Genomic DNA, 72,089 nt, shown 5'->3' with positions numbered 1-72,089 from the left:
AATACACTGAAAATGACACACTATTAGCATCACATAAATATATATATATAAATAAAATTGGTTTCATTTTGCCCACATTTTACATTTTTTCCTACATTCTTTTGAATGTCCATGGAATAAGATAAAATATTAGATGCCATGAGTGAACCTTCTGCCATCATTTACACATTTGAATAGCCATGTAATACGAAACAATATGATAAGATGAAATTAAAAATGACCTTATATGGCCATGGGTATTGTTTCAACTCAGGACAGCTGTCATTTGCTGCTATTGTCAAGCAACTGTTTGATGCAGTTCACAACAGGGCTTCACCTTCGCACGTCCGCTGAGAGTAGGCTAATGGTTGAGAGGCAGGAATTTGGCCAATAGTTGCTGCAAGCCTTTTATAATCGAACAATTGGTGTGCAAGAAGATGGGAATTACAGAGAGCGGTTAAAGCAATGCAAATATGCACACACATAATGCCGTATTAGACCATAAGCACATCATAATGAAATTAAAGCCGAATCCCAGACATTTTCTCAAATTTAGAAATCCCGGCCGGACACCTTTTGGATGTGTCCAACAAAAGCATTTCAGAGAACAATTTGTGGTAATATCTACCACATTAACTTTGCACAAATTTTTTTTTTCAGATGCACCAGGAGGTTGTTCATTTGAGCCACGGCTGGCAAGAGAGAACCAGAACTATAATCAACCAGCTGCCTATATTGTGTTATGTCAAAATATTAATTTCTTAGGTTTAAAATGTAAAAAATTGTAATCCTGATAGTATTCCCTTTTTTACAAAATGTACCTGTAATCTGATTACTTTGTTTTTTGACATAACTGTAACGGATTACAGTTACCATTTTTTTGTATCCTGATTATGTAACGCTGTTAAATGTATTCCGTTACTTCCTAAGCCTACTTACTTTGTACTGTTACCCACCCACCCCTGGGTGAAATATTCTGCTCTACCAGCACTACCTTAAACAGATGGAGTTTTAATGATCTCCAGCAAACACAGTGAGTATATGTCCAATGAAGCATCTATGCAAGAACCATCAAACCCACCAGGTTAATTTCATAGTCATGGCTTTCTGCATCAATACGCCTAATAAACAATGACTACAGATTGTATTGTGCCATGCTGAATGTTGAAGTAGCGAGTAGTGTTGTGTCACTGGTTGTACCTAAGTTTTGCATGTTCTCCCCATGCACACATGGGTTTCATCCAGGCTCTCCAGTTTCCTCCCATTTCCCGAAACATGCCAGTACGTGGACTGGCTGCTCTAACCCTTAGAAGTGAAGAAGAAGTGTGGGACTCTGTGTATGTGTGTGTGTGTGTGTGTGTGTGTGTGTGTGTGTGCATGGTGCCCTGATGAATATATGATTGAAGTGTCATATTGTTGTGCCTGTATGACCTCCAAATCTTTTATTTAATTCTCTATATAGAACCATATAGAAATGATTTCTACATATAGTAAAGACACAATACTGTAGAAAGTACTACATTACTATATATAGTAGACCGTATCAAATCAGAACCTACAGTGCGGTTTTAAAAAAGGATAAAATGCTCCCCCTTGGGGTATGAAGAGAGTATGACAGCCTTATTGGATTAAAACAGTTCTATAGGGACCGCAAGACACCATGGGGCCCACACGCATACAAAATTATTCTTTTCAATATGTAGTTAAGAAACAGCCCTGATTAAAAGCAAGCCAATCTTATAAGACATGTGTCAAGATTACATTTTTGTATCATGTATCATATTTTTATATACTTTCTTTCTCTTTTTTTTTCTTTCTTTTTTTAAGTCCTTGGATAGAACAACCATTTTCCAAACTTTGGTGTGAACAGAATATTTGTCAAAAATGACACATGCAGTGCGCCATCATTTTTGTCCAAAATAAGGACCCTTTGGGAATTGTTGTCCTTGTGTTGCCTTCTGAACATGTACTTTATCACCTGAAGCACAAACCTTTCCCAAAAATGCAGCCTACCTGCTAAACCAACCTCCTTGCAAATCTAACATGATTGATGTGGCAATAATTTGAAGTGTCCATTATAACAATTTTGTGCATGCTGGATAGCATAATGTATTTTAGTAGCAATATTTGATTTTGTTTCCTAGCATTTAGACAGCCTCTTTTTTAATCTAATTTCCATGAGAGCTCTAATTTGAATCTATCCGATTCATTATGATGAATTACAGGCCCAATTAGGGCGCTGTGGCATTCTCGCTGAAGAAGCACAAGGAGTCTGGGGAGCACATCAAAGTGTCGCAACAAGATGCGACGCAAATGCAGCAAGGGTCGGCGTGACAAAACCAAGGGCCTTTTATCTGTCCCAGCAAGATAACGCACTGTCCACAGTACTTTTCAAGGAGCTTCTTGATTATATAGGGAGTGCTAAATTGGGCCAAGTATGGGAGACAGACTCTTCTTAAATACAAACATGTCCTTTGTTCTTCAGTGAAAAGGCGTTCACTGTTTACTTGTTTATATTAAAGCTTAATTAGAGTCTATCTCACCAAAGTTTGATAAGAGCCCTAGAAAGATTCTTGAATATATTACATGTTTGTATGTGAAGTTAACACTTTACAGTATTGTACAGGGTCTAATGAATGAACATTACTATATGAACACATAACTCACTCCTATTAACTACTTATGAATACTGGGTAATTGCTCAGTAAGTAAGAATAAATTAAGGATTTGTTAATACATTATGAACTAAGCAATAATTATAGTATTATATACTCTATCTTGTGGAGAATTAAATTACCTATTAAAGAACTACTAGCTGATGCAAAGTAGTCTACTCCAACACTTTATCACCTACAATTAATTCATCACACAATCAATTTTATTTATTCATTATTATTATAAACATAAAAAGATGTGCTCAGAATATGGAGATGTTAACACACCCTGTATTCACCACCGTCCCTTCTGAACGGTCTTTGAAACTTTATATGTGTCAGTATGAGTCAATTGGCACATTTGACCTACAAATGAGACTCTTCTATAACACTAGTGTGTAGGAGAATCGATTTCTTACTTCAAGTCATTCCTTTATGTAGTAGAAAGAATGTTAGGGTTTCTTCTGAATAATCACAAACGATGACTTTCTATGCCTTGTACAGTGCCTTACAGTCTGTGAAATATCATTTCCAAATAATACAGAATGAGAAAATACTTTCTGTGCGTCACATAATGACTGAAGTGTTACTGTGTCTCTTCTCAGGAGTTATACTGCATTTGACATACTGCAGAAGCTAGCCAGCTAACTGTGATTTTGTATATTTTCTCCAAACAGTGAACTGTATAGTCAGTGTCATATATTTCAAATGACACTGACAGTGTCATATATAGCAAATATGTCTCATGTTGATTAAAGTAAAAACTGTATATACACTATAACTCATTTAACATTTAATGCTAATGCTGCGAGCAGCCATATTGATTTGATGTCGCTTGCTGAATTGTAAGTTGAGGGGGCATTTTCTTTGGTTTTTCCAAGTCGGAAGTCAGAAATGAAAAGTTATGACCTTTAGTCTAATGCAGCAATAATGATGATCTGGAATAGTATTGCAAAGTGAAACACAAACTCATTATTAATTATTAGTTAGCTAGTAGTTCTCCAAAAGATATAAATATAAGTCTCTGTAATTATTAAAACGATCATAATGTGCTTTTCTTGATCTGAATGCTATAGAATAAAAAATTTAAAAAATCATTTTTTTAGTAAAAAAGAAGCAAGCACACCAAATCATAAAAAGAAAATTGATTAGTAAGAACAACAATAGCAACAACAAAAACACAATATGTCAATCCAATAGTACATAAAATGGTAGATGGTAGAAGTAGTTTAAAACCTGAAGAGATGGCAGTTGAGGTCATAAGTTTACATATGCCTTGCAGAATGTTCAAAATGTTTTTTTTTTTTTTTTTTAAATAAGAGGGATCATAAAAATGGCATTTTGTTTTTAATTTAGTACTGTCCTGAATACCAATTTCATTAACATTTACAATTAACATTTTGCAGATTCTGCAAGGCGTATGTAAACTTATGACCTCAACTATAGGTGCATTTTTGAGCTTTTCAGGCAGAGCAAAAAAAAAATCACTCAGAGAAAAAAAAATCACTTCTTTTCAGCCTGGCCTGACGGAGTGGCTGAGGGATTTGACTATGAAGGCATGTAACACTGAATAAGGTCACAAAGGTAATGGGGTGCTAAGCCATGGACGACTTTATAACAATGAGGATTTTACAGTCAATCACAGGAAGCCATTGTGTGTAGAAATACAATAATCCAGTCTGAAAGAGATAAAAGCATGAACTAATTTTTCAGTATCAGGTAATGGTAATTGTGGTCTAATTTTAACAATATTATAGAGATGAAAAAGGAAGCTGGTTATGTTGTTAATATATTATTTGTTACTATAGTACTGCTCATTCATTTCTGCTTAGTCCCTGCATATTTACCTATGATTAACTATGATTTCAGTATTTTAATGTGTTATCTATGGGAAATAAAATCATGACTAGAAGAAGCTTTGTAAAACAAACTACTGCAATGGCTGGCAGAAAGACAATCCTTTTTATCTTTATTTATCTCAGTCTACTAATTGGGTACAGAACTTTATTTTGAAAGCCAGTTGATTGTTCTTACATATGAAACCCTGTATAGCTTCTATACAGACATCGTTTTCTTATACAGACTTACTGTGATTTGGTGACATCTAGTGGGACAAATATAAACTAGCATGAACGGACTAGCTTATAACAATAAATATAACGGGAGACATTAATTCTGCATTACTTTCAGATTTTTGAGATTTGTCTTTCAAACAAACCATCAAAGAAGCTATTCATTATATGTCACTATGTTTTATTACAGTTTAATGACTTATTACCACAGACTTAGCAACATGATCCAGAATAGAAATTAAATAAATAAGCCTGTATCTTTAATCTGTTACTTATTAACTGCTTGTTCTCAGATCTTAATGTGCCTCTAAAGGCAGGAGTACTTGGAGGGTATTTGATAAGTCTGAGCACTCAAAGACAGTGCTAGTATTAACTATAAAACAAATATGTGGTGTGCGTAAATAGCCTAATTAAAGTGATAAAGATTTTGACATTTTTCTGTTTAGATTAGATGTAGATTGTTAATAAAATCATTTCTAACATTTCACTATTCACCTAATAATAAAAACTTCTCAGTTCAGTTTAGAGTATTTTAAGGTCATTTAACTAAAAATGTGTTCAAACAACTGGCAGTGTATGTTATGTAATTTAATAAAGATTTACATTAACTGTAATCCCGGTTGCATATATGGCTATGATAAAAACCTAACAAATTGCACACCCATATATACTGTAGCAGGAAGTTCATCTGACATTAAATATGTAACAGTGAGCATTAAATATTCAGCAAGGTTAGGATCCAGGAGGTAAGCTGTGCATGAGTGGGGAGAGAGGGGGAACTGCACAATGACTGCTTTCATATGTGAAAAAGCATCCATCTGTAATCTGTGGCCAGTAGCACCGGGCACTGAAGGAGATGTGTTCATATTTTGCTAAAAATGGAGCAGGACGTGCGTTTTTCATATGGAAAATAAATGCGAGAAGGAGAGAACTTTATGCAAACATGTGAAGCAAATTTCCTATATTTCCAGATACTACTGAATGTCAAAGGTGTTATTTTATTTAGTTTATGCAACAGTAGAAATGTTGTTGTGCATATGCTACACTCTCAGAAATAATGGTACCAAACTTATGCTTCAGTGGTAGCACCAAGGGTGCATCTTTTTATCTTTAGCATGTCTCTTTTACCTTAAAATGTGAATATAATGTACCTTTAAAAATAATTAAAGTACATTGTTAAAGGCCTACACCACATGCACCTTCTTAGTTACCCTTAAGTGTACCATTTGATGCTCTACAGAGATGCTTCATGAACTCCAGCCTGTCAGTGATAGTGCACTTTTATACACAATAAAGGTAGAAAAGATGTATCTTTGGTGGTACCAATGAGCTGAATAAATTAAGCAAAGTAAAGTGAAGTGATTCAGGTCACATGACTCATCCCTTTTGTAAAAATCACAACTTATAGCAGGGGTATAAATATTAGGTAACACATAGGCCAAATTCCCTTAGTCATTCATAACAATGGGAAAGACGAAGGAATATAGTTGATATCCTTTAATTTGAAGGATCTGGAGAGATTCTATATGGAAGAATGGTCTCAGATCCCTTACCATGTATTCGCCAACCTCATCAGACATTATAGGAGAAGACTCAGAGCTGTTATCTTGGCAAGGGGGGGATAGGAAAAAGTATTGACTAAAGGGGTGCCAATAATTGTTGCACACACACACACACACACACACACACACACACACATATACATATATATATATATATATATATATATATATATAGGAGTAAATGTTTAAATCTGATTTGAGGTGATTGGGTTTATCATGTATTAATGCATTCATATGCATTCATGAGAATTATTCTGAATTTGGAGAATTAATAAATTATTATTATTAAATGAATGTATAAATGAACGATAGTAGACAAATCATTCAGTTTTGTATGCTCTTTTTCGGGGCAGTGTCCATGACTGACCTGAAGTAGTCACGTTATTCTGTATTTATACACCCCCCTAAGAAATCTCTGTACCACCTACACTAAAATTTACAGCAATTTACTAGCAGTAGAGTTGGCAGTAAATTATTTAAATTTACAGTAAATAACCATTAAACATGGTGGTGTAATATCTTTACAGATAATTTTTGTTATTTTGCAGTATAATACTATACTGTATGTTTCCAGAAATGTACTGAAAATTCTGTAATATATATATATGTAATATATATAAAACAAATATTTTACTTGCAGAATATATATATATATATATATATATATATATATAGATATATATATATATATATATATATATATATATATATATAGTATAAAATTAAATAAGATCAAGTACATTTGGCTGATACAACAGAAGTTTGAGGGTCTTGTCAAAGGACATGGCATTCTGGTATTGCTAGGATTTGAACACAAGGCCTTCTGATCTGTAATTCAAAGCCGCAACTACTGATCCACCACAACTGAGCAAAGTCTTCACAAGCATATAAAGTTAAACTCAAGGTCGACACGAGGCGCATTTTTACCATTCTCACCCTTGCCAAAAAGCTTAGATATCCTACTATGCATTGCATTTTCTGGTATTTTACTGTAAACCAGTGCACTGCTCTAATTGCCTAATTGTTTACATTACAATACTGTAAAAAAAATACTAATAATTGTTTTGTAAAATAAATAGTAATACTAGCCTACGACTGTAAATGTACAGCCATTCTTTACAGTGCATAGTGTTTACACCAGGTGTTTAGAGATCATAAGTCTGCCAAGACTTTCTTCAATAGTGTAAGAAGAATTTAACACAACTTGTGTTATTAAAACATCCTACATGGTGATTTATCAGTGGATAATTTTTCTGTGCTACAAATGACACAACCCTTGGATCAACTTTGTGTCTATGAGCAATCAGAGCAATGAAAACATTCTTTCCCTTACTTGTCAGACTTGGGGATTTTGCGAAAAGCCTCTCCAGTGAGCTCGGTGAAGGAGGTGAAGCTTTGCGGCTCTGCTGAGATGCCCTGCGCTCTCCTGGTCCTCGGTCCGATCATCTGCGCGCTCGGTAATACCGACTGACATTTGTGCAGCTTCCTCTTCAGTTCCTGGATCTCCTCTTCCTTTTTGCTGAGGCGTCTTTCCATCTCCTTAATCCTTTCATCCTTCATCACAAGCAGCCTGGCCAGGTCCTCGTCCAAATCGCTCATATTGGAACTTTGGCTCTCGCGACAAAGAAAAGCCGGTGCCGGTATTGCGTGTGCGCGCGAGAGAGAGAGAGCAAGAGACAGAGTCTTCAGATCTCCCGCGTCCAGATTGACTTAATGCAAATGGTATGTGTGTGTGTGTGTGTGTGTGTGTGTGTGTGTGTGTGTGTGTGTGTGTGATAAAAAAAAAATCTGTACTGTATTGGCCACTGTACTGAGTGCTGAGTGTGGAGTAAAACTAAGCCTGCTCGTGTACTCGCATTAACATAAGACATGAAGGCTGACGTGGTTCCGCGTAACTCGACCCTCTACTTGAAGACAGCTAGGTGGATCTGATTCGCTATAGGGATGCTTCATGAGCACTAGCCTGTCAGTGATTTGTCCACCTGGTGAGCACAGAAAGTGTCCTGTCTGATAGTTTACACTTACACTCTGAGAAATAAAGGTATCACACTGTACTTTGTGTTGCTTGTCACACCACCAAGGGTGCATCAGTGTGTCTTTATGTATATATCTTTAAAAAATAACTGAAGGTACATAATTGACCCATAAAAGCAACTCTGATATAACTTTAAAGTGGGTTTTTTTTTTTTTTTTTTAAAGTACACAACATGCACCTTTTCATTGGTACCCTTGAAAGTACCACCCAAGAGACAAGGAGAAGTATAATTTGGTACATTTATTTCTGAGAGTGTATATATTATGGACTTTCTCATTGAAGGTTTTAAGTTAAGACACTACAGGTGAGTAGGATAATAAAAAATAAAAAATAAAATCTGCGTATACTATATGGACCCCTGACCATCACGCACATATGTTAGACTTCCCTAAAGTTGGAAGCACACAACCGTAAAGGATGTCTTGGTATGCTTTAGCGTTAAGATTTTACTTGGAACTATGAGGTCCAAACATGTTGCAGCATGACTATGAACCTGTGCACAAAGCAAGCTCCATGAAGATATGGTTTGTCAAGGGTGGGGATGGAAGAACTTGAGTGTCCTGAATATTAAGAGCCCTGACCTCAACCCCACTGAACAGGATCACAGACTGCACCTCAGGCCTCCTCATCCAACATCAATGAGTTACCACATTAATGCTCTTGTGGCTGAATGAACACAAATCCCCACAGCCACGCTCCAAAATCTAGTGGAATGCCTTCCCAGAAAGGTGGAGTGGAGAAACAACATATGGGTGCACAAACTGTTGATCATATAATGTATCATAATCAATCTTTGCCAGTTCATTGCTGCTATTCGTACAAGTACTTTTCTATTGGAAATATTTCAAAATGATACTTTATTTATCAAAATGAGGCTTCATCTAATTAAATATGTGCACATTTGCATACTTGTTAAAAACAAAAATCCACTTGGGTGATGATTTGGGTGATGTTAATTCAGTTAAAATGTTTATTTTAACTGTGAAGGCACTCTCAAGAAAAAAAACCCATTACAGAACAGGGTTGGAAAATAATTTTATTTATTGTTTAACCAAATAAAACAACACAGGCTGGTGTAAATGTTTTGGTCATTTGTTCAGTATAAAATCTAACATCCAACAGATATCAACATTTTGGAAAACTCTGGAAACACTGGAAAACACAAGGGAAAACATAAATCCTTTAGTTGGTTCTATTTCCCAAAATATAAACAAACTAGTGGCCTATTTTAAAGGACCGCAACCAAGACAGGCAGCTGCTATGTAAATGCATCATGCAGCACACGATAGTAAAAACTGTTGCGTCCCATGGTATCTTAGTCCTGATGTGCACCTCTAGTGTCAAATTATGTAAAATCAGATCAGCAAACTAGCTTTTCAGTGACAAACCTATGACATGATGTGAATGGGATGAGTGGGCAGAGCTTTAAGCCTTCTTAAACACTTCTTTGTTAATAATTCTTTTACAACAGTTTAAGAGAAGGCATGTTATAGATGCAGTGTATCCAACAATTCTGAAAAGTTCACAATTTCCTTTATTTCCACCTGTAGTGTGTTTTCAACTCCAGGTAGTGTTAAAGCCCATTGCTATCAATGAAAATGCTACTCTGATTAGCATATTTTACTATAATTGTATATTTCCTAGTAGTCCTGCTTCTTTTAAGCATGTATTTCTGTCTATTTTGTTTTACATAATTCATACCATGAACACTGATGGTTTATATGAATGCCTGAAATCCTCTAAACATTGACTAAAGTTAATATTTACAAACTCACTGGTATGGCGAAATCTTCCACCTAATTTCCCCATGTGACCTCTGAAAAATAGCTCAGTGTAAAGCCTGAGGCTTGCTTTCAGTACACCTTGGGCCTGAGTTACTCTATTCGTGTTTGATGCTTCAATAATGGATACTTGACTTTGTTTTTTGTTTTGTTTTTTCCCCTGTCAGATGGCTGCATCCTTACAAGATGGTCACATTGATCCCAATTCACAAAATTTGAGTGTGGCGTTCATCTTACATCCCATGTATGTGTGTGTTCTCTGGGGAGTGAGATCAGCTATGATTGGCAGTCTGGCAGACATTAGTCACCGGCCTTCCTGTAATGCTTACAATTTCTCTTGTCGGAACTGTGGAGGGCCTCTAATGCGAAGACAGGATGCTGCAAAATCGATAATGTTTATCTCCATCCGACCATCTAGATGGGGAGGGAGGAGAAGGGAGTGGGAGCATTAGTTGCTGAAAGGCTGTGTGTGTGTGTCTGTGTGTGTATGTGTGAGAATAGAGATTTACAGCTATGGGTCAACAGCATGAATGGACACGCATTAGCTTACATAGTTATGCGTCTACAGTACAGAGAAAAGAAATGAGAGTTAATGAGATGCTTGAGAAATAAAAGAAGTCCCATTTAAGTTCTTTCTATTTATATTATTATTTCTGTTTCTATTTATTATATTAGAAGTTCTGTTTATATTATTGCAGTATTGATAGTGGTTCATCATCATGTCTATAGCATTTAATTATTTTCAGCCTCTCAAATATACTCAGATGATGAAGAGGTGTTTATTTTTAGGGCCACTCTCTCGTTCTCATTTGTTCTCACTCCAGTATAACAGATTACTTCTGCACTTGCCATAATTACCAAGGGATCAGGTTCTTATTTTCAACACCTCTCTTGTCTGTATGCACCACACACAGGATTTTATACTTGCATGACTGTTGCTCCCCAGAGCTTTTGCAGCCAACTGGTAGAGACAGGAAGCTGCTGACAGCCTGCAGATAAGACAACACTGCACCGTCTGCATTAAATGAATCCATGTAGTGTTCCAACTACTTGACTCGAGCAGCTTGAATATGCACATTCTTGCCTGACAGTAGAGGAACTATGTGAACCAAATGGACTGCAATGTAACATAAAGCAAGTCATCAAACCTGTCCCCATTGAATTCTTTTTGTATAGTCTTTGTGCCCTCCAAAATATTATCCACTTCTTGAGTAAATACTCATACAGGAGGTAAAAACATGAATGAAAAGGTCAAGGCACTTGAATCCTGCTGTATTCTAGAGTGGAATAAGAAACTGTCAGATCAGATAAGATATTGTCTGTTATTTAGGACAAGAGAAGAAAAAGGTTGAAAAGGGGAAGATGGCCAGAGAGAGAGAGAGATTTCTTGGATTTCATATACAGTCATTTGAAAAAACAAGTACACCCCATGGAAATTGTACGTTTTTTTGAAATACTAGGACAAGCAAAAATTTTAACATTTTTGAAACAGTGTCTATTAATGAAGTTAAATGTTTATTAACTTAATAAAGTTTATTGAAGTTTATACTTGAACAAAACCATAAGTAAAACGTCTGGGTTACGCATGTAACCCTGTTCCCTGAGAAGGGAATGAGATGTTGCGTGAGCTACATGCTGTGGGAAGAGCCCTTGTAACCAGGTTCTGAAGCTTGTGTAATATCATGCCAATTAAGTGCATCGCGTGATATAAAAACAGCATCTGTGAACCGCGCCATCAGCCTCTATTATCTTAAGCGAAGACGCAATTCACAGGCATGCCCCAGTATGACAAAGCTACACAATGTCTTGTTCCCTTCTCAGGGAACAGGGTTACATGTGTAACCCAGGTGTTCCCTTTAAAAGGGAACTCAACGTTACATGAGCTACACACTGTGGGAATGACAATACCCACTCCGTCATACTGAGGGTATGGCCTGTATAAAAAGATCCGAGTCCAAGGGTCGCTGCAAGACACTCAAGCCTGGGGTGGAATGTATATCCAGGCTGCATTATCGAATGAATGTGTGTGGCGTAGACCACCCCGCTGTAGCACACACATCCTGTAAGGGTAGACCTTTGTACAAAGCCACAGAGGAGGCGAAACCACTAGTGGAATGAGCTCTTATGCCAAAGGCGTAGCGTGACCGCGTGCCTTATAAGCGATAGAGATTGCTTCCACTATCCAATTAGAGATGCGCTGCTTCGACATAGCATCCCCTCTACTGTCGCCACCAAAGCAGACCAGCAGCTGCTCAGACCTACGCCACCGGCCGGAGCAGTGGATGTAAGTACAAAGAGCACTTACAGGACACAGTAGTGGCAATTTATCTTGTTCCAGTGTGAGGAATGGAGGAGGGCAGAAAGCCTGCAACACTACTGGTTGGGCAGCAGACGTAGGCACTTTAGGAATATAATCCGGCCTAGGATATAGGAGGACCTTGGCTAATCCAGGGGCAAAGTCAAGGCAGGAAGAGGCAACATAGAGAGCTTGTAGATCTCCTATTCACTTGAGAGATGCCAGGGCCAGTAGACGAGCTATCTTTAGAGTCAGAAGCTTCTCTGAGGTTGACTCTAAGGGCTCAAATGGGGCAACTGACAGACTTTCTAGAACCACAGAAAGGTCCCAGAAAGGTATGTGTGGTCTGCATATGGAAAGAGCTAACCCTGTAAAGAAACATCCTTGTAAGAACTCCAGGACTGCTATTGTGCAGTTCAATGGGTCTAGCTCATGTTCCTCACACCACGAGACAAAAAGTTGCCACATGAGCACATACAATTTGGTGCTCTAGCGTTCAACATTTTCTCTACAACCTCAGTTGCGAGACCAGAATCTATGAGCTGGTGCCCCTCAAGGGCCAGACCCACAGTTTCCATAGTTCCGGCCGAGTGTAATAAATCAGCCCTCTGGCTTGAGTAGATCCCTGTTGATGGGAATCTCCCTGTGGATGGGAATCTCCTAAGGAGTGCCGTTCAGCAGGGATATTATCTCTGAGAACCATATTTGAGCTGGCCCATAAGGTGCTACTAGCAGCAGACGTAGACAGTCTTGGTGAACTCTCGCTAGAACTTGTAGGAGCAGAGTGATCACAGGAAAAATGTACAGATGTGACATCGGCCACATGTGCACCATGGCGTCCAGCCCCATTGATGTGGGAGGAGTGAGGGCAAACCACAGCAGGCAGTGTGTTGTCTCCTCGGAGGCAAACACATCCACTTCCACTTGGCCAAACCTCTGCCATATGGACTCCACCACTTGTGGATGGAGCCTCCAATCCCTGGGCCTCAGCCCCTGCCTCAACAGGATGTCTGCCCCCACATTCCAGTTGCCCAGAATGTACATTGCACTCACTGACAATAACTTTCCCTCTGCCCAGAGAAGAATTAGTTGCACCTGCCTGAACAGGGGGTGCGAACATAATCCTCCCTGGTGGTTGATATTTGAGACCACCGCTGTGTTGTCTGTCACAACTTACACATGGTGACCTCTCAATTGAGGAAGAAAGAATTTCAGTGCTAGAAACACGGCCCGCATTTTTAGGCAATTTATATGCCACTCTATACAAGGACAGCCGTCTAAGACCACGCCCCAGCCCATGAGGGAGGTGTCTGTCATTACCGTCTTGCGATAAGGAGACACCCCAAGAGTGTGACCGAAGGCTAGAAACCGAGGATACCTCCAAATTCTCAGAGAACTTAGGCATCGCTGCTTGACACTGATTACTCTCAGAGGTTTCATCCTTGGACAAAACCACTGACTTTTCAGCTACCATTTTAAGGGTCTCCTGTGCAATAGGCCCAATGGTATCACATTAGCTGCTGCTGCCATAAGCCCCAACAATCTCTCAAAGAGACTGGAGGGGATGTCAAGATCCAGCTTTATCTTGCTCAATGTTGATAGGATTGACCCTATGCATGTTGGGGATAGAAATGCCCTCATCATAGTAGAATCCTTTTAACCTCTAGAAACGTTGTTCTCTGCACTGGAGAAAGCATACTTTTCTTGAGGTTCAACCTGAGCCCCAAGCTCTTCATGTGCATGGGAACAACATCTCGATGTTGAATCGCCAGTTCCCTGGATCGTGCTAGAATTAACCAATCATCCAGGTAGTTTAATACATGGATGCCCTGTAGTCGCAATGGAGCCAGAATGACATCCATGCACTTTGTGAAGGTGCAAGGGGATAAAGCTAGCTCAAAGGGAAGAACTCAATGTTGATATGTGTTGCCTCCAAACGCAAACCTCAGGAACCTCCTGTGACTGGGCAATATCGGTATGTGGAAATATGCATCTTTTAGATCTATCGTCACAAACCAGTCCTCAAACTGAATCTGTGGAACGATAAGTTTGAGTGTCAGCATCTTGAACCTGTATGTCCGAAAGGTAAAGTTTAGATGATGCAGCTCTAAAATTGCCTGCATACTCCCATCTTTTTTTGTGGACCAGGAAATAACAGCTGTAAAAACCTCCCTCCAGTGAACGGGGTACATGTTCTATGGCCCCTTTGTCCAATAGGATCTTACTTTCTGCATTAACGTCTGTCTCTTCTCTGTGCTGACTACTGTGGTGAGCACCTCTGAACCGGGGGGGTCGAGCTCTGAACTGGACCCGATAACTCTTTTCTATGGAAGACAGAACCCGTGGCGACACATTTGGCAGTAGTTTCCACGCTGCCAGATAGCCCTTTAATGACGTAAACTTTTCCACGTTCTATTGGAGGGAAAGCATCAGATTTCCGTTGCCCTGTGACAGCTCCCTGACCAGAGAACACTGAAAACTTGGGACAGCCATGGCTAGGGGAGGCCCTACAGTAGGAGGGTAGCTCAGAGGTTAAAATGTTAGACTTCTGATCGGAAGGTTGTGAGTTCAAATCCCAGCACTGCCAAACTGCCCTAGTAGTAGGCTGTGATTCTGGTCACCTGGTTCCCCTGGCTGTCTGCGGGGGAAGGCAAGCCAGCACACGTGACTTCTGTGCCTCCCTCGCACTAGCGCTGGTGAACTGGCTGAAAACCGCCATATATTGAGCTCACTCAGCAGGTCTGCTTGGTAAGCCTGCAACACTGCCATTCTATATAATGACCCACAAGCAAGACCCACTACAACATAAGCCTTGCCCACCAATGCCGGGTGGCCTTACATGGTTTGGATGGCAAAGCCGGCCCCCCTAAATTACCTGTCGTCGATGGTGAGAGGTAGCTCGCAAGTGCCTCCACCTTCAGCATAGCTTAATAGCCGTGCCCACGATGGCTGAATAATCAGACATCGCAGTGTTACAAATACAGCTTATGTATGGTTTTCCCCAGAAGCTTGATATTTTATCATGCACTTCTAGAAAAAAGGGGAGTTTTCTGCAGTGTGAGGGAGTAATCACTTAGTAATCACTTCAAGCAGCTCTTTATATGCTTCAGACCTGCTCTCAGATTTTAGCACACCCTTTTGGCTCCTCAGAGTCAGAGAGGAATTTATTTATTGATTGATTTTTATTTTTTATTATTAATTATTATTATTATTATTATTATTATTATTATTATTATTATTATTATTATTTAATTAATTAATTAATTTTATTTTTAAAAAATTGGCTTTCCATAGCGGAAGGAGGAGTCGCAACACGGGTTCCAAAATCCAGCGGAGAGCCAGACCCAAAGACAGAGATCAGGACCTAAACTGGCTGCCTGCCTCTGCAGTAACTCAACCCCTCTCGGCCGAGAAGAGAGCGAGGCGCGAGTGGAGCTGCCTAATTGTAAGGCGTTAATAATGCACACATTCAGACCTCTCGAGAGCTGCCATGGCGTGCTCCATCCCTAGACACTTCACACAGAAAGTGTGTCCATCCCCGTGATGAAACTGGAGCGAAGTATAACACACTTCCTGAATTCTCTCTCACTCATACTTTTCTCTCTCTCTCTTTTTTAAAGGGATAGAAAAGTAAAGAGATTTTTTAAAAAATATAGTGAGGAAATGAAGAGTCTTTTTGCGAGCATTACACAAACGACTGTAGTCTCGCTGAAGATAATAAGGCTGATGTCGCGGTTCACTGGTGCTGTTTTTATATCATGCGACGTGCTTAATTGCCACGTCACCTGATCACAACAGGCCTATAAATAGGCATGATGTTACACAAGCTTCAGATACTGGTCACGCGCAAGGGCACTTCCCACAGCGTGTAGCTCACGCAACGGTGAGTCCCCTTTGAAAGGGAATTAGCTTTTTCAATCATTTATTCAACAGAAATATAAATAGATCTGATATTCTTCTGTGGAAAAAGTACACCATTGGACTCAGAAGCTAGTATTGCCCCCTTTAGCAGAAATAATTTCTCGTAGGTGTTTTGCATAATTTTCCACCAGGCTTGCTGGACTTTTTGACCACTCTTCCATGTAAGATGTTTAAGGGTTTTCTTGCATGCATTGGCCATTTCAAATCCCCCCACAACATTTCAATTGGATTCAAATCCTGGCTTTGACTAGGCCATTTCATAACCCTTCATTTCTTATTTTTGAGCCACTCATTGGTGGATTTTCTAGTGTGCTTAGGATCATTACCCTCTTGAAAGGTCGACTTTTGGTTCAGCTTCAACTTTCTGACAGATAGCCTCACATTGTCTTCAAGCACTCTGTGATATGATGCAGAATTCATAGTTGAATCAATGAATGCAAGCTGTCCAGTCCCTGAGGAAGCGAACCAACCCCAAACCATAAGATTTCCAATATTGCGCTTCACAGTTGGCATGAGGTGCTTCTCCTGAAAAGCTCTCTTTGGTCTGCACCAAACATGTTTGCTGTTACTGTGGCCAAACAACTCTATCTTTGTTTCATCTGTTCAGAGCACGCTATTCCAAAAGGCCTGGTCTTTGCCTATATGCTCATTGGAAAACTCTAGTCTTGCAAAGACTTTTTCCTGGCACGCCTCCCATGCAGGTCAAATTTGTGCAGTCTCTTTCTGATTATAGAAGCATGCACTTTGACACCAAGAGTTTGACTTTGATTTACTAGCAGATCCTGTGATGAAATTTGGGGGTTCTTGGAGAAGTTTTGCATCAGACGGTCTGCTCTTGGTCTGAATTTGCTGGGACAGCCAGTCCTGGATAATTTGGAGATCTTTTTAAATCCCTTGCCAGACTCATAGGCATCAACAACCTTTTATTCTGAAGGCCTTACAGAACTGATTAGATCTTGACATGATGACACCACACACGTCAAAAAAAAAAGGAACACCAGACACTAGATATGAGAGGGGTATAAATATGACAGGTTCCACCTGCACTCCCTAAGCAGGTTCTAATCACTGGCATCCAATCTTCAACACCTGTTTCTAATTTTATGGATTTGAAGTTCTAATAAATGTAGGGGTGTACTTACCTTTTCCATGTGACGGATCTGTTTTTTGTTAATTTAAATTGTGAAAATTACAATTACAACTACAAAATGTATAATTTGATATCACTTTTATTAATAGGCACTGTTTCAAAGAGGATCAAATGTTTGCTTGTCCAAATATGTAAAAAATAAAAATAAAAATAATATTTCCATGGGATGTACTTATTTTTTCACATAACTGAAGCATAATTATTTGTTTTTCTAATCCTTTGGAAAGGATTTCGAATTTTAGATATTGGACAAAACCAAAATCAAATCTTCTATATACATCTTAATAAAAATTAACACAATAAATTTAATAGAGTCCCTTGGTACAATTTGCCACAAGGCAGGGGTAACTTGAGCATGAGGCAGGAGCAAGTTAAGCCCTTTGTAGGAAAATGATGTGAATTGTTACAGGTAAATGGCCAAACAAATTTTGTTTGTTAAATTGACAAATGTAACAATTTATCAAACTTTACATTTTAACATTACATTATAATAAACTCATTTCATGGTTGTGCAACTGTAGCATTGCCGCCTCACGTGCTCCAAGGTCCCCTGTTAGATCCTTAGCTCGGGTTACTGTCTGTGTTATCCCCATATCCATCCAGGTTTCTTCTGGGTTCTCTGGTTTCCTCCCACTTTCCAAAAATGTGGGTAGATGAATACTCCAAATTGCTTCTAGTAGTGAATGTGTGTGTGCATGGTGCCCTGCGATGGAATGGTGTATCCAGGGTGTATTCCCACATTGCACCCAGTGTTCACTGGATCTAACATGACCCTGACCAGGATAAAGTGCTTACTAGTAAAGAATGAATATATAAATAACCTGCTTGTCTTTGCTTGGATCAGTTCTAAGGAATAGAATTTAAATTGCTTGGCAAGGCTCTTGACGAGGCTGCTTATCAGTCAAAAACTTGGATGAGCTTTAGCTAGTCTGTCATATCTAACCTGATCTAAGAGTTTGATAACTTTTCCCACTATCTCTTTAGCATCATCCGGTCTGTCATCTTGTGTTGCTTGGCAGGAGACCGAATTGCTTGGCTGCTCTTTGTAAATTACTCAAAGAGGCTGCATGTATTCTTTGGCATAATGGATATGCTACAGTAAATAGCACTTAGGGTTAGTTATCCTGAGGCTAGTGATACATTTAATCCAACAAACCTCATCTCGAGAAAACTCAAACTGTTTGTGAAAGCATGTTGAAGTACTGCTTTAATCTCAAATGTAATACTGTACAAACCTATCTGTTATGGCATGTCGTGGTTTTGATCCATGGATGTTGTGGAATGTCCACGAAACAGACATAACTGTTAACATTTATGTTATTTAGCTCTCTATTGAAATAAATAAGATTAAGTTTAATGCTTATCATGGCACCAAGAGACTGCAAAGCCTTTTATCCTTTGATAGAAAATGTAAAGTTGCAGCTTTACTTAAGACAGTTAGGAGACTGATTACAAAAATGCAAAATAAATTTCTCCTAACAGAAAATTTCACCTTATCAGTGCTTACACATATTTTTAAAAGCCATTTATGCAGTGTTCACCTTAAAAGTCCATGTGTAATTACAGTTTGTTATGATTGCTATGACAATTTTTTCAATACTTTTAACAATTTTCCTAAACTCTTAAAACAGTTAGCACAACACCCGTCTGTGTAGGCTATACAATTAACACATTTCTTGTTGCTTTGACACAAAATGCATACAGTTAAAACACATTTAAAATGCTTGAACTTCTTTTACACACAAGCTCAACCAAAACCCAAACAATGGATTTTTACTGCCAAATTTACAAATGCTTTTTGTATGTCAGAACAGATAACATCATGTTCTAAACCTAACTTATAGGCTAAAGTCAAAGTGAACAGCTGTTCATATTGTGAATTAAAACACATATATATCCACAGTATTCTATTCCATTGCTACTGAGAAACAGCTGGTTGAAGTTATGCAAATAGATCAAACACAGCTGATTCCCATCTAGGAATTAATTCCCATCATATGGTATACAGTAAAAGAGGACCTCTTTGGGCTGATCTTGTGTGGAAAAGGAACAATATAGAGGAGCAAAAAGAAAGTAAGAAAAATGCCTACACGAGGGAGAGGAAGACGAGTACCAGGACAAGGGAGATGAGTGGGACAAGGACAAGGGTGAGGAATGCCTGCACAAGAACAATGTAGAGAGAGAGGAGCTAGAATGCATGTTGGTGCTCAAAGAAGGACCAGAGCTAGCGTACCTGATGAAATAAGAGCTACTATCATAGACCATGTCATAAATCACGGGCTATCATAAAGTGAGGCTGGTGAACGAGTACAACCTAATCTCAGCCGGGACACAGTGGCATCCATTGTCCAGATTTTTCAAGAAACCAACAGATATGATATTGTATATGGCAGATTAGAAGATGACTTTTTTCTTTTTTTATTCTTCTGTGGCTTTTTCTGTTTGTATATTTTGTATTTTCACACAATAAATGGCAACTATATTGCATATTTTTGTTATCTTACAGTAATTTTCCGTTGCAAATAGAGGCTTTACTGCAGCAATTCTGTCTCTGTCTTCTTTTTTTCATAAACTGTACATTCCATAAATCTACTCTGATATCTCTCATAAATTTTTTGTATTGAATTTCTGCAGCAAAAAAACAAAATGCATGCATTTACTAAACCCAACAAAACAAAAATGTAGCGAGGCTTCAAAAGAAACTGCATTGCAAAGCACAATCTGTGATCAATTCAATATACTGTCTATTGTATAAGGGCAGACCTGACACATATAAAATAATGCAGTTTCTGTAATTCCATCTGATGTTAGTGTTTTTATGACATTGTGCTATGATTGACTAAATGTTCCTGTTGGAAGAGAACATGTATTAGTGTTTTGGTAGACATAGTTTATTGTGTTAGTGTATTACAGTTTTTTACTACTGCTATGACAATTTTTCAATACTTTTTTCCTAAACTCTTAGCGCACCACCATAACTACAACACACAATGTGCAAAAGGGTTAATTTTATGCTCAAAATCACACATTGTAAACTAAACTCCAACACTAATTTTCAAAATACAATAATACACTAACACAATAAAGTGCTCTGATATAACATTATGATAAAAGATAATATTTTTGGTTCTGATTCTCTCTCTATGTGTCTTTATATAAAATTAACTGCTCTTATTTAATCTGTTATATCTTTCTTGCATTTGTGTATGTTTCCATAATTACAATGTTTGTTGTTTTTTATTAAAAACAAACTTTTTAATGAACTGCTTATAACAAATTAACAACAGTAGCCAAATATAACATGGGTATGTAAAATGAAGTAGTAACACCTCAACAGTGAGAGAACAAATGCATAAATTAGGTTAAAAAATTATCACTGAAGACCCTGAAGTGACCCTGCATGGATTTATTATTTTTTTAATGAAAATTTTATGCATATGAAAATCCCTAATTCTGAACATAAAATTTAGTTATAAAGTGCGATTAAGAATAAAATCCTGATGTATGGCCTACATTGGGATTTGCTCTCCTTATATTCATGTAAATATTATTCTTTTATGAATGCAAGGAGCCTTTATAATTAAGTGCAATACCAATCATTCATATGGATGAGTGGAGAAACACTTCAAGCTCCTTGTTGTTGGTTTTTAGCCCAATTATTATTCAAGAAAGATAAAGCTGCTTCCACCAGAAAGCACAAATTATCGTTTTCCGCTTGTTATCAGCGTATACACTAAGTATCAGAACCCCAAGTCAGGGGGTGCAGTAATTATACTGAAAAGGGAGGGGAAAGGCAAAGCACAGAGAAAAACACAATGAGACTAAAAGGAAAAGTGGTCTCATCATGAAGCTTGGTCAAATCAATAAACTCAGCATGAAATGCTGTACTTTGCTTTTTGAAGTGAGTTTTCTTGGATGTATACAGCTGAAGCAGTGGTTTGCCTTCACAGCATAAGACAGAGAGAATCACTGTTTTCAATTTTATCTTTTCTCAGTGGTCAAACTTTTCATTCAGTGTTAGCTTTTGGTGTACAATATACAGTGGTGCTTGGAAGTTTGTGAACCCTTTAGAGTCACTTATGAATCCTAAAAGTAGACAAAGAGAGCCTAATTAAACATATTAGACAAAAATGATATTGGATCCAATATAAAATATATGTGACTGACAAAAGTATCTCTATGTACCTCTATGATTAGCAGTTAATTTGAAGGTGAAATCAGAGTCAGGAATTTTCAATCAGTGGGATGACATGTGAGTGAGAACCCTGTTTTATTTAACCCTCATTCTACCGACTGGGGTACCTGTGTCACGAAGCAATGACTCCGATTCATTGAGAAGCAATAAATCGCTTCTCAATGAAGAGAAGCAATGGCTCCGATTCATGTGGTCCCGGTTCTTTGGACCGGCCCGTCAGTGGGTGCAGCTCCTACTGGATAAGCACTGTAGGAACCTGGACAGTGTAGAACAGTTTGTGGGGGAGTTCATGATGCGGTTCGGGAGTCCAGAGGCGAGGGTCGAGCTAGAACAACTTTTGGGGGGGGTTAAGTCTGGCAGGCAAACCTGCCCTGCCGTTTACCCACTACTACAGGCAAACTCATGCAGAGCACCAGCCGGAGGTTAACCTGGCGACCTCAAAGCTCGAACCTGAGACCCACGAGGTGGGCTCACCTGCCAAGCTCCAGCTAGAGGTCAACAGGGAGGCCCCAGCCCCAGAGCTCCAGCCTGAGGTTCAGGAGGGGGTCTCAGCTCCACAGATCCACTGTAAAGCCCAGTTACTGTCCCAAGTGTCTTTTAACCCGGTCAACCAAGCCCTGCTCAAGTCTACTGATACGGCCGACCAAGTTCTGCTCAAGCCCGAGTCTACTGATATGGCCGACCACGTTCTGCTCAAACCCGAGTCTACCGACACGGTCGACCACGTTCTGCTCAAGCCCGAGTCTACCGACACGGCCGACCATGTTCTGCTCAAGCCCGAGTCTACCGACACGGCCGACCACAATCTGCTCACACCCAAGTCCGCCGACACTGACAGCCAAGTTCTGCTCACGTCCGAGTCCGCCGACACTGACAGCCAAGTTCTGCTCACGCCCGAGTCCGCCGACACTGACAGCCAAGTTCTGCTCACGCCCGAGTCCGCCGACACTGACAGCCAAGTTCTGCTCACGCCCGAGTCCGCCGACACTGACAGCCAAGTTCTGCTCACGCCCGAGTCCGCCGACGAGGACAGCCAAGTTCTGCTCACGCCCGAGTCTGCCGACAAGGACAGCCAAGTTCTGCTCATGCCCGAGTCTGCTGACAACGACAACCAAGTTATGTTCATGCCCAAGTCAGCCGACGGGGACAACCAAGTTCTGCACACACCTAAGTTTGCTGAAACAGACAACCAAGCTCTGCTCATGTCCACGTCTGCTGACATGCACAACCAAGTGTCTGTTGACACGGACAACCAAGCTCTGCTCACGTCCCAGTCTGCTGACATGACCAGACAAGTTCAGCCTGCAGGCTCCGCTGAGTACGTCGCTCTGCTTTCCTGCTCAGCCAAGGACGTCACTCTGCTTTCCTGCTCAGCCAAGGACGTCACTCCGCTTTCCTGTTCTGCTGGGAACTTCGCTCCACCTTCCTGTTCCACTGAAGACGTCCCTCTGTTTCCCTGCACTGCTGTGTATGTCGCTCTGTTTCCCTGCACTGCTGCGTACGTCGCTCTGTTTCCCTGCTCCACTGAGGACGTCGCTCTGCCCTCCTGTTCAGCCAAAGACGTCGCCCTGCCGTCCTGTTCAGCCGAGGACGTCACTCTGGTTCCTGTTCCGCCGAGGACATCGCTCTGCTTTCCTGTTCCGCCGAGGATGTTGCTCTGCTTTCCTGCTCTGCTGTGAACGTCGCTCTGCTTTCCTGCTCTGCTGTGAATGTCGCTCTGCTTTCCTGCTCCACCGAAGACGTCGCTCTGCTTCCCTACTCTGCCGTGTACGTCGCTTTGCTTTTTTGTTTCGCCAAGAATGCCGTGCGGTTTCCTGGCTCTGCTTGGGACATTCTGCTCAGGGGGCCGGGGCCACCAATGGAGATGGATGTTTCATGGCACTCCGGGAGGAGTGACCTTGGGGGGCGGGGGGGGGGGGTGTTCTGTCACGACTTCCCCTTTGAGCAGCGTGCTGCAGAGCATGTGAGTGCACACTGCCGAGCATGGTGCGCGAGCACCTGCTTTTTCGTTGTTGACAGTCGTGACATTTGGACACGTGCATTTGTTTGTTTCTGTTATGTCTCCTCCCCGTTCTGTCATTGGCTATTGTTTCACGTGTGTCTGAATTGTCCTCAGCCGTCAGCCATTACGAGGCTGATTATGTTTGTGTATATATACCGCGCGCCTCCCAGCACACAGCACGGAATATTAGATAGAGTAGTTTAGATGAGAGATAGTTAAGATACTTAGTTTAGATTACTGATGATAGTCATAGTCATAGTCAGTTTACACTGGTTTCTCTGCTCCCTGTATCTCGCCATTGTTTATGTTTCATGTTCTGTGCCTTGACCCTGTTTTCCGTGACCACGACCTTGATTCCTGCCTAGCCCTGTGTAAGCCTGTTTGCCGATTGCCTGACCTCTTGCATGTTTGTGGATTACGTTTTTTGGATTACGTTTTGGATTTTCCTGCCTGTGCCTCTCTTAAATAAAACCAATATGCCAATAAAACCAAACTGCGGTTGCATCCATCATATCTCCATTACGTCACGAAACGTGACAACCTGCAGACCCCTGAGGTGTACATTTTGTCATATCTTACAGATGCTTTGATCTATCATTCCAATTTTTCATGACTTTGTCAATCAATTTGTTCCTAAAGACTTCATATAATTGTTTTCATATTCTTTTTTTTTTTTTACTTACAGTTTTTTATGTTTGCTATGACAATCTTTTCAATACTTTTAATAAGTTTCCTGAACTCTTAACGCACCAACACACCTACAACACACAATTGGCAAAACGGTTAATTTCATGTTCAAATACTGTCTATTATACAATAGACAGTATATTGTATTGATCATAGATTTTTTGTTGGGTTTAGTAAATGCATGCTTTTTTATTTTTTTGCTGCAGAAATTCAATACAAAAAATGAATGAGAGATATCAGAGTAGCTTTATGAAATGTACAGTTTATGAAAAAAAGAAGACAGAGACAGAATTGCTGCAGTACAGCCTCTATTTGCAACAGGACATTACTGCAAGATAACAAAAATATGCAATATAGTTGCCGTTTATTGTGTGAAAATACAAAATATACAAACAGAAACAACCACAGAAGAATAAAAAAAAGAAAAAAGTAATCTTCTAATCTTCCATATTTGCATAAAGTCACTGTACAGTAATACATAGTAAAATTACTGTTTTTACACTTTGCATTGAGAGGAGCCCTTATACAATATCCTACCTGTTGGTTTCTTGAAAAATCCGCCACTGTGTCCCGGCTGAGATTAGGTTGTACTCGTTCACCAGCCTCACTGTATGATAGCCCATGGTTTATGACAAGGTCTATGATAGTAGCTCTTATTTCATCAGGTACCCTAGCTCTGGCCTTTCTTTGAGCACCAACACACATTCTAACTTCTCTCTCTCTCTACTTTGTTCTTGTCCAGGCATTCCTCACCCTTGCCCTTGTCCTACTACTCGTCTTCCTCTCCCTCGTGTAGGCATTTTTCTTCTGTCCTCTTTTTTTCTGTCTTCTTTTACTGTATACCATATGGTCATGTGATTGAAAGAACCTCAACACCTGAGTGAGTTTCCTTGATGGGAATCAGCTGTGATTGATCTATTTGCATAACTTCAATCAGTTGTTTCTCAGTAGCAATGGAATAGAATACAGGGGATATATATGTGTTTCAATTCACAATATGAACAGCTGTTCACTTTGACTTTAGCCTGTAAGTTAGGTTTAGAACATGATGTTATCTGTTATGACATACAGTGGGAAAGCATTGTAAATTTGGCAGTAAAAATCCATGGTTTTGGTCTTGGTTGAACTTGTGTGTAAAAGAAATTCAAGCATTTTAAATGTGTGTTAACTGTATGCATTTTGTGTCAAAGCAACAAGAATTGTGTTAATTGTATAGCCTACACAGACATGTGTTGTGGTAACTGTGTTAAGAGTTTAGGATAATTGTTAAAAGTATTGAAGAAATTTTCATAGCAATCGTAAAAAACTGTAATTAGTGTTGTTTTTTTTTTTGTTTTTTTTTAATGCCATTGTATTGGGACCCTAGTCAAAATTACTCAATTCTGTAGTTTTAATAAATGGAATTATTTATTGAGTTCATGCTTCCCATAGGTCATAATTTAATGTGTCACAAACTAGCAGAGGGGGTAGGGGCACTCTGTAAGTCATTTTGAAGGAGACAGACACAGATGCAGCAAACACAGATGCTTTCATAATCTGGATGGGGAACTTCCCAGATTGGAAGTTTTCAGAGCATGGCCGACATCGCATCGGATCTACCTGAAACAGCTGGGGCATGCCCTGTTCATACCACACATGAAGAGGAGAGCTAATGCTCCATGCTCCATGCCCTAATCCAAGCAGCAATGACCATCATGGGAGTGAGGAAAACTCCACCTGCTGCTGTAGACGTCCAACGATCGGCTGGAAAATCTACTGGAAAAAGGTGTAGCCTTTGCTCCCGAAACACAGACAGAAAGGTAGCAAATGTTTGCTCCTCTTGTCACATGCCAGTATGCCCTGAGCATAGCATGAGCCAAATCGTGTGCTATAACTGCCTGTAGTGTGTGGTGTTCATAGTTCAATTTAAACACCATTAATTTTGCATTATGTACAAATTGAAAAATCTCAATTTGAATTACATCTATTCAACATTAATTTCATACTACTTTTGTATTCAAAGACAAATAAAAGTTTGAATAACTGTGGGTTTACTTCAATTACATTGGGGTCAATATGACCCTGGTTGGTTTCACTACATAAATATAACACAAATAATGTTTACTTGAAATTACTGATATGATACCAGAATCAAAGGATGGTAAATAAGTTTTTAAGTACTAATGTGGATTGTATAAAAGCTGCAATTTGTATTAAAGAAAAGTATATATTTTCATTTTATACAATATGCAAATTAACTGTAATTTTCCTAAAATAATAATAATTTGGTTTTTCCCCCCCCCCAGGTAACATTAATTACATAACTACTGTTTTAAGAAGCAATAAGTTAACATTTTGCTATGATGGTTGTTTATTACAGTAATTTATTCTTCTGGTTCCCCAGGGACCCCAGTTGGTAGTCCTTCTATGTTAAATACAAGGATGAAGGTTAAAGAACAGGGATCTATCAAAGTCTGATCTTCACAACATATGTCTGTGGAAGTGTATCATGGCATGAAGAAAGGAGATTTCTGAGGGCCTCAGAAAAAAAGAATTGTTGAAGTTCATCAGGCTGGAAAAGGTAACAAAACCATCTCTAAAGAGTTTTTACTCCACCAATCCATAGTCAGACAATTGGAGGAAATTCAAGAGCATTGTTACCCTCCCTTGGAGTGGTCAACCTACTGTACAAAGATCACTCCAAGAGCAAGACATATGATATAACATTGGCTAATGTTAATGTTCATGAGTCCATCATCAGCAGAACACTGAACAACAATGGTAATTGGGTTATTGGAAAAATGTTTTTGGGGATGTATGAGACCAAAATAGAACTTTTTTATTTAAATGAGAAGCATTATATTTGGAGAAAGGAAAACACTGCATTCCAGCATAAGAACCTTATCCCATCTGTGAAACATGGTTGTGGTAGTATCATGGTTTGGGATTGTTTTGCTGCATCTGGGCCTGGATGACTTGCCATCATTGATGGAACAATGATTTCTGAATTATACCAGCAAATTCTAAAGGAAAATATGAGGACATCTGTTCGTGAACTGAATCTCAACAGTAAGTGGGTCATGCAGCAAAACAATGACCCAAAGCACACAAGTTGTTCTACAAAAGAATGGTTAAAGAAGAATAAAGTTAATGTTTTGGAATGGCCAAGTCAAACTCTTTAAATTAATCCAACAGAAATATTGTGGAAGGACCTGAAACAAGCAGTTGATGTGAGTTTAAACCACAGTTTTAGTTGTTCTATGCTGAGGAATGGGCTAAAATTCCTCCAAGCCGATGTGCAGGATTGATCAACAGCTATCGGAAATGTTTAGTTGCAATTATTGCTGCACAAGGGGGTCTTACGTGATACAGAAAGCAATGGTTTACATACTTTTTCCACTCACAGATCTGTAATATTGGATCATTTTCCTCAATAAATAATTGACCAAGCACAATATTTTTTATCTCATTTGAGTAATTGGGTTTTCTTTGTCTACATTTAGGATGGGAAAATCTGATGATGTTTTAGGTCGTATTTATGCTGAAACATAGAACATTCTATCTAGCAATGGCTGGTCACTAGATTAGATTGGAACTAATAGCAATGCTTTATACCACAATGACTCATCAATGATATAAAATGAATGATGTGGGACAAACTATGAAACACAGACACACATTAAAGGCAGACAGATTTGTGATTTTTAGTGTTTTAAATGCCCAATGGATTCAAGATTAAATTTTTTTTATGGTACTGGGTACATGCCATGTTTTCTCAGAATACCAAACAAAGTAAACTAAAAAGTTGTAACCCTTTCATTAAAATTAAAATACAAAACAATAAACAAAAGTCTGTTTTTTTGTGTAATTTGAATTTTTGCTAGTTAATGTGTGTTCATCTACTTGGTGACTCATCCAAAAGCATATGGGGGAAAAAAGGATGAATTAATAAATAATCCATATTGTTTGCTTTCATTACACCCTCAACTGTATATCACATTCATCTTCTCAAATGAAAAATGCACATGAAATATAGGGGGCGTGTCACTCTGTGTAATCATGTGACATAATCTGGGGTGGATATACTGTAAATGGGAATGGGAAGTCTTTTTTATCTTTGAAAGGCAGGGGTGTGTACAGGGACATGCTAGCACATTTATACTATCCATCCCTGGTGTCATAACTGGGATGGCCAGCCACAAGACAGTGAGCATGGGGAGGCAGCCTAGGAAGGGTCTGCAATCTCAGCACAAGTTTACCCAGGACGATGCAGACTGGGATACTTTGCCTGAGGAGGAGGAAGAGATGGAGATGGTGCCGGCAAAAGGGAGTTCGTCATGACAGCAGCCAGTCTCAAAATCATCCGAGAGTGAGATGGTGAGCCTGATGCGAGAGTTTGTGACAGCACTGCAAAAGAGAGAAGAGGGTCTACTCTTTGAGCTATGTGGACTGAGGGAGTCACTACAGCATCAGAGAACGCAACCAGCTTTACCTGAGTTGACACAGAGTCCCCGAATGGAGCTCCCTACTCCAATGATTCAGCGCAGTGAGATGACGTCAACAGAGCAACAGTCACTGAGAGTGCATGTCCCAACAGCCTCAGTGTTGGCGTCAAGACAGCCAACAATACTGCGCTCAGAGCCTGCGATGCCAACATATCACGAGCGGGAAGATATCAAAAATTACCTCTGTCGATTTGAGTGTTTGGCACGGACTTGGAGTTGGTCAGAGGAGGAGTGGGCTGAAGCAGACAGTACTGAACTCTTTATGCACTGTTGCATAGTTTCTGTGAATAGACAGACCTTGAAAGCTTTGACTGGCACAGGAAGTTCAATGTTGCTGATTAAGCATGGTTATGTCCCTGAAAATGTGATACATTATGTGAAGACCGTATCTGTACAATGTGTTCATGGTGACAAAGTTAAGTACCCTACAGCTGAGGTTACAATGAATGTCAATGAACAAATGTATTTGATGTGTGTTGGGGTAGTTGACAGACATCCTGCTGACATGGTTCTTGGATGGGATTTACCAGTGTTGAATGACTTAACCCTGTGTGATAAACCCACAAATACTTGAACTGCTGTATCATGTCCAGTGCTCATACGAGCTCAAGCCAAGACTGGTTTGCAGCCTCTGCCAGACTTAGATGATAGTCTGATCCAGAGCTGTAACAAACCTAGAAAAACATGCCGGCAACAATGCACGGCAAAGTATTTGGGTACGTTGACACCCATGGTATCCACAGACAGTCTGGAGGGCAGAGATTGTAAGATCCCAGCCAATATTGCCCAGTTACAGGAGGCCGATGTTAACTTAAAGCCATTATTTGCTAAAGTAGGGGAAAGCAAAGTACAAATGCTTGGGGCTGAAATGTATGTTTTGCAAAATGGTATTTTTTATGTGATATCTGATGGTATTACACCTCTTGTCATCCCTAAATGTTGTAGGTCTCTTGTGTTACACCTTGCACACACTATACCATGGTCTTGCACCATGCACATCTTGCACATCAGAAAACATACCAAAGACTCAGTTCCTGTTTCTTCTGGCCTTCCATGTACATTGACGTACGTACACACTGTGCTGCATGCTCTGTTTGTCAGAAAACTAGTGCTGTTCGCAGGTCTGCCAGAGTGCCTCTGTATCCATTGCCGGTGATGTCCATTCCATGGAGAACAAGCTATCAAGAACTTGGAACCGGCCCAGCAAGCACAGAAAAGATGGTATGACCAGTATGCACAACACAGAGAATACCAACCGAGGCAGAAGGTACTGTTGTTACTGCCATCATCAACAAACAAGCTATTAGCAAAGTGGCAAGGACCCTACGAGATCCAGAGACAAGTGGGACCGGTCACTTATGAGATATTGCACCTGGAGAAGGGAAAGTGCTGCCAAGTGTACCACGTCAACCTCCTGAAAGAGTAGCAGGAGAAGGCAGCAGATGAAGAGACAGTACTGTCTGCCTGCAAAGGAGCCCCAGAAGGAGAGGAGGGTGAGGATGAGATGGAAGATGTCGCTGTACAGAGACCTCTGGCAAAGATAACCCTGGAACACCTGGAAAAGGAACAGAGGGAGCAGCTGCTACAAATCATAGACAAGCACCCGAATCTCGTCAGGGCAGAGCCATGAAGAACCAACCTAATCGAACACACAATCCAGCTCACTAACTCAACGCCTATTGGACAGCAGCCCTATCAGGTGCCTGAACAACTAATCGAACCACCGAGGAGGGAGATTCAGCTGATGAGGAATATGGGGGTGATTGAGCCGTCAAAAAGCTCATGGATTAGCCCAATTGTCCTGGTACCAAAAAAAGCTGGATTGCTGAGGATCTGTCTAGACTTTTGGAATCTCAACGCTGTCTCCAGGTTCGATGCATACCCAGTGCCTCAGATTGACGAGCTGGTGGAACGGATTGGCCAAGCCAAATACATCACCCCCTTAGACCTGTGCAAAGGACACTGGCACGTGCACTTAGCCCAACAAACACCACCTTCAGAACACTCTTAGGACTATTCCATTTTACGACCATGCCATTTGGGTTACATGGAGCTCCAGCCACCTTCCAACTGCTGATGGATCAGGTTCTACGAGAGGAAGAGTACTGCTGTGCGGCATATCTCAATGATGTTGTCATCTACAGCGGCAGCTGGGAAGAGCATCTACAGCACCTGAGCAGAGTCTTGCAGAAAAGCGGGGAGGCAGGCTTGACCTTAAATGGGACAAAATTTGAATAGACAAAACAAGACACGCGATACTTGGGACTCCTGCTGGGCAACAGAGAGGTTCGACCACAGGTAGACAAGGTGGAGGCCGTACAAAACTGTCCAAGAACTTGGATAAAGAAAGAGGTACATGCCTTCCATGGACTGGTCGGATGGTACTGAAGATTTATATCCAAATTCTCCAGTGTCGCAGTATCCCCTGCCAACCTCACCACAAAGTTGGTTCAAAACCCAGTGCCCTGGACAGAGGAAGCTGAGTGGGCGTTTCAACAGCTGAAGGACAGCTTATGTAACAGTCCCATGATTCAAAGTTCTGATTTCTCGCAGAGATTTTTAGTTCAAGTGGATGCTTCTGCCAATGAACTGGGAGCTGTAGTGGAGAGAGAGGGCCCAGGAACACCCAATCCTTTACCTAATCTGTAAACTGCTACCCCGAGAGACTTAATACTGCACTGTGCAGAAAGAGGGACTTGCCATCAAGTGGGCATTAGAAAATCTCCGATACTACTTGCTGGGAAGAGATTTCGATCTCGAGACAGACCATTGAGGACTGACCTAGATAAACTCAATGAAGGATCGAAACGCCAGGATAACAAGATGATACCTGTCACTGCAGCCTTACCACTTTAAGATCAGACACCAACCGGGGAAAGAGAACCTGATAGCTGATTACCTATCCAGATTGCCCAGTTCGTCAATCTAGGAGAGGAGTAAAGCAATGTGACAGAGGGCTCTGTCACGATTGCGGCAGCACTACTTTTACACACACATATAATCCACTATGCACCTGTTTTCCAGTTTTCCCTACCCTTGGGTGCACACTAGGGCAGGTTAACACGCCAGTTGCACACATAACATGCACACATATCCACTCCATTACCGCATCCTTCCCCATAACCAGCAATAAAAACACGCAGACACCAGATACATTCAGCAGTAAATGTTTATTGTACTTATCTGCATGTAGTGTTGTGTTTGTAGTTGTCTGTGTACGTTGCGTCTTAGTCCAGGTTACCAAAGCAAATGGCAAACCCCAGAAGTCATCCAGAAAGCCAGATATCGCTGAATCCCTGTGTTGCACCTGCGCGATCACTCCGGTAACTGGAATGTCTTAACTGCTGATTGTTGGGGGGGGTTATAATATATTGTTATATAGTGAATATTGATGATTGGGTATATATGTTATGATACTGAAGATCATGTTATTATATATATTTTTGATTTATGAAAAGTTATTGTTTTAATACTTACCCCTGGAAGAACATGGAAGAGTCCATGTGGGTGGAGCTTCTGGGTTAAAAGCCAGGTCTGTTAATTTGTTTAGGGGGTTGTAGTCTGGAGTTGTGGTTGCAGTGTGAGTATTTTGTGTGTATTTACCTTTCTGTGGAAGGAGTTAACAGCCAAGTGCTGTGGTGTATATATTTTTATATAGATGTCCTCCATTTTCCCCATTTCCCATATTTTGTGTGTTTTTTGGGCCTTCAAGTGGATGTGCATATTTTTGGTGCACATTTGGTGAATTGTAAATGGACTGTAAATAGGAGCACTGTCAATAAAACACCTTTGCACAAAAGTGCTATTGCGGCTTTGCCATCAATTTTCTTGTGCGGGACCATTTTTCGATCATGCCTCGTCACATCCTTTTAAGATATCTCCAAAGAAATTATGCATATCTTGAACATACTGTTAAATAGACAGCTCTTTCATATATATATTCAAGATATTTCAGATATCTTGACTGATCATTCTGAATAATCAGAATGTGTTTGTGAAAATCTTGACTAAAGAAAATGCAAAATTATGTAGCAAAATTTTGCAGCCATGTTGATTCAAGTACTTGATCTTGCTGATTGCTGTTGCAAAAAGAGTTGTATAGTGGCCACGCCATGTCTTAAACTCAACAACGTGTCCTTTCTTCACAAATTCCATGTTGATAAGTTCTTTCAAGATCATAGTATTTTCTAAGGCTTGCATTTTTTTTTTCAAGAAGAGCCAGCTTGATTCTAGACTATCAAAATTTTGCAGACTACAATTTAGAAGCCCTGGATGAAATGCTTCATGTGGGACGCATGGTTTCTAATTCAAATATCTGAAAATTGTGAATCATTTTGACCAGATATGAAGGAATTATAGCAAAATTGTCAATTAGGATTTTTTGAGTCTTCAAATTTCTGATGCTTCAAATTTTGATTCTGGTGATGTAACATGAAAGACCTTAAAAGCCTTTTTTGACTTGTCAAAATGTAATTGCAGATCTTTTTAACTGTGAGATCTTCTCACTAGTAAGACTGTAAATACAGATATTTTGAGTCACCATTCTGAACTGTCAAAAAGTAATTCTTCTTAGTCAAAGTCCATTTGTAGATGCAAAATTTACTTATAGGTACTTCCATAATTTACCCATTTTATTATAAAACAGCTTGCCATATACCTACTGATGTCAAGTGATCCTTCTAATTATGGATAAGAATATACATGCAGAATTCCATGAATGCAGCAAATATAGAAACTGATATTTTTGTTTCTGAAGGAAGAAATAAAATTAATGTGATTTCATGTATTTCCACATTAGGAAGTGTTGTTTATAAGGTTACTGAAAGAAATGGACATATATGGCATAATGACACATAATTTTTGTATAGCAGAAAATGAGGTTTTCTGGAAGACATGTCACAAGGTGATTGTGCCAAGTGGGCAGACCTAACGGCTTCTTCATAGTTGAAGTTTTAGATAATGTGCAGACCATTTAGATAAGTGCAGACCATTTAATGCAGTGAAGAATGAGTGTGAATTTTTAACTGCTGAGTTTTGACATTTGTATTACCTTATGATTCGATGGAATCAGAAAAATGATTGACATGACCAAAATCATAATTTCTATCTGTAATTTCTTGTTTTAAAATGAAAGAACCACCCGGGAACAAGAACATGATACTAATGCAGCTTGCCACTTGATAATTCATGTAACAATGCTCTGAGTTATATACAAGTAAGCAAAATAGGTCAACCAATATTTTCTTTTCACAGTAAAGTTCATTCAATATTAATTTCTCAACTACTTATACTTTATTGCCTGGTCTTATACTGTATCATTTTAAGTCATCATAGACAGAGATCAGTTCAGAGAAACTTGAGTTGAAATCAGATGAAACTGAGATATGAACCAGGGCAGCAGTGTAGGTCCTAGCCACCCATGATCTCTGAATGACATGTAGTATAACTGCAGCTCATAGCTTATTTGTGGACTATCTTGCATAAGAGTCTTTCCTCTTAGATGCAGCTGCTTACTGATGCCTGACCTCAGATCTATAATCTTATTATGGTTCCATACCTCCTTCAACAGGATGGCAACATTGTAGGGGCAACTGACATGTACTTCCTCCAGCAAAGATATTTTTACCACTACTGCAAGAAATAGCCATTGTTTCTAAAGGAAACTCTCACGAAGTTATCAGAATATTGTCAAAATAGACTGCTGGAAATGAACCAAGTTCATTATTAGGCTCAAGGGAAAGAACATGTTAAATTATTTGTGCTATAATAGAAATGAATAAGGCTAAGGATTAAATCTGGTCTATCAGAATTTGCATCTCAATTTATTTGATAATTTGGATATAAAATGATTCTGGATGCAGCGTAGAACACTTTCCATAATGGAATAGTATGGAATGGAATAATTTTTGGTCCGTGTAGTTCTATGGTGGTGCATTTCCAATGATGGACATGGTAGAGGAAGGCTAACAAATAATACATAATAATAGCTACAAAAGCCATTTGTATTATAGGTACTGTATATCTGAAAAAGGGGCCAATGAGACTAGTTACAAACTAGGGGCAATATTCAGAGTTAGAGACAACTGGGTTACAGATGATGGGTTACAAGCCTACTTCTGGGTGCACCTGTTAGTTTGTATAAATCACCTGTGTGTAGGTCATCCCTTTGAGATCACCAGATTTTAAAACATCCTAGAGGGGCTTTGCAAAAGGGTCCAGAACACTGCCTTTAAAACAAAGCCAGAAAAGAAAATCAGGAATAGAAAAACAGACTGGAATAAAAGCAAGAAAAATAAAATGACTAACACAATGATGTATACAAATGAGTCACATTGAAATAAACATCTAATAAGAGTATATTGTCACTATAATGCTGCAGGAATAATTTTAATGATCCCATTAATCACTTCAAATTTGGTTTCATTTAAAAATATGCATGGCTTTCACTGTCATTATTCGTAAACTGATAAAATAGCACTTGATCCAGCATATACAAATATTTTGCTTTTTTTATGTGATGTGCTAACAGGTTATTATGATTTTATCATGGTTTTATTGTGCTATATTGAAATGTCAAATGAATAAAATAATGCCAATATTTTTATTCATTTGAAGTGTCTTTCTATAAAGAGAATATGCCCATGGTTTGAAAGATATGCTGACCAAGCACTCATTTGTCATATTTATGTATGCAATATTGGCCTCAATTAGCACATACATTTCAGCATGACATTAAGGTTACATCAAACTGTCATATAATGGTGCTGGACATAATAATGGTCCTTGCTCTAGCCAATACTGTGCAAATAAATGCACCAAGTCCAAGTTCAGAATTGTGAGTAACTGAGTCATGTTTCTGTTTTACTCAAACTCCACTCCAAATGTGTAATTCTCAAACAACGTCTCAATAGAGATTAAGTTTGTAGTTATGTCTGAGGTCTGAAAATGTGGCCAATTTTGGTATTAAATCTTCACTATGTGTGCTTAATACAGCTCTGAATATGGTCCTAGGTGTATCTAATAAATTGGTAACTGTAAATAACTCCATGGCCCCATGGACATATCTGATGCTATCTGAAGAGAAACAGGACATCAGGTCAGTCAGTTTGCATTTCCCTATGTGCTTTTATTTACAAATGTGTAAGCCTACATTTATGTAGTTAAAGTTAATCAAAAGTTTGGTTTGTGTTTGTGAGTGCTAGGCATAGACAGCCAGAATAACTGAAGGAGAAGCTTTGGAGAAAGAACCCCAGAAATTAATGAAGAATAAACTGCCGGTACTCTCAGCCAGATATGGTGCATCTCTGCGTGAAGACTGCATGATTAATTAAAAAATAAATACATAATGCAGCTCACAGATAAAAACACAAGCTCTATAATGCTTCAATCAGATTGGGTTATTAAAAACCACCTTGTGTGTGTGCAGCTATAACTTTTTTCCAGAATCACCCATTTGTCTCATAAACAGGCCTATATGTGCACTTATCAGAAATGCTCCTCAAATATTTTTTAAGCTCATCAATGCATTTGCATTTTAAAGGATACAGAACGATGGGATTTGAGTCACTGATCAACCAACTCTTTTACAGTCTGAGTGTAATATCAGCAAAATTGATGGTCCTTGTAAGCCTGTTAAAAAGTGAGATAATTATCCCGATAGGGGCAGTACAGTCCACATCAAGTGTCACATGCTTTGTGTACACATGACCATTATATTTTACTGATATTACATTAGATACTATATACAACATTGTCTTCCAAGTAGTGTTTTTTTGTCCATAGGGGCTACTATTTATATCATTTTCCATTGATTTGCTCTCATTTCTGGATGTTGTGCAATCACGGGGCAGAACACTTACTGCCACACTTAGCTTTCATAGACCTATTGCACCTAGTGGTCAAAATAGGAACCTGAAGACAAAGAAAAAAGAATAAACATCTCTATTTTCTGATGACCAATTTTTGTTAGTTTCAGGTATTTTGTGTGCATTTTGAGTTTTCATTGAGCTGGAAATTTTGCTGAAAACTATTAACCCTGCTTAATGATATTACTTCAAACACAGTACATCTTAAACCACTCAAAACAAGATGCTAGACTGTACACACTGGATGACTACAGTGCTGTGAAAAAAGGAAATACTACATAAAACAAAAGGCAACATCAGTAAACACACAATACAGTTTTTATTTATTTTTATTTTTTTTATACACTTATCACCTTAACAACTTAAAATCTGGCTGTGCCCCTTTAGCAGCAATAACTGCAGCCAAATGCTTCCGATAACTGGAGATCAGTCTTTTACTTACTTCTAGGACTAGGATTTACTCCTATGCTTTGGATCATTATCTTGCTGCATAATCCAGTTGTGCTTGAGTTTCAACTTATGGACTGAAGACCAGACATTCTCCTTTAGGATTTTCTGGTAGAGAGCAGAATAAATTTTCCCTCAATTATTGCAAATTGCCAGGCCCTGAAGCAGCAAAGCATCCCAACATCATCACACCTCCACTACCATGCTTGACCATAGGTATAGGTATGTTCTTTTTGTGGAATTCTGTGTTTAGTTTTCAATTTTGGCATAGTGTGTTACTGGGTAAGACCTTTTAACCAACTTCATGCTGTTGGAAATGTTCTATTTAAGTGTTGATTTGATTGAGCAGGGCTGGCATTAATCAGGCCTGGTTGCATCTAGTCCAGCTGCAAAAACTATATTTTGTGTTTACTCAGGTTGCTTTTGTATTATCTTCGATTTATTTTTAATTTCTTAAACAATTTAGTATGATTATATACACAAAAACAGAAGAAAACAGAAGAAATACTTTTTCACAGAAATACTTTTTCACAGAGGCTATGTCATTAATGTTTAATTAATGTTGTCCTGTCCCACCAAAATATCTGACCACAAGCCACTGCTGCTTCCAATCATGGATTATTTCAAACATATATTAATCTCTTTCTGTCCAAGGTAAGAGATTAGCTTTGGGATTGATGGCTGAGTCAGTGGCCTGTGAATTAAGGAGAAAGAACCAGTTCTGATTGCTGGACCTCAGCAACTCTGAGGAACTCTTAGGAACTTCAATTCAACTTAATTTCATTTGTATAGTATTATTAACAATAAGCATTGTCACAAAACAGCTTTATCTGTATGTAAATTTAAAATTTAGATCCCTAATGAGCAAGACAGAGGGGACAGTGGCAAGGAAAAACTAATTGAGAAGACACAAGGAAGAAACCCTGAAAGGACCCAGACTCAAAAGAAAGATTGCAATTCAGTACTCTTTCACAATTGTAAACTATAAAGAGACAACATTATTTAGTGTGTTAAAATGATGTTCAGTATGAACATCACAGTCTTTATGATTAAAGCAGATAGAAGTCTACAGTATCCAGTATCCACTGACCAAAGGGGGAGTCTTGGGCACAAACTATTTTTTATGGGAAGTTCAATCATAGGGCATCCTTATGAGTTTCCAACTCTGAGGAACTCTGAGCAACTCTGCTCATAACAGAGCTCCTTTCCCTGAGATTAGGGGCCTCGACTCCCCCAACCTATATTTAACACAAATAAACAAGCCGATGAGATGGCTCAGCGTCACACAGGGCAGCATCAGCAGTAACACGTTTACCTGGTCAATAATTAGACTGACATCACCTGAAAAAATATCACATTAATTCAGACTAATCTATGTTGTGAAACTCTGCAAATAGGTCCTTGGTTGTGGTGATTGCTCATAAGTACTACCATGACAGTTTGATATTTTGTGATAATTAGGTACTACGGCAATTTTTGCCATAAACGCATACTTTGCTATCCGGTATAAGAACAGCATAAAGTCCACATCTGCAATTTAATAGTTGCAACCATCCTCAACAACACCAAAGAAACATTCTTTCTGAGTGCAACCAAATGAGCAAACAGGTAAAACCATGCTTGGAGGTATCTCGCAGAAGGCCTTGGCTCCAGGGGGTCAATAAACTGGAGGCACCAAGATCTTTCTGTTCTTGGACAAAGGGCTTTGCATGGACAGAGAGAGAGAGAGAGAGAGAGAGAGAGAGAGAGAGAGAGAGGCAGGGAGATAGGGCCGGTTAACGTTTAACCCGCCCAGCTTGTAAAGTAGCTCCAGGACAGTGAACCTTTGGAGTTTGATATGATGTGATTACAAAATCACCCGAGTGACATGTTGCCCAGTTCACCAGAATGAAGGTCTGAGTCTTCCATGTGGTGATCTCTGAAAATTGCTCAGGTAAGACCCCACTTTCTTGCTCGCAGACTTGGTGCAACTCATTGAGGAACCTTAAGATGATGTTTGACTGACTCAGTTTCAGAACTCTGCTAGCATTTTGTTTTTGTTTGTCACCTGTGAACTGACTTCATTGTGATTGTAAAGGTAGGACATAAGACAGGGGTAAGGCACTTGCATGGCCACCATAATGAATCAACTGGACTCACGGTAACAGATGGGATGTAAAGAAAGGGAATCGATACTTCCTTTATTATTCCTAACGCTGACGAGCACACTGTACATTGCTTATTTGCTTAGTTCAGCTGATAAAGGGGAGTAAAGTTGCTCCTCATAGTGGACCTACAGGGATGATCCTGAAATGTGTCTAGTAACCATGTACATAGGGGCTGTTTTTTCACTTGCTAATTACTTCTTGCTGATAAATATTGTAATGGAAAAAGATAGGCACACAGCACAATCATTGTGAAATTAATGGCTTTGTTTAGTACACACATAATGCCATTAGGCATGGATTTAACTTCCTTGAAAATTTAATTTTCACAGACAAATAAATGAGTTGCACAATTAAAAAGAAAAGCATCTTCATATGACTAAAATTATACACTAAGCAGAGCAAGTGTTGCTTTCAGGCAGTACAGGACGTAGTGGCCTTCAGTTCAGTGTGTATTTAAGCTTTGGTCAACAAAGCCCCAAAAAGCAGGTACTGATCTAAGCCAGATAAGCTGCCGTCTAGTTATCTTGTTTATGCAAACGGTAACCAGGCTAGAGTGGAGAGCACCACAGATAGCCAGGATTTCACTAATGGACCTTTCTCCTACTGTATTATGGCCATCCCCACAATGCTTGGCCACAAAACACATTCTGTTATCAAAGGTGTTTGCCTACTTTTATTTATTTTTATTTTTTGTCAATAGAATGCAATCATTGCAACAGTCATAATGATTTTTTCTGCATGAATCAATTGCTAATTTCCAGCCTACAGTTTGTTACACTGTTAGTCATCAATGATGCTCCTTTTTTCCAACTTGAAAAGCCTTGTGCTCCTTTCAGGATGCCTGAAGTATTCAGGATGAGCTCTTGTGTGTCTATTAGTGATGCAGAATTAATGCTCATGAAGGAGGATCAGTGAGGCAGCTAAAGTTTGTGTGTATCATGGCAAGGTGAAAGAACAGAGCTTTTCCTTATTTTGGTGTGTCACACACTTATCATGTGTGAAATAATCACGACGCTTAAGTGCAAATATGAATTGAACATGAATGGCAGTCTTGTCTCATCTGACCCTTATGCTGGAGGAGTGTGCTTGGTTTTCATGTCCCCGCTTTGATCAAGTAAAGCTTAAAAGAGACAAAGACAGGCACTTCATTGATTATTAGAAGTAGTCCATCTTCTTCACATCTGATTCAATCAAACTGGTTACACAACAGGCTTATCTGCAGTTTGGGTTAATAAGGTTTGGTCTGATTGGCTGAAGGAGCATTTCTGGCAGTAATCACAAAGTTTTTTTTGTAAGACTTATTTCCCTAATGCTAATTTTGAGGGTTGGGAGATAAACATAGTGTTTATACCTTCAGTTTAAGCAAATACAGTTGTGCTGGTTCAGCTCAGTTAATAATTACACAGCGGTCCTTGACCTGGAACAGAGAAAAATGTGTCTCTCTGCACTCGTAATGCTAATACTAGCTATTAGAGAGAGAAGCAATATACATGAGACATTCTTTTTGAATATCTGAACGGGAGAGTGGAACTGATAGGGATGCAAGTACAGTTCCTACCAGATATTTGGTAGATTTTTTTTTTTTTTTTTTGCAACATTTGCAATACCAATAAACAGCTGCACTGTAACCTGATATCTGTTCCCTTAAGCTAAAGTTAAAGAATTATCACTATTTGCATCCCAACAAGGCAAACTAAAGAGCTGGCATGGCTTCTGAGCATGAATCAGCATCTCTGCCTTGTCATTCACGTGTGTTTGAACTTTGATTTAATTTCAGTGAGCACCCCTAATTTTGCTGATTTATTGCTGATAATCACTCACAATGGAAACCAATCAAAAATGCGGGGATGGACTGACTGGCACGCAGAAAGAGGCTGCACTGCGCGCTCTCATCCAGAGCACAGGATATCAATTGCACCAGGTAGGAGCCACCAACGGCAACAGACTATAATACCCAGCATGCCCTGCCTCAGACCAAAATCCGGAGAAAGAGAAAGACAGTGCTGGGTTTGGGATAGAGGGACTGTGAAATTATTCTCTATTTATAATTGAACAGTAAAAATTCCCACACTTTTTTTGGCTACAAGGATATTTGCTGCACGTTCTAAATTGTTTTAAAAGTATTTTTGTTTGTGAAAACAAAGGATTTAATATAATATATGTTGGAAAACTGACCATCTACAGGTTTCCCTGCATCAAATAAGATGGCAAAACTACCACTAATGCAAATAATTTAATGTTACAAGTCAGCTTTGTAATCATTTCATTGTAGTGGTGTGTTATAGTGCTGTACAAAATCTAGTGAAGTACATTTAAAGAAATTCAATAAAGTGAAGATGCCTATAAAAAAATCATGGTAGAATCATGGTGTTTTTTAAGGAAATAAATTGGTAGGTTATTCCAAGTTTCTTGGAGAACTCATCAGTTCTTTCATCTCCGCAGGTAAAAATCTCAGAACCTTAACACCTTAAACCTTAATAGTTTTTTTTGTTTGTTTGTTTTTAATCAAACATTATATTTTATGTGGCCTCTTACTAAATACAGGCCATTAATTAACAAAATACAAACATTTCTGTGTAACATTGAATTATGGGGGTAAGAAATTACAGACACATTAATGCAGTAGGCTTAAATTAGCCTGTTTGGAGTTACAATTTATATAAAAGTTATTTAAAGAAAAAAAAAATGTACATGCAAGACATAACAGACAGAAAAACCTAGGGTGTCTGAGAATTTTGCACAGTACTGTATATATACAAAAAAGAGCATTATATAGTTTAAAACACTGTCATAATTCATACAGTAACCCATAATGTCATGAGAATATTGCCATACTTGTAAATTTAGAAGCTTTAAGTTATTCAAGAGTATTTATAGTTATAGCACCACCCTGTGCTGAGAAATGAGCACTGGCCTCAATGTCTGTCAAATTAGTGCATCTAAATATAAGCTATAGAAATATTAATTTCCAATATTATGGCAAATACTAATACCAATACCTTCTCCACCAGATACATTCTCATTGGTTCTTATTTTTCTTATGAACATGGATTATTTGCATGGAATTAAAAAAAAAAAAACCTCACATTACAGACTATACTGATTCTTCTTAAGAGCAGGTCAGAATCACAATAGTGATAGTAAGTAGGCTAATTGCGTGAGCCATCAATGAGCTGGATGAGGTGAAATAAGTACTACAGAAGCACTCCACTGGTGAGATTAAATCTCTCAGCTAAATAATTTTCCATCACTCCATCCTTGCAATAACAAATGGTTTCTTTCAGAGCACTTTGGTAATGAGTTGATCTCCACCTGCTGATCAATGAGTTTTTGGTTTGGTTTGAATGACTGTCTATCATATTTCCTGTTCTGTCCTGTAGGAAAATGGCCAGAGGAGATACGGAGGTCCACCACCCGGTTGGGAAGGCCCACCACCAGAGAGGGGCAGTGAGATCTTTGTGGGCAAATTACCTCGAGACCTCTTTGAGGATGAGCTGGTGCCTCTTTGTGAAAAAGTAAGACATTTTTGTCAACACATCTGTTGGTAATCTGTTGGTAATCCTGACCAAATAACAATTTTGTGTTATCTGAGTATCTTCTGAAATTTACTTTTAGTTCAAAGAACATTCAATCTGTCTAGTTTTCTTGGTCTTTGTTTTTAAATAACATTTGTAAAACATAACATGAATGTTTCTAGGGTTACATATGTTCTAATAACACTGTGAAGTAAACTATTATTATGTTCTCTTAACATGGTATTATCATAAAAGGAGAAATGCTATGGTGCTGGTAGTTATTATTTCTTTTTCCGTTTGTAGTTTGGCAAAATATATGAAGTACGGATGATGATGGATTTCAATGGGAACAACCGAGGTTATGCGTTTGTTACCTTCAGTACAAAACAAGAAGCCAAGAATGCCATGAAGCAACTCAATAATTATGAAATTCGGTAGGACAAAGTCTCTAAAAGATATAATTGATTTTAAGATTTCAGTGCACAGATAACTGCAAGTCACTGCCTAACTATGCTTTAGGAATGGTCGTCTCCTGGGTGTGTGTGCAAGTGTGGACAACTGCCGCCTGTTTGTGGGAGGCATCCCAAAAACCAAGAAGAAAGAGGAGATCCTGGCTGAGATGAAGAAGGTGACAGATGGTGTGGTGGAAGTGATCGTTTACCCCAGTGCTGCTGACAAGAGCAAGAATAGAGGCTTTGCCTTTGTGGAGTACGAGAGCCACCGTGCTGCAGCCATGGCCAGGAGGAAACTGCTGCCAGGTAAAAACACACTGAGAGATAAAAAGTGATAAACACTTATATCAACAAGAGCTTAGAAAAAAGGTTTGCTTGAGGGTTCTTTGTATGGTTGAAGGTTATGTCTTTCTAAAGAGGTTTTACTTGGAACCTTTTCTGAGTGGAAGACCTTTACACATTTAAGGGCTTCCTCAGAATATCAAACCAAATATTTTTAAGGGTGTAGTTTAAATGTTTATAAATTGCTGTCAAAAAAAAAAAAAAAAAAATTCAGAGCCTCATGCTAGTCTTTGCACACATTTTTTACCTTGTTTAATTCAATGAAACTGCCAGGCCTGCGCATGGCACAGTTTGAGACTGTTTGTGTCTACAGGCCGGATCCAGCTCTGGGGTCATGCCATCGCTGTGGACTGGGCAGAGCCAGAAGTGGAAGTGGACGAAGACACAATGTCCACTGTGAAGATCCTCTACATCAGGAACCTTATGCTGGCCACGACAGAAGAGACCATTGAGAAAGAGTTCAATGCTATCAAACCTGGTAATTAAAAAATTCCCTGTCTGAATATACACACATAGAAAAACACAGATTTAAAGAAAAAAATGTAAAAGCTAGTGGCATGGTTGTGCAGTGGGGACCCATGCATCTCCAGGATACCCGCTTTGATCCTAAGGTTGGATTACTATATGGAGTTCCCTTTGAAAGGAAACTCCACGTTGATTGAGCTCAATGCTGTGGGAAGCGCCCTCATGCATGACTGGTATCTGAAGCTTGTGTAACATCATGCCTATTTATAGGCCTGCTGTGATCAGGTGACGTGGCAGTTAAGCACGTCGCGTGATATATAAACGACACCTTTGAACCACACCATCAGCCTTAAAATCTTCAGCGAGACTGCATGTCAGTTGTTTGTGTAATACTCCCAAAAAGACTCTTCATTTCCTCTCTATCTTTCCAAAAAAAAAAAAAAAAGAAAAATCTCTTTACTTTTCTGTCCCGTTAAAAAAAAAGGAGAAAAGTATGAGTGAGAGAATTCAGGAAGTGTGTTACGTCTTGCTCCCGCTTCATCACGGGGAGGATGGACACACTTTCTGTGTGAAGTGTCTAGGAGTGGCACATGCCAGTGCAGCTCTCGAAAGGTCTGACTGTGGGCATTGTGAACATCTTACAATTTGGCAGCTCCGCTTGCAACTCGCTCTCTTTGTGGCCAAAGGGAGTCAGGTCCTGGGGATCTCGTACGGATCTGGAAAAGGGGCCAGAGATGAGTGCAACTCTATTTCTTTCTCTGTCTTCTGGGTCCGGCCCTCTGCTGGATTTTGGAGCTTGCGTTCCGACTCCTCCTTCCGCTATGGAAAGCCAAAAAAAAAAAAAAAACCAAAGACAAAAAAATAAATAATTCCTCTCTGACTCTGAGGAGACAGAAGGGTGTGCTAAAAACTGAGAGCAGCATATAAAGAGCTGCTTGAAGTGATTACTAAAGCTGGATGAGGTTTTCTTCTCCCCAGTGAAAATAAATCCCTCACCCTGCAGAAAACTCACGTTTTTTTCTAGAAGTGCATGATAAAATATCATGCTTTTGGGGAAAACCATGCATAAGCCATATTTATATCCCCGTGATGTCGGATTATTCGGCCATCGTGGGGAATGAACGGCATGGCTATTTAGCTATGCTGAAGGTGGAGGAGGCACTTGCGAGCTACCTCTCTCCATCGACGGCAGGTAATTTAGGGGGGCCGTCTTTGCCATCCAAGCCATGTAAGGCCACCGTGGCATTGGTGGGCAAGGCTTATGCAGTAGTGGGTCTTGCTTATGGGTCACTGCAGACAATGGCAGTGTTGCAGGCCTACCAAGCAGACCTGGTGAGTGAGCTCGACATATCCACGAGTGGAGCCTGAGGGGCCATGGAGGGACGTATCAGGGGACCTGAGGTTGTTAGGGCAGTTAGCCCCCAGTACTACTGTAGGTCCTCCCCTAGCCAAGGCTGGCCCAAGTTTTCAGTGTTCTCTGGTCAGCAAGCTGTCACAGGGCAAGAAAAATCTGGTGCTTTCCCTCCAATAGACTGTGGAAAAGTTAATGTCACTAAAAAGCCATCTGACAGAGTGGAAACTACTGCCAAAAGTGTCTCCATGGGTTCTGTCTACCTTTGAAAAGGGTTACCGGGTCCAGTTCAGAGCTCGTCCCCTCAGGTTCAGAGGTGTGCTCACCACAGTAGTCAGCACAGAGCAGAGCCTGACGTTAACACAGGAAGTAAGATCCCTCTTGGACAAAGGGGCCATGTACCCCATTCCCTGAGGGAGGGAGGTTTTTACAGCTGTTATTTCCTGGTCCGCAAAAAAGATTGGAATATGCGGCCAATTTTAGATCTGCGTCATCTGAACTGTACTCTTCAGAGATACAGGTTCAAGATGCTGATGCCCAAACATCTTTCCTCATATTCAGTTTGAGGACTGGCTTGTGACGATAGATCTAAAAGATGCATATTTCCACATAGATCTATTGCCCAGTCAGAGGAAGTTCCTGAGGTTTGCATTTGGAGGCAACACATACCAATATTGAGTTCTTCCATTTGGGCTAGCTTTATCCCCTCGCACCTTCACAAAGTGCATAGATGTCATTCTGGATCCATTGTGACTCCAGGGCATCCGTGTTCTAAACTACCTGGATGACTGGTTAATTTCTAGCATGATCCAGGGAACTGGCGGTTCAACATCGAGATGCTGTTCTCGCCCACATGAAGAGCTTGGAGCTCATGTTGAACCTCAGAAAAGTATGCTTTCTTCAGTGCAGAGGACAACTTTTCTAGAGGTTATAAGGATTCTACTATGATGAGGATGTTTCTATCTCCAACATGCGTAGGGTCAATCATATCAACATTGAGCAAGATAAAGCTGGATCTTGGCACCCCCTCCAGTCTCTATGAGAGATTGTTGGAGCTTATGGCAGCAGCAGCCAACATCATTCCGCTGGGGTTATTGCACAGGAGACCATTACAGTGGTGGCTGAAAAGTCGGAGGTTTTGTACGAGGACGAAACCTCTGAGAGTAATCAGTGTCATGTGGCGATGCCTACGTGCTCTGAGAATTTGGAAGTGTCCCCGGTTTCTAGCCTTGGGTCACAGTCTAGGGGTGTCTCCTTATCGCAAGATGGTAATGACAGACACCTCCCTCACAGGCTGGGATGCGATCTTAGAATTGAATCATTAGAAACATTAGAATCCTGTGAATTGTGTCTTCGCTTCAGATAATAGAGGCTGATGGCATGGTTCACAGGTGTCGTTTATATATCATGCAATGGGCTTAATTGCCATGTCACCTGATCACGGCAGGCCTACAAATAGGCATGATGTTACACAAGCTTCAGATACCGGTCACGCGCAAGGGCGCTTCCCACAGCGTTGAGCTCACACAACGTCTCGTTCCCTTCACAGGGAACAGGGTTACATGTATATCCCAGACGTTTCTGTGCATGTTCTCCCCATGTCCAAGTGGATTTTCTCTGGGATTTCTGGTTTCTTCCCACCTCCCAAAAACATGTCTGTAAGTGGACTGGCAACTCTAGATTGTCCCTAGGTGTGAATAAGTGTGTAAATGGGTATGTGAATGGTGGCTTGCCCTGGACAGGCATCCCATCCAGAGTTTATTTACAACTCATGTCCAGTGTTCCCAGGATAGGCTTTAGATCCACGGTGATCCTGGCCATGATAAAATGGCTACTGGAGATGAATGAATGAACGAATTATATAAAATCCCACTTTCAAAAGGTCCTGGTGTTTGCATGAATTATTTAAGGTTTTTTCAAATGCTATGTAAAAAAATTAAGAGATGTACAGCATTTTGACATCTCAAACTATTAAATTGCTCTTCTTTGACTTCTGCTCCTACCTGTCCTAAAATGTTATGTTTGTGTGAGCGTGTGAATGGGTGAATGAGAAACTGTGTAAAGCACTTTGTAGAGCCGCTAAGGTTAAAAGGCACTAAATAAGTGCAGACCATTTACAATTTAATTAAAATCAAAATCTTGGTGGCAGGATTAAAAGATGTATCTGATGTCCTTACAGGTGCAGTGGAGAGGGTGAAGAAGATCAGGGACTATGCTTTTGTTCACTTCTCTCAGAGGGAGGATGCCATTGCAGCTATGAATGCATTGAACGGAAAGGTGGAGTAATTTCTTGTGGCTGCAACATTCAAAAATCATTCCACATAATGTAATACATATTGATCACATGACACAGTGGGTAATAAACTATTTAACCCTTCAGGTGATTGATGGCTCTCCTATAGAAGTGACACTGGCCAAGCCAGTGGATAAAGACAGTTATGTGCGTTACACTCGTGGCACTGGGGGACGAGGGGCGGCTCTGCTGCAGGGTGACTACACCTACACACTGGGTCAGGTGTATGATCCCTCAGCTGCATACCTGGGTGCCCCTGTGTTTTATGCACCTCATGCTTACGCAGCGCTGCCCAGTCAGTTCCGCTTCCCCACTGCTAAGGGCCATGTGAGCACTCGGGGTCTGGTGCGTCCACCCTCTGTCAGAGGTGAGTGTCTTACAGTACTCACAAATTAGCATTTTTGAGCAAGCTGATCCCTGCAAATTGTATTTCAACAAAATCCAAATCAACAACTAGTCATCAAATGTATATTATTGTATTAAACCATGTTAGCTGAGTTTAAATGAATTAACATTCTTAATTATAACATTAATAATAATAATTAGATGCTTAGACAATGTGTAAAACAAAGTCCAAAATAAGCAAAATGTTCCATTGTATTGTGTGACATTTGCCTGTCAGATGAACTATGTGGCATTTGGTGTAGCATTTTCTTTTGAATTTCTTCTCCATGCCTGCATAATACAGTAATGTGATTACTAGAAATTGGGACATCAGATCAATCTGCAAATAAAATGACATCACAAATCAGAGCTACTTAGATGGGGTATCAGAGCCTGTACTGTGCTGGCTTGGAACTATCTGAATCTTGATCGAAGCCCAGGTGATTTCTGGTGATTTGATTCGATTCAATGCCTTCTTGCATTCCTAGAAATTTACATGAATATGCCTGTAGGGGCGGCAGGTGTGCGTGGGCTGGGCGGTCGAGGCTACCTTGCCTATGCGGGCGTGGGCCGTGGCTGCCCCACATATCAGCTAAAGTCTGACAAACACCCTGAGGACAAACTCTACGACCTTCTCCCTGGCATGGAGCTCACGCCCATGAACCCCGTCACCCTGAAGCCACAGGGAATCAAACATGCTCCACAGGTAAACACACAGAAACAAAAAACATCACTTCACTATTTCCAGCAGTCTGTTCATGATGGAATGATATAATTGTCTGATTTCAATCAGATATTATTGGACACCAAGTTATCAATAAATCCACTAAACTGTAAATTAATTAGACCTTTTTTATAATTGTAAGTGAATATAACGTATGGTATACTCCAGAGTTAGCCAAGATATGCAAAAAGTTTCACTAAACTGTATGATATTTGCTTGTCCAATGAATAGTGTAACTCTTTGGAAACATGGTGTAGAGTTTTTGAATCTGTATGCCATTTCTGCTAGGCTTCACCTACATCAAACCATCAGAACACATGGGGAAAATGGCTGCTTAAAAGCACCCTAAACTATACGAACTGTATAAAACTGTCTAAAAGTTTATATATATATATATATATATATATATATATATATATATATATATATATATATATATATATATAAACTTTCATTGCTTTCCACAGTCATTGTTTTTCTGAAAGGAGAGACCTAGATTATATTCAAACTAAAATTCTAGTATGCTAATGCAAATCGTTTTACCAGGAGATATTGATAAAACCTTTATTTCTTGAATAGGGTAAAAGTGTAAGCTATACACATGTACATATATAGTAATGGTGTCCATTTTACAGATCTTGGAAGATATCTGTCAGAAGAATAACTGGGGACAGCCAGTATACCAACTTCACTCTGCCATTGGACCAGATCAGAGGCAACTTTTCCTTTACAAAATCACCATCCCTGCTCTGGCCAATCAGTACCCCAACATGTAAGCTGAAATCTTCTCAATTCGACTTTTTGTAGCTGTACCTACAGAAAAATACATAAGTCTGAACCTACTACCACTATTTTCATTTCAAATTATTAATTTTTACTAACTTAAACAAATATTAACACTCCATTAATTCATTGATTAATATACAATGATGATTATAATAATAACGCATACTTGTTTCAGCATTATTTTAAGCTTAGATACATACATTTTCTTCTAAAATTACATTTATCTGATTATTTCATGACTCTTTTGTGAAAATTGTTTTGATGCCAATATATTTATTTGAAACTGAAACTTACATACATCACACAGTGCATAGATGTCACCATCTATCACCAGTGAACACCAAATTCATCTAGTTCAGTCTTGTGTTATCGTTGTCTCTGGTTTCATTATAGTCTTCTTACTTTTCTAAAGAATGATTTAATCTTATTTGAGAAGCAGAATTTGAGAAAATGTTATGATTATTTTATGATTAAATAAACAAAAATAGTCCATGGATGTTGCATCAGAATTTTGAAACTTACCTTAGTATTCAAACCGTAATCTACACAGTAAAAAGTCTGTGTAGTCTGTGTGAAAAGTTTATATTTATATAGTTGGATCACATTTAACTAAGTATGCAGAGCATCTTGCTGTAAATGAATGGTGTTCTGTTGATAACCGCAACTGTCAGAACTTTTGGGGCAATTTAAGCATTTTTACAGATTTTTTTATGGGACTTTTTGGATTGACAAAAAAACTTCACTAACATGCAAGGCAACTAACCTTAATCCTTACCATTCTTTATTTGTAGACACCCTTTCACCCCAGCTAAACTGTGTGCAGCAGTAGATGAAGCCAAAATCCATGCAGCAGAGCATGCACTGCAGACTCTGGGTCTACACACCGAGAGCACCGATACTTCTGCTGCTGCTGCTGCTGCCGCTGCTGCTGCTACCGCCGCTGCTGCTGTGGCATTCCCAGGTATGTAAGGTCTGTAATATACCTATTATAACTTTATTAAAATTACATTATTGAGTTAAAGCTACTTTTTATGCTTAAATTTTAGCAATTTTTTGGTTACAAAAGGTTTCTGTGTGTTCTGAGAATGTTCTCCTACAATGTTGCTGCAACATATTTAGTTAGTAAGATCATTACCACTAATATTTGTAAAACAGGGGTATAGCCAGACCATTTACAAATGGGGCAGTCAGGTTAGACCCAATGTTTATTTATTGGGGTGCCAGTCTAGGGTGAGGCAACAATACTAATCCTTATTTATTGAAAATTACATAGTAATTGCAAACATACACTATGTGGCCAAAAGTATGTGGATTCCATCACATGTGATGGTGAACATCACACCCATATGTGATTCTTCCCCAAATGTTTGGCACAAAGTTGGAACCACACAATTGTATAGGATGCATTTGTATGCTGCAGCATTAAGATTCCACTTCACTGGAACTAAGAAGCCCAAATCTGTTCCAGCATGACAATACCCCTTTGCACAAAGCAAGCTCCAGAAAGAAATAGCTTGCAAAGTTTGGTGTTGAAGATCTCGAGTGGATTGCACAGAGCCCTGACCTCAACCCCATCTTTTGGATAAATTGGCATGCCAACTAAATCCCAGCCCCTTTCGCCTCAACATCAGAGCCTGACTGAATTAATGCTCTTGTGGTTGAATGATCACAAATCCCCACAGCCACACTCCAAAATTTAGTGGAAAGCCTTTCCAGGAAGTGTGGAGATTATTATAACAGCAACAGGGGACTAGATCTAAAATATGATCATTAAAAAAAAAAAAGCACATATGGGTTTAATTGGTAAGGTGTCCACATACTTTTTTCCCCATATAGCATAACATTAAACTGAATTTAATGAAGTACACTTGTATTATGAATTCCATATCATTAGCTGATGGTCACTAAACGAAATAAAGAAATCCAGTGTTCTGTTGTTATTGAAACTAAACTTATCACAGCAATCTTGGTAAGCATACTGTAAACTCATGTCCATAATGTCTTAGATGCCAGTGCAGAATTTAACTCTTATTTCTTCCCATGTCTATTTCCAGGATATGCAATCGCCAACACCACTGGCACCGTGACTACTTCTCAGCTCAAACAGACTGTGTCTCTGGGTCAGGACCTGGCAGCCTATGCCACCTACGAGGGTTATCCAGCGTTCGCTGTCACCACTCGCGGAGATGCTTATGGTGTATTCTAAAAACCCAAAACCAGCACAGTGTCTGATGTGGCCATTCAAATCTGGAACAGCATGTTTTGTGTTAAGTTGAGCAGAGATGACTGCTAATGTTCCTTGAATGCCATGTCCAGTTCACTTTCATTATATAGAACGCAAGTCAGTTTTTGTCTTAAAATATCTTTTATATAAGTTGTTAGGGATAAATAAGTCATTAGGTAGCATCCATACAGCTCTTAAAAGACACAAGGTTTTAAAACCTGCCCGTGTATGAGATCGGAATTTAAATCAAGGTTTTTCAGGGTTAGTGATAATGCCATTAAATGTACAGTTAGGATTATAATATACCAAAACCAACACACTACCCGTTGCAATGGATGTCATATTGTCATACAGCTTTGATATTTGATTTATTTGGTATGTAAAGTTTGTGCTAGTTGTGCAAGTGTTTCAGTATTTACTTTAATAAAATATATTAGGAGTGTTTAATATAACAAAAACCTATACATATGCTTTCATGTTGCTATGCATTTTGTCTGTTCTTTTTTCTTTCTTTTTTTAAAAACTTGGCATTATACTTTTTTTCTTAGCATTGTAAGATTTTATTCCTCTGTGTTATGACATTTATAATAATATTTCCAAGCTTGCTACCTACTAAAACCTTTGACTATCCCACCTCATCTTTTGTTGGATGAAGAATGTGACATTTTGACAGATACGTAGATGCCTAAACAGTGACAGTATTAAAGTGTGTTAAGCACTTAGAACTTATTTTTATACCTGAATTCCAACGCTATTTGTAAGACATTGTGTTAGGATATTGCAAATCATCTGTCTCAATGACTGACATAAGAACTACAGGGGAAATCAGAAGAGGGTGACAGGGAGGATTTTCAAATTCAAAACATCATTATGTTTCAAAATGAGAGGGAGAAATGGGATAATTTGTATGTGTCGACTGACCATCAATAAATTATATTCAATTCTGTTTCCATTTCTGTGAATTTATTTATTTTATTTAATTTTTTTCTGTGGAAATGAATTCAACAATAATTCTGATTTCAGGAATAACCACAAAGAATATAGTTCATACAGTCCAATTACAAATCTCATACACACATACAGGGTGATCATGGCAATCATTACAACATAATCATCTTATTAAACACTCTAGGGCAGCAGCTCCACCATGGGTGTCTTACTATGAAGGCACTATTGAGCATTCAAAAGGAATAGAGTGTTTTGGTGACTCTGAATGTATCTGAAGTGCCCTCATATGGAGTGATCACAGGAGTGGGAAAACTGAGCTTTTTGGAGTGTCCAAAGTGACGAATCCTGTAGGTGCCAGTCTCTGCAGAGAGAGGGATATACCATTCCACTGTGGCGTTGCTCTGACCACCCGTCCCTTTAATCCAGTGAAATCTGAAACGCACACACACATACACACCATGATCCAATCTCACTGTCATCACTCTTGACCTTTAAACCCGTCTTAACTCTTCATAGAAGCAATTTCAACACTATAACCACAAACAGCCACTTCCGACATAGCATACCATGAAACCTACTAAACCTAAGCACAATAAGGGCAAAAACAGGCCTACATGCTTTAATAATAGCTCAGGTAAGAAAGAGAAACAAGGCATCTGTGGTTACATTTTAACATGAGCATGCTGAATTAGCTCTATTGAGTCCCTGACCCCACATCATACGCTAAGCATATGAACACAAAAGATCAATTTTATGTCTGATTCCTAAACAAAATGTTCATCAAGGTCATCAATGCAGTGATAACTGGTTATACAACCATTCCAGACAAGCAGCCAAAGATTAATATGACTTTAATCTGACTGTTTTTTTGGATATGGTTTATAATATTTCTGTGTAGACTGTACTTGAATTTTTCATTTCATGTCACAAGCATAACAGAGGTTCAAATTTTAATTTCAAGCCCATGTCCTTCCATCTAGCACCAGTTTTCAGAGCAACGTTACAAACAATTTTATGACAACTTCTGATGACAGTTATAACACGGTGTTGTTGAATTTTCAATTTTGATTGGTCAGAAGGTGTTGATTAATTTTCTATAACAGCAGCTTAGACAGGATGCGAACTGCAAGGCACATCACAGGTTTATACTGTATTAATGCATGTGTTCTAATAAATTATCGTTTCTATATTAATAATTTACACAGGCACTGGAATGGAAGATGCTCCACTTAAATGGATTAAAACTGTCCGTGGAATTTTCTGTGAGGAGATGTTTATTTAGCATTTTTGGAAGGAGTCTCCAGTGAACAGTCCAAGGTGAAACTCTAGCTAAGTTTTCCTGCACAGGAAAGTCAGTTTCTTGATAGCATGACAATTTTTAATGGTTTATAATTGCTGTAATATAATTGATAACAGGAAACTGTTCTGCAGATGTTCCAAAACATTAAACCTAACTATAAACTGATTAAAATGTATGATGTGTTTTTCTTTAATAAATAAAACATGTAATTATTGGCAAATTGCTGTGGCATTAGAGGAATGGAACACTTCAGGACATGGTGTTAAAGGAAAATAATCAACACTTGGTTAGTAACAGTAACTCAGAGTATCACGCCACCCCGTCCTTGTTTATTTTCCTATAACAGCACATCCCTTTATGTTTTATTTATTGCTCACCTTCTGCCATTGGTATGTTTTTCTGGCTTCAGATCTATTTCAGAAACATCATATTTATACTCATGAAACCTCTCACCTACACCTAGTCCAGCTAGCCTATAAACTCATAGAAACAGGTTCCTTGGGCATTCTTTTGATAATCTTTTTTGTGTCCTTTGTTTATTAGTGGTGCAATTATATCTCACAATATAGCCATGACTCAACTTCTCCTTATCACAGAGTACAACTTGTAAGATAACTCAGTCTCAGAGTACACTGTTGGGGAAGTGACCTTATAAGAGGCCAAGGTTAGGCTTTTAATAAAAACAAGTACATTACTAAACAGCACATTATATATGATAAATATGTACATATGGAAAACGCTCATTAAAACTCTCCTACCTTGTCTCCCATGATGCATCTGTATGAACAACCTCCCATGTGCTGGTAGTCATGAGAAACTTCTCCACTATGACAAAGGTCTTGTCTCTCTGAAATTAGAAGGATCACGGATTAGGTGCTGTATTGAATGGTAGCAGGTTAACCATGTATAACAAGTGTGGCATTAACTTTCAATTGCCCCACCATGTCTCCAGAGTTTCTGGGGTTTCCAGCAACAAAAGTAACAGATGCAACTTCTCCCTGCACAAACACAACATTAGTCCAGTAATGAAAGCTTAGTCTGTGTAAGTACAGTGCCCTCCACTAAAATTGGCACCCTTGGTAAATATGAGCAAAGAAGTCTGTGAAAAATTCTGTTGGTGAAATCTTTATTGTTTAAATTTTTGATCTTTTGTTTTTAAAAAAATCACAAAAATACTCTGCTCTCATGGATATCAAACAATTGCAAACAAAACACAGGTTCATACAAAATATATTTGTTAAATATAGGTGTGCAACAATTATTGGTATCCATATGAATTCATATGAGAAAAATATATTTGAACTATATTACCATTGATATTTTACATTTTGTTAGTACACGTGGGTGAATAGAAACAAGAAATTGTTCCAAGGGTGCCAATATTAGTGGCGGGCACTGTAGTTAGTTTAACCCGAATCTGTTTGACTCACCACTTTATAAAGAGGATTGACTTGCTCCAGAACCTGACCAAAGGTAGTGTTAGTTGGTGTTTTATCTGTGGGCACGGCTGGTAGCAGTGAGACCAGCTGACTATCTTTGAAGAAAGGAGGCTCAGGACCTTTCGGTAACTCTCCAGTCTTACCCTGTTACAGAGAAGAGCATTCCATCCCATGGAGTTTAAAGCACAAATCTGAAAATACAGTCGGAATTCATTCATCCTTTTCCTTTTCATAGTGGCGGATCCGGAGCCTATCCCAGGAACACTGAGCATGAGGTGGGAATACAACCTGGATGGAATGCTAGACCAAACTGGAGAACTCTAAGCAAACCCACACGGAGACAGGGAGAACATGTGAACCTCCAGACCGACATTAACCTGAACTCAGGTCTGAACCCTGTGAGGTGGCTGGGAAGTGGAAATGCTACCTGCTACACAACTGTGAAAATTTCATCACAAAAAAAAATCTCTTGGTAGTTACAAAAACTTATTTAATATCTATACTAATAGTGTTCTTGCCTCTGCAATGGCTCTGGCGAGGCCTCTGAAGTGTTGAATGTAGGCTGAGAGAGTGTGAGGCCCATAGATGGTGGAAGCACCTTCATACCGCTGCACCTATGAATGAACATTACCTTAGCCACTAGATTATATACAAAAATATGCATAATGACCAAAAGAGCTTGAAAGAGCTTAAATAAGCATACTTCATTACTATACATTAGTACAGTATTGTTTAAGGGGATTTATACTTTACCTGAGTGTAGATGAACTTATACTTACTCAATAACATTTTCTTTTAAGTACTAACATTTTCCTTCTTTCCAGCTACAAATACAACCAATCGGATTTCTGTGCAGTTTACTGTAACTTTATTTGTAACTATGTATGGGTCCCACAATTAATGATCTTTGCACAAGAACTAATTTCCTGTTAAGCTTAACTGTTCTTCATATATTTTACTTAAAAGAAAGAACCTGTTCTTGTAGGGAAATGTGTTCAAATTTGAATCACCAAGCTTGAATGTCATTCAGTTTCATATAAAGTAAGAAAAGGTACAAATTTGATCCCCTCCCCTGACCCCAAGCTTAACTACTGCAAATTTTTATACAACCCCAATTCCAAAAAAGTTGGGACTGTATAAAATACATTGATTTGCAACTCTCACAAACCCATATGTTATTCACAATAGAACATAAAAAAAAACATATCAAATGTTTAAACTGAGTAAATGTACCATTTTAAGGAAAAAAAAAAAAAAAAGGTAATTTTTTTAATTTGTTGGCCACAACATGTGTCAAAAAAGTAGGGACAGGGGAAACAAAAGGCTGGAATAGTAGGTGTTATTAAAAAGAAACAGCTGGAGGTTAATTGGCAACAGGTCAGTAACATGACTGGGTATAAAAAGAGTATCTTAGAGAGGCAGAGTCTTTCAGAAGTAATGATGGGATGGAATCTGGATGGAAGCAGATGTTGCTCTAAAAACTGTACATACCTTTCAGCATTGATGGTGTCTTTCCAGATGTGCAAGCTGCCCATGCCATAGGTGAACTGTGTTTGCAGACAATGAGTTCTGGAGGTATTTCTGAGCCCGTGTAGTGATTTCCATTACAGAATCATGCCTATTTTTAATGCAGTGCCGCCTGAGGGGCCGAAGATCACGGGCACAGAGATTTCTCCAGATTCTCAGAATCTTTTTATGATATTATGTACTGTATATGATGAGATATTCATAGTCTTCGCAATTTTATGTTCAGGAACATTATTCTGATATTGTTCCACAGATTGGTGAACCTCTGCCCATCATTATTTCTGAAAGACTCTGCCTCTCTTAGATACTCTGTTTATACCCAATCATGTTACTGACCTGTTACCAATTAACATAATTAGTTGTAAAGTGGTCCTCTAGTTGTTTCTTTTTAGTAACACTTACTTTTCCAGCCTTTTGTTGCCCCCATCCCAAACTTTTTTTGAGACATGTTGCGGCCATCAAATTCAGAATTACCTTATTTTTTCCTTAAAATGGTACATTTCCTCAGTTTAAACATTTTATATGTTTTCTATGTTCTTTTGTGAATAACATATGGGTTTGTGAGATTTGCAAATCATTGCATCCTGTTTTTATTTACATTTTACACAGCATCCCAACTTTTTTGGAATTGGGGTCGTACAACTTGAGGTACACAAATTAATTTCCAACTGTGATACAATGTCTGAAAATGTCATGACTAATTACAGCTAAAATTCTTTCTTTTCTTTTCTTTTCTTTTTTTTTTTTAAATGTTTTTGAACATTTAAAAATAAAAAGCTACTTCCATTTCTAATTGCACATTACTGTGTTGGATCAATGCCCACAGTCTCAGAGAACTCGATTTCCCAGCACACACTGCAGCCTACAAATATGGCCTCCATGGACTACAACTCCCAAGAACGGACATATGTTACATTCACATTCACCTGAATTTTAATCACACACACCAGAACAATCACACTTCACAGTATATAAGCACTTCAGTTTCAATCACTCATTGAAAGTAACGCTCAGTGTGCTTATAACTGATTTACAAAGCCATTTGTTCTACATAGTTCATCTGGTTTTTGCTTTCTGGTTTTGCCCTGTTTGCATGGTTTGTACATCACCAGCTATTGCCTGTTTTGGATAATGACCTTGCCTACTGATTTAGAGTTGTTTGCTGCCGTGTTTTTAAATAAACTCACTGCATTTGCATCAGTTTCTGCCTACCTTATATGACATTGTAACACAATACCTCTATTTTCACGATTTAAATTTTTCTGTCATTTTTGAACCACATTTTTGGTCAATTGTGAGCCAAAATAAGAATAAATGGCTACATGCTGATACCTGGTACTCTTCGTAGGTTGTAATGTAGTGTGTGTAGGTGTTGCAGAGACCAGTAACAACCACTTCTGTGTTGGTGAAAGCTTTTTTTGTTTCCAGTTCCTAAAGGAGACGAATATAAAACATTATTATCCCCATAACCATAAGCACTTTCCAAGTGTTGGACCAAAGTGCTCACTAAATCGATTGATATGATCAGAGAAGCCATAATAAGTATGATACATTAAAAATAATTGAGATGGTTACTACTGACTTGAAGTGTACATTTAGTTAGCAATTTTAGTTTAGAAGGACATTCTGTTATGGTTGTAAGAATTTTTGGTTCTTAGAACATTCAATTTTAGTCATTTTAGTTGTAATAACATTACTACTTATATTTCTATAATGTCTATATATAAGTTTTTGTCTAACTGGTAACATTTTTTTTAAAAATTTTACCCACATTTTCTCCCAATTTGGTTACTTGCCCATTTCCACCAACTAGCTACCTCTCCCCATTACACAACTACCACCAACTGGGAAACATCTTTTCAAACTTCTGCTCATGCTACTTTACAGCACAGCTTAACACACTAAGAGAAAAGCATTAACTGCCCTCTTCTGCATACATGACCTTACAGATTGTTATAATTTGTTAGGGTGTCTTTGATTGACAGCAGAGAGTGTATGCCGTCCCTCCTACACAGAGAGCACAGTCAATTTTGTTTTCTTGGACTCCTGGCCACAGAAGGCTTTAGTGTGGTCACAATTTGAACCCACAATTTCCTGATGATAGCGCAAATTGGAAATACTCAAACAATATTGTGAGGTAATTCATTACTACAGCAGATGTTTTCAGAACATTGCAGTAACATAATTTCTGAAACATTGCAGCCTTCTTAGAATATCTCTAATACCTTGCTAAACATTCTGATTAGATATGATAATGTTTGCTGGGCAGGGTGTGCACATGTTCTCACCTGTTTGACTGCCTGTCTGATCCTTCTTCCTGACATAGTGCTAGAAAAATATGAACATCAAACTGTACACTTGACATACTGTTGGTAGTTTAATGCAAATCTAATCTTGGTGTGTCTTTCATGATATACCTCACTTCTCCTGGGACTGCCACTATGGCCACTGATCCAATAGTGATGATCTGTACATCCACTATTTCTGGGTGCCATGGGAGAGGCCATGTCATCTGGAAACAAACTATTTCTCGATGAAGGATATATGGAAAGTGACATTATTTTTGTTATAACTTGCTCTTACCTCTCCAGTGCTAAAGAGAATGGGTTTGGGGTTTTGGCAGTCCTGAATTTCTTTGGAAGGTTCACCCAAGAGGGCATCCCTAATACCATCCCAGAATGGATCACCTTCAATTGCCCCTGTACATCGAGATATTAGATACGAAATTAGAATACTATTATACTTATAGAATAATATGAGCAAAATAAAAACAAGTAGTAGCATTTTGAAGGGACAAGACTTCCATGAGCTAATGAGTTCAGTTTGTATAAAGAAAAATCACCTCAACTGTACAAATGACACCTCTCTACTGAACACCCAATGAATTCTATACACGATTTTAAGGAACTGACTCTAGGAAGGTGGTCCAGTCTACCCCTCCATCAGGTGACCAAGTGCCCTCTGTTTCTACGAGCGGTGAACCATGTACTGAACATGGTAGTGAACCATGTATGTATGTATGTATGTATGTATGTATGCATGATTTTCACATGAAATCTCCTGCAAAGCTTCCAAATTTGTGTTTGTCCTTCTAATCCTTGAAACAAACATTGCAATTTATTTACAATATGAATGTCATTTCCTAATAGCTAGATTGGATACCCTTTAAGCTAATTAGTCATCTGAAATGAAAAGCCTTTATAAAATATAGTTTTGAAAATTTTGAAGTATAGTTTTGGTTTAGTTAGACTGATTTGGGTCTCAGACTCTCAGGCTTGACAGGATTGATCTGGATAACAACCTTGAGAGGGCTGGTCTTGATATGGGTCTCACACTTTAGGGTCTGATCTGAGACTGGGTCTTGTACTCTCCGTCTTGAGAAGATCTGGGTCTAGTTCTTGACCATGCAGGATCTGGTCCGGGTCTTGGTCTAAATCTTGAGGGGATTGATGTGGTCATGCTGGGACTGGTTTGGGTCTCAGTCTTGTTGGGAATCATCTGGGTCTCATTCTAGAGGGTACTGGTACTAGTCTGGGTCTCAGTCTTGAGGGCACTGTTCTTAGTACTGAGGAAACTTATCTGGTTCCTGGCCTTCAGGGCACTGGTCTTGGTCTGGTTCTAGGTTTTGAATGCAGGGGTTTGGGTCTTGGGTGGGTTGATCTTATTCTCATTCAGGAATTCCAGCTCTGCTAAATAAAGCCAATACATGAACTGGCTCATAAAATGGAGATTGATGTACCTTGTGTGAAGTTAAGTTCTCCTCCTCCATCTATTGTTCCTGCAGCAAAGCTGTGGCCAAGTGCAGGCTTACATGTCTTGACCTGGTAGTGGTATACATCAATAAGTTCAAATTTCATGCTAAACTATACCCTATACCCCGAATTGGCTAATATAGTCTGTTATTTACTGCCCTCTTGGTTTATTAAAACATGCTAATTGTTCTGACAAAAAACTCTTAAGACTGAATTTATGGCCAGTACAATTTTTATAAAGAACCAGGTTTAAAGCCAAGGTAAATTTGGTTACTCAAAGGTTACTCACACTGTGGGTGGAGTTAATCTGTACAGTTACGTCTGTCATGTTGACCCACTGATGTGCAGTATGGAGATTGCCATATACCTCCTGCTGAGCACTTCCATAAAGTTCCTGCATATCAGTACACTGTGTTAATGTGGATGATAACCCTTCAAAGTATGAAAAACTATCTATATATTCAGAATACCTTTGCTTTTTTGTAGATACTTTCTCCAATGATCCTGGTGCTTTCAAACATGTCATTACCCGGTCCAAAAGCAACACACATTTTAGTCTGTGAATACAATCAGGAAAAGAGTTGAGACTGAAGCAAGAAAGAATTGACAACCAAGAAACAAACAGGGTTTGTTTTATACTAAACACTAAACTATGCAGTGCATGGATGGAAAAACCATAGAGGTTATCATGGTTTCCTTATACGAGTACATCTAAAGTTAACTCACCCCACCTATGGGACAGGAGCTGTTGAGATAATCACACTTCTCCCCAGTATTCACACAAAATGGTCCACGAGTGTTTGGAGACACATCACCGCTGTTACTGGTGGGAAATGCTGCGACAAATGGTCCCTAAAGAGTGATGATACAAAGCACTCTGGAAATACTTTCCATTCTGTCTGATAGTAGTTTCATATTGTTATATGTTATACACATTTCAGTTGTGAGCTGTAGGATTAGTCAGGTCAAGTGAACTGGTTTTTATTGACATTCCTCTATGTAGCTAATATACATCAGAACGAACTGTCGTTTCTACAGCACCATGGTGCAATACAGAACAGTACACAAGTACTGTTATAAATTATATATACTATATAAATTGCATTACACAACAGTGTGAGACAAGTGCAGGACAATGAATACACAGAACAGAACTGCAGATACACATGACAGTGAATACACAGGACACAAAATACACAGAACATGGGCTGTAAATTGTAAAGTATTTTTTAGTGTAGCATCAGTAAATATAGCAGCAGTATCATCAGCAAAAATGAGTTCCATAATAAAAGTGACTGATGCAGCTGTGTAAGGTGCAGGTGTGCAATGTTTATGAGTAATACTGGGTTGGGTGTTAGGACTAGCTCAGGTGAGCATTGGGAAGCTAACGGGTGTTGAATTATCTGATTGCCTCAGGGAAGAATTAAACTTAATAAATATTCTATAAAGAAATGAGACCTCTCACCTCACCAGGAAAGGAGCCAATGTTCTTTTCCTGTTCAAACAGATAGGAGGCGTAGCCAAGATTGTCTGAGCTCACCATGTGATTGGTGTAATTCATACTGACTGGATGAACGGCAAACCAGCTGAGAGGAATCCAAAATAATGTAGTATACATTTATTTAAGCATTGTAATTTGAGATCACAACATATAAATACAAAACTTGAATTTGTGTTTCAAATGTTAGTTGTATGAAGTACTAGTTTGAAGCTATACCTGAATATTCCCAATCCATCTCCATCCAGATCTGTGAACTTTAGGCTTACAATCTGCTCGTCTGTATTGGTTTTGTACCTGTAGATACAATCCTAACCAATTAATCACCCATAGTTGCACCTTATACATGCTATAACTCAACAGACATTTGCATCTATGCATCCAATAATAAATTAGCCAACTAAGAATTAGGAATAAAACAAGATGGGCCATCACAATGGGCTACATCACATCATATATTGTTTTCCTATAAAAGCATGTCCTGAAGTCTTTAATTCCTCTTATACAACATAATTTTGTCAATGATGATATTTTATTTTCTTAATTAATGAATGAAAAGTTGTACATTTATCAATTTATAAATAGATTTAATGTTGTGGAATGACTGAGAATCAAGTTTCTTATTAATCACTTGCACTATAGTTTATAATAGCTTATATTTATATAAATACATACATATTAAACATAATACCCTTTTCTTTCCTCCTCAGGGTTGTTCAGGTATGAGTGTGGACTCCTGTTGTAGTTACTGTCCATAACATTTCCTTTGTTCAAAAAGATTCTCCCAGGCTTCATGCTTTTATGCGCCTCATCAATGCTCTGTTGAAGCAGATCATGAACATTGGATAAACCTTATACAGTCAGTACATATTACTATTCATGATGATAATGAGGCAAATTGTACTTGTTAAACAGTCTGTACATCAGACAAGGACAGAAGCAAAGTGATGAAGTTATAACACACCTTCACAATTCCATTCACAAGAGCTTGGATAGATGGCTTGATGTAGCCTTTACTGGTGATCATAAAGAGGGTGTATTGGAAATACCCAGCTGGACCAGAGTGTGTGTGTGTGCCACTCAGAACTACATTGTCTTGCCTGTAGAGCGTCCCATATTTCCCCTCGAGTGCCTTGAGCACCTACAAGAGCCCCGTCAGTGTGAGATATGAACCAGCCAGAGTTATAATTCAACATTGGAGATTTTTCTTTGTATTTTTGAATTACCTCTAGTCTCAGTCTTTGTGAGACCATGCCTATGTCAGCACTCACAAACACCACTCTCGTACTGCCATCATCCACAATGAAGGCCCTGCTGAACAAGCGGGTGTGGATTCCTCCTGCAGTCTGATCAGGGTTGGCATAGCCCATCTTTAAAAAACAAAACAAAAACAAACAAACAAACAAACAAAAACAGTCCTGTGAGTTTGGACAAACTTACAAACTTTTTAATTAGAAAACCATTCTAGAACACCATTCTATTCTGCTGTATGTATCTTTCATTGTTTCTTTCATGATTTTATACAATTATATTTTGTATTATCATAATGATAAATTTGGAAGAAAAAAAAGTTTTCAGAAGGGCGGCATCTGATATCATGCTTTAAAAAATATATAAATAAATAATAATAATAATAAAAATCTCATAAAAAATCAGGCCGCAGGTCAACTTTGTTGCTAGATTTGACTGCCTTTAGCAACTTTATTTCAAAGAAGAGCCCACACTGGTAGGTAATAAAGTACTATAACCCTGCCACCAGTAAACTACTGTAATATTTACACATTTTTTTTGTTGTTGTTGTTTGTTTGTTTTTGTTTTTTACAGTGAATCTAGCAACTTTTTGAGCAAATATAAAGGACTGACCTGCACTCAAAATGGCTGTCCAGCTCATCACAGCTGCTGTTAAAAAATCTGTCGGTCAGTGAGTGTGTTCCTGTGTGTATGTGTAATAGATACATTATATGTCTATACCTTATGCTATAATGGTTACCTAACCTAATGCTTTCATAATTGTTATGGTAGGCTATTTATTAGTAGTAAAAATTAGTTTTATCGATTCAATATCATGACCAGACTCCACTGCTTCTTGGCTAAGTTTAAAGTAATAAAAGTGAGTTATTCCAAGTGAGTTATTACCAAACTACTCACTACCACTTCTATATTTTGTCTGCATTCTTGACAGAAATTGTAGTATAGTTAGTTTGATTCAAATTTATAAATACATAAATAGTTTGTGGTGCCATGACCAAAGACGACTTCTTTCTATATGAAATGCTGTCTATTATTTTCTGTTCAGAAAAAACTCCATTCTATTCTAAGTGTTTGGAGTAAGGAGTATGTGATATCCCACTTTTTTTTTTAAGAGTCAAGTCAAATCACACAAGCAGCCAAAAAAAAAAAAGCAAACAGTCTCCTCATTTATACTAATATTTATTTAATCTTTATTACTCATAATAAATTTAATCTAGATAGTATGATAAGCTAGTCAGTTAGGCAATATTAAAAGTAGGACTGGTATGAGTATTGTTATGTACAGTGTGTGTGTGTGTCACACTTTTTCTTGAAAAAAAAAATTGTGAAAGTACCCTCACATTGTAGCTGTGAGTTCCAGTCAGCAAAAAAGGTGTTCAAGCTCACCCTTTTTCTTGAAAAATAAAAACAAAAATAAATTGTGAAAGCGCCCATACAATGTAGCTCTGGTTTCCTGCTTGTCTTATAAATGTATTAACCTTTGTCCCAGTTCAACACAAAATGCAGCACTAACTCTTAGACTAAACTCACTCTTAGGAAAGATTGTGGAAGTGGATTATTAATGGAAAATTAAAAATAAGCCTTGCTCACCAGAGGCACATCTGCAACTGGTCCAGTACAGTCTGCTCGACCCACTCCAATCAGATATAGGTTTTTTCCAATATTTACAGGGGCAGTGGGATCTACTGTAACCTCTGTGAAAGATATTCAAATTAATTCGATGCGGTCATACATGCTTCAAAAAATGTAAGCTTTTCTCTAAAGCTTTCAAATATTGCATTTTAATATTAATATTATTAATGCAATAAGGAATTATAACTCACGAAGCTCTTGGGCGTTAATATAAATAGCTAATATGGTAATAAGTCCCACTGCAATTCCAGTCATCAACACGAACAGAACTATGAGTAAAACCTCCAAACTGGTGAGGTTACAGCATGCAGATTTACGAGCCATGCTTCTGCCCTGGATGTAGACAGAACCTACTCCGGTGGGAACACACCGTAAACACAATTAATGACTAATAACTAATGAACACAACATGAAAATAAACTCTATGTAGCAAACAGCAACTTATGGCTCAGATACTTAATACCTTTAACAATAATAACAATAATAAATATTTGTAAAATAATATAGAGAAATACAGAGATCTTTGAGTAACTATTACATTATATATGGGGAAAAAATTGCAAGTTGCACAGATGTTAATGACTTACAGTGAGAGAGCAGGCTCTGCAGACAAATCAATATCACTGATGTGAAATACAAATGGCTCTTGCCCTGATAGAGCAAATATCTTATGCTCTCCTGGGGCAAAGGTAGCTTGGAAACACTATTTTATAGCCATTATTCAATACCTTTTGGGTGTACACCACCCAAAAGGTATTGAATAATGTTTCTTGTGCTTATCTTAGACTGCAACTATAAGATATTAGTTAGCTCGAGATGCAGTTTGTACATCTACCAACAAAACTAATACATTGTGATAATTATAGTCATAATTAATAAAGAATAAGAGAAATCAGTGGACTCTGTGAAAGAGAAAGTATTTTCATTTTTATAGCTACTAGTAGATGTTATTGATAAGATGATAAAACAGGGAGAGGAATATGTTTGTCTACATGTCTACAGTGACAGTTGCTTTCTGGTATCAGAAAAGCAACTCTCTCATTTGTAAGTTGCTTTGGATAAAAGCGTCTGCCAAATGAATAAATGTAAATGTAAAATATATTGCCATTGCTTGATGATATGATGAAGGATGTTAAAACCCAAACTGCAGAGGGAAATTTTGCATTTTGGTATTGGACTGGTCTAATTGGTCATTGGTGTAGTGCTTGGATTAGTTTCAAATAGCCATTGAAATGGTTTTTATCATGTACAAAATGCTCTCAACATCTGAGTAGACCTTAAATTTTGTTTTTTTCTATAGACTTTATAGTTATAAATATAGGACATAAAAGCAGAAAGCAAAGAACAAAAGCAAAATCTACTCAGAATTATAGCTGTTATGGATAAGCCACAGCTTCTGAACATCTTCTGTCATTCAGTTTAAGCAACAGTGAGCAAGGTTCTTGGGCTGTTGCTCTACACATTTCTGCAGCATTTCACTGATTTCACAGATTTTTTTCACTTCTAAGTGAGCTTTCAGAGGCTCACCGCTTCTCTCAAGACTCATTTCTGAGACAGACTAAATCCATTACTGAAACATATTCTTGGTAGTATGCATACAATAGCTTCTTTGATCATCCATCCAGGAAAAGTGTTTTATTGACCCATCTGGAGTGCCCCTGCATATAGGGAGGATGGAGGAGTGAGAAAAAAAAAGCTTTTTGAAGTTTATGAAGTGCCGAGTCCTGTAGGTGCAGTAATCCAGTCAAGTCTGAACAACATGTACACAAAAATACACACAGAGTTCTGTGTACTGCGTAAACATGACTCGTGCACTGTGTAAACATGACTCGTGCACTGGTACTGTTCATAGCATATTATTTGAGACAGATTATGTTGGTGAATCACAATATATACAATTTTATGGAGAGGATATATGCTACTCTTGGCTTTGTAGGATAATTTCTTTGTTTTCTATGTTTATTGTTAGTGAAAACTAGGTTCTGGCTTATGTTCTGTCTTATCACTGACTGCACCTTCATAGATAACTTGAAGAGTGCACAGCAAGCACCCTGCATTGAACTATGACTGCCTTTTCCATTAAATTACTGCTATGCCATAAATATGCCTGAACAGGCCATTACAAATCAGCATCCAATCAATATGCTGATGTACATGTGTATAAATAACTCATCTCTATGAACGACCTGTCATTATACTGGTGGTGTGAAACTTCACTGTGATGAAGGTCTTGTCTCTCTGATTTCAGAATCATTACAGATCAAGAGTTATGTTCCTGGAATTTACACAGCATTAACCAGGTCTCCTCATCAAAAGTGACTGATACAGCCTCTTGCAATACAAACACAACCAATCCAGTAACATTAGACCAGTAATGAGCTATGTTACTTAGTCTGTTTTAAAAATCAGAGGTGCTTATATACACACTTAGAAAAACAGGAGATAAGGAATGATTCTAGATTTCAATGCTTAGTAAGATTTGGTCAGTAATATTTCTAAGTAAAGGTTCCAGATTTCAAAAGGGGCTCGGCTTTGAATTCAATTACAATATCCGAAGATCAAACTACATAAAATTCCTTGCTTACAATGGTCTGAATAACATGATCGAATAGCAACAATACCTTGTAATTCTTAACAATGAATGATTAGTTAATTACTAAAAAGAAGATTAAAGACTTTGGGCCTCATTTACCAATTTTTTAGTAAAGTTGTGTGTAATTGTTTGTGTAAGCCAAACTGAACTAAACGTTTCTGCTGGATTTACAAAAGTTTCATAAACATTATTTAATTTCATAAAGGTTATTTTGACTCATTTCTATGCCAATAAAAATGTGTGTAATCTAAAATGTGCAAGCTTGCAAGTTGGATAGTTTACTTCTGCTTTAGGATTATAGATAAATGGTGCTTTCATACTAGGTGTTTTTTGCTTGTTTGTTTTGCTCATATGAAAAAAAAAAAGTAGCTAGTATCACCTAAATAACTAACCTAGCTTGCTCTCTAGATTAGAGTTCTAATTATCAGTAATAAAGATTAAATAAAGATTGGCTTAGCACTGGTTATGAGGAGAGTGTTTGCCTTCACTGTAGCTTTGGAGGCAGAAAATCGTAAGAATTGCTCTCCTTGTGTGTGTCTATTTGTGTGAACACAATTCAGCAGTAAGCCAAACTCCATTCAAATAAAGACTAGACTGAGGGTATTGTTTTCCTGGCTATAAATATTGTATTATTATTTTTCTGCTTAGAAAATAAGGCAAACTCTGTTAAATAGTTTGTTATACATGACCTCTTCACAGATGTCAGACAGGGCGTGTTCTGTTCATTGAGTTAAGTATTTTTACAGGGTTTTCTTTCCTGGGACTTCTATTTTGAAACTAAGCTCACTGAACAAGAGAGAGGCCACCTTGGTTCATTTTGCACAGCTTTCTCAAGCATTAAGCGTCATGCGAATGTTGCTCCACTTTCTTTCTGCAATGTTCATGCCTTCGAAAGCATTGTCTGAAGTAATTGATATAAAATGTATAAATTTGGAACACGTGCTTTATTTTGTGCGTTATACTGGTAATATTTGACTGTCTTCAGTGTTGTTTTGTATGCTAATTGTTCAACTGGTAACTCTGCTCCTTCAGCTTTAAAAATTATTTGCATACATTTATATTTATTTACTAAAAGCCTTTATTTGTGTATTATTTTTTGATAGTTTCACTCTCATTCAGTGGACTCTGGAGTAAATATAGGAGTTTTTGGATAACTATATCCTGGCTCTAGTCTTTATTTGAATTGTGTTCACACAAATAGACCCACACAAGGAGAGCAGTACAGTGAAAAGACATAAACTCAGCAGGCTGAACATCCTAGCATAAGTATATAGCAGCAAGTATTATGGCTGAAAAGCATCCGAAAGCCAAAAATACAGAAAATGCAGAGCAAAAGCAACAGAAAGTTTGACACAATCTCTCAAAGTTTAAGTTCTATAAGAACTTCAAGATCCTCAAGATCTTCAGTTGGTATTACTTCAGCACATGGAAGAGCTAAGGTGGAGGCTGCATGAGCATGTGCTATGTTTGCAGAGAGAAAAATTGCAAAGCCAGACTAGAGGCTAACTTGGAAGCCCTGCATCTTGAAAAAGAGGCTGCAGCTGCTTGTGTAGAAGCAGATATATTAGAAGCAGCAGCAGAGTATGAGGGTGAGGAGCTGTATGACAAAAAAAGTCACTCTTCATCAGCACAAAGCGCAGTTTGTGATTATGTCAGGGACCAAGCCACATACCTCAGCGAGCAGGCTGACTTAGCCACTGATCCATCACAGGACCGCAAATTCAAACCAGGCCAAGTCACAGATGTGAACCGATTTACCTCTCAAACTGAACAGTCCAGGCAAATGGGAACCAGTATATTGTGCTTGATGCAAGTTCACCACCAAGACAGTCAAAAATACAAAATGCAAAACTCCCTAGAATCATGATACCTAGAGCCAATAGAAAGACTAGTTAGCAATGAATGGCAGCAAGAACCCAAGTTCAGTGATGTAGCAAGTTCTTTGGCACAATGCTCAGACACTTCAGGCATGATGGGCCTGGTAAAATATCTTGCACATCGAGAGTTAGTGAGTAATGGCTTGATACATTTTGATGACTGCCCTGAAAGTTATAGAGCCTGGAGGTCCTCTTTTATTAACACAATCAAAGACTTGGGCCTTACCGCTGATCAGAAGCTAGACTTGTTGTCAAAGTGGCTCGGCAAAGAATCTTCAGAACATGTGAACAGTTCATACAGTATAAGAAATGCAGACGTAGCCTTAAAAATTGTCTGGAATAGACTTGATGAATGTTACAACTCCCCTGAAGTTATTGAAAATGTGCTATTTAAGAAGTTAGACACTTTTCCCCAGGATTTCAAGCAAAGACAACCTCAGACTAAGGGAGCTCAGAGATCTTTTAATGGAGCTGATCTCAGCCAAAGAAGATGGTTACCTACCAGGCTTAGCCTATTTAGACACTACCTGTGGCATCAGGCCTATAGTTGAAAAACTGCCTTACACCTTACAAGAGAAAGGACACTATGAAGGACTCCCTCCAAAACTTCAAGACACCAGTATCAGTGCACAAAACTGAAATCTCTCATGGTACATTTCAAGACAAAATACCTTCTAAAGATGATCCAGCTAAATATTGTCCCATCCATAATAAACCCCACTCTTCAAGAAAATGCAGAGGCTTTAGGTTAAAGACCGTTTAATCTTTAATCTTAGACCATTGATGAACAAATGTTCAATGAACAATTGTGACTGTTTTCACCTGTACCTGAACACCTGAACCTTTCACCTGAACAGTGATTGCTTTCACCTGTACTGCGATGGTAGATGTTAGCTCCGCGATCAAAGTGGTGCGGAGATTTTCCAGGTCAAACGGAAGCTTGTTGCCATGACTCGTCATTCTCGGTGAAGATTTAGGCTTCCGTAGTCTTTCAGAAGCCATAAGTCCTTTCTGGTTATAATTGTAAACCGAGTAATTGAGAAAAGAACGCACCAAATAGTCTTAGAAAAGATTCAGGTTGCCTGAAAAGCACAATTAAAAGATAAAATGCTCAAGAGCTCACTCAACACGTGCCATCTCACTTACATGCTCAGCCGGAAGTCCTGCAAGGTTATTCTAAAGTGTTACGAGTGCAACAGTGACAGGCACAACTCAACTCTGCATCCTGGTCCACCTTCATAGGCACACAAAACCATAAATCCTCAATTACAGCATGGCAGGGAGGATGTAGAAGAAATTTTAACAACACAAAATGTTAGCTCCCTATGTACTGAAGTTTGTGGTAGTGGCCTTTCCATGAAATCTTGCTCCAAGATCTGTCTTGTTAAAGTGTTTCCTGAGGGACATCCAGAGAATGCAGTTAAGATGTATGCCATGCTTGATAATCAGAGCCACAGGTCTCTAGCCAGGTAAAAAAAAAAAAAAGGTTTTATTGGAAAACAAAACTTCTAAAATAAAGAAGCATCTTAGCAATCTTACAGATTACATTTCTTTTACACATACATATACAAAGAAAACAATCACAGAATTAGAGATAGAAAAAAACACACATCCCAATCCATCCCAAACCAGACATGTTTACAATGAATTGAGAAGGTATGATGAAGAAATGTTAATACATTACATTACCAAAATGATGCATTAGTTCATAGGGCTTCCATCAAGATAACAGATAAAAGGGTGCCAGATTTTGTCAAACTGATCAAATTTACCCTTCCAACGGTATCTAATTCGTTCCAAGTGTAAAGTAGAAATCAACTCTCCAAACCATAACTTGACCATAGGAGCCTCCTTTTTCTTCCAGAACAACAGTAGTAACTTCTTGGCCATAATTAATCTGTGTAGCAATTTGTGTTACGTTCCTGATAATGGATGTGTATGATCAGAAAGTCCCAGAATGATGAGTGGATTGTATTTGCACCAGAAATATTTCCGAAAGCACAAAATTTTTATATAATTCAGATTTTCTAATTTACGCAACTGCTTCACAAGTAATTTATGTGGCTTTTCACCGAATTCAAAAAATTTTTAACGAAAAGGAATGTTAGATTTGTATTTGTATTATTATTATTGTTCAAAATGGTCCTTACATGTGTGTTTCCTGGATGACCATTCCCTGATTTCGTGATAGTTTTACACATTTAAAAAATCATGCTTTACCAGGCAATTTTCCTCTTCGTTCTTGCCAAGGTACACTATGAGGCTGCGAATAATAGAGTCACATCTAATTTCAATGCTTTGGCTCTGTGAACAAATTAATATTATCAATACTTAACCATCATTCATGCACAACAAACTGTCAGGTGAGAATACAAACAATGAATGTATTGCCCAGAACAAGAGCCATCTCAGGGCTCTATGGTAACAATTTTCTTAGGAGCACTTGTGAATCAAGGACC

General features: G+C 38.6%; 3 protein-coding genes across 5 annotated transcripts in view; 1 reads left to right on the top strand and 2 right to left on the bottom strand.

Moving 5' to 3' along the window:
• prkg1b (protein kinase cGMP-dependent 1b) overlaps nt 1-8,407 on the bottom strand; it is a 256,193-nt gene extending 247,786 nt beyond the window's left edge. Inside the window, exon 1 of the mRNA XM_053639520.1 lies at nt 7,601-8,407. Within this exon, the coding sequence (XP_053495495.1) occupies nt 7,601-7,866 (266 nt within the window). The 5' untranslated portion in view covers nt 7,867-8,407. The remainder of the gene's footprint in view (nt 1-7,600) is intronic.
• A 30,547-nt stretch (nt 8,408-38,954) lies between these two features.
• a1cf (apobec1 complementation factor) lies at nt 38,955-52,759 on the top strand. 3 transcript variants are annotated; one of them, XM_053639985.1, is made up of 12 exons: nt 38,955-39,063; nt 41,055-41,198; nt 42,658-42,792; nt 43,096-43,226; nt 43,312-43,550; nt 43,900-44,064; nt 47,582-47,679; nt 47,783-48,062; nt 48,592-48,785; nt 49,439-49,575; nt 50,381-50,550; nt 51,644-52,759. In XM_053639985.1, the coding sequence occupies exons 2-12, from the start codon at nt 41,100-41,102 to the stop codon at nt 51,793-51,795; spliced, it is 1,800 nt and encodes a 599-aa protein (XP_053495960.1). In that variant the 5' UTR covers nt 38,955-39,063; nt 41,055-41,099; the 3' UTR covers nt 51,796-52,759. The 3 variants fall into 3 exon arrangements, with proteins under 3 accessions (XP_053495960.1, XP_053495959.1, XP_053495961.1); XM_053639984.1 differs by having other exon boundaries at nt 48,568-48,785; XM_053639986.1 differs by having other exon boundaries at nt 48,568-48,785; nt 50,381-50,559; nt 51,644-51,781.
• asah2 (N-acylsphingosine amidohydrolase 2) lies at nt 52,371-65,778 on the bottom strand. The gene is made up of 21 exons (XM_053639983.1): nt 65,748-65,778; nt 65,352-65,510; nt 65,119-65,222; nt 63,504-63,647; nt 63,242-63,418; nt 62,969-63,096; nt 62,497-62,574; nt 62,245-62,365; nt 61,506-61,631; nt 61,250-61,336; nt 61,069-61,173; nt 60,767-60,848; nt 59,611-59,726; nt 59,445-59,539; nt 59,316-59,355; nt 58,360-58,458; nt 56,019-56,114; nt 55,492-55,644; nt 55,003-55,059; nt 54,820-54,908; nt 52,371-53,193 (listed from the first exon to the last, which is right to left on the bottom strand). The coding sequence occupies exons 2-21, from the start codon at nt 65,482-65,484 to the stop codon at nt 52,995-52,997; spliced, it is 2,229 nt and encodes a 742-aa protein (XP_053495958.1). The 5' UTR covers nt 65,485-65,510; nt 65,748-65,778; the 3' UTR covers nt 52,371-52,994.
• Nucleotides 65,779-72,089: the final 6,311 nt, after the last annotated feature.

Source organism: Ictalurus furcatus, chromosome 13, assembly GCF_023375685.1.
Source record: "Ictalurus furcatus strain D&B chromosome 13, Billie_1.0, whole genome shotgun sequence".
NCBI classification, from domain to species: Eukaryota; Metazoa; Chordata; class Actinopteri; order Siluriformes; family Ictaluridae; genus Ictalurus; species Ictalurus furcatus.
Note: the sequence above shows the minus strand (reverse complement) of the source record. Positions and strands in the feature narration are given on the sequence as shown.

Coding starts and splice junctions, on each gene's coding strand:
- a1cf (XM_053639984.1), top strand. CDS start 41,100: ATGGAAACCAATCAAAAATGCGGGGATGGACTGACTGGCACGCAGAAA. Junction 42,793..43,095: donor TGGTGCCTCTTTGTGAAAAA/GTAAGACATTTT, acceptor TTCCGTTTGTAG/TTTGGCAAAATATATGAAGT. Junction 44,065..47,581: donor GTTCAATGCTATCAAACCTG/GTAATTAAAAAA, acceptor ATGTCCTTACAG/GTGCAGTGGAGAGGGTGAAG.
- asah2 (XM_053639983.1), bottom strand. CDS start 65,484: ATGGCTCGTAAATCTGCATGCTGTAACCTCACCAGTTTGGAGGTTTTA. Junction 61,174..61,249: donor GTATCTACAAAAAAGCAAAG/GTATTCTGAATA, acceptor ACTGATATGCAG/GAACTTTATGGAAGTGCTCA. Junction 59,356..59,444: donor GCAGTCCCAGGAGAAGTGAG/GTATATCATGAA, acceptor ATATTTTTCTAG/CACTATGTCAGGAAGAAGGA.